Genomic DNA, 70,540 nt, shown 5'->3' on the forward strand with positions numbered 1-70,540 from the left:
ACCTGGTTGTTTAACATAAAAAATAAACATCATATTAAATAATAATTGATTTTATAATCTGAATTATTCTTAACCAATCAAAGTTGCAATATTCTTCTGCTTCTTGGGTTATTTCAAATGTGCAATGGGCCTTACTTCAAAGTCCCCCCTCCTCAGTCCTCGCGTTCATATCAACGTAACTTATGAATTTTTCTTTCTTTCTTTTTTCTTTTTTTGTCTACCAATCAAATTCGAATATCTCACCTAACTATAAGATTCCTATTCACAACAATATCAAACAAAATGGTTTAGATCATTGTATAATAAACAGTAGTAAATTTAATTTAAGAATTGTTTAGAATTAAAATATTATAGTGTTTAGAAATAGAATCACCACTTAATGTGATTAAAAAAAAAAACAAACAAACAAACAAACTTGGAACAAACTCGGAGGATTTCTTCAATCTTCATTAAGTTAGAAGTCAAAGAGGAAGCAGCACTGATATTAAGCAGGCCTTTTTGAGTGGAGATTGTCCATTGATAAAAAGAAAAAATGTAGGCGATTGATGCCACTGTCATGTGTAAAGCAATAATCATATCAGTGTTCCAAAGCTTTGGTTTATCATTAAAAAAAAAAAAATTAAATTAAAGAAAAAAAAAAAAAGCTTTGGAACTATCCGCAAAAAATAACAATTAAATAGCAGGTGATGAGGACAATAAAAGAAAAAGAGAGAGAGGGACAAAATGGTAAATGAGAAGAAGAAGAGGACAATAAAAGAAAAAGAAAAAGAATCAAAAGCGCATTCATTTTCACATCTTGTCGTCTTCGATACCCACCAAAACAGCTCTCTCACCCATACCCAGCATAAGTTAACACCCCCACCCTCCGTCTCCCCATCCATCCCCACCAACACTTTCCATTTCCTCTCTCTCTTTCTCTGCCTCTCCAATTTTACTTTATGAAGCGTATGGGTTTTGATTCTCCGGTCACCGCCGAAGACAAGCAAAAGATGAAGAAAGTCAAACAAGAGGAGGAGAAGGAGAAGGAGAAAGAGGGAGAGCAATCCAAAGAAACTGGCTTCACAAATCTGGACGAGAACCTTCTGTTCGAGGTGTTGAAACACGCGGACGCCAGGACTTTGGCGCGGGCGGCCTGCGTCAACAAGCTCTGGCACAAGACGGCTCAAGACGAGCGCCTCTGGGAGTTGATCTGCACCCGCCACTTCGCTAACGTTGGGTGTGCTACCCAACAGCTGAGATCCGTGGTCCTGGCTCTCGGTGGCTTCCGTCGCCTTCACTCCCTCTACCTCCACCAGCTTCCCAGGCTGCCACCCGGCGCTCCGCCTTCTTCCTCCAAGTGGAATCCTCTCCCGCGCGTCATGGGCCCCAAGACCCCGGCCCACTGGGGGAGAGACGAGGTCCATCTCTCCTTGTCTCTGCTTTCCGTTCGTTACTATGAGATGATGACTATTAGGGATCTAACCAAGCAATGATATATTTACTCCATCTTCCTTGTCTATCTACCTTCTATCTCTGTTTTTTTTCCCCCTTTTTGGCTGGTGAGTTTTGGTTTTCTCTTCTTTTCTTTTTTTTATAAAGAAAAAGAAAAAAAAACGTTTCGTATGTATGTAATCTGGGACTTAAATTTGTGATCTGTATTCTTATTATGCTAAAACTAGAATTGTGAATCTGTCGGAATTTATCAATTTCATGTGTTATTATTTTTGGTTGGAGGTGCGGACGATGCGTTTTTTGGGACGAACACAAGCAGAAAGCAACAAAAAGGGGTCCAGTTGGTGTTGAATGTCTGTTAGTGGCCGCGTTTTGTGGTTGTTTCGGTGGCCTGATTATCAGTACGTAAAAGACAAAGTGATGGGTTTCTGTATAGATTTAGATCTATAAAAACCAACGTCCCCTCAGATTATTATGATGACTTTTTTGTCCTATTAACAATAGTAGTAGTCATTGCGTCTCAACAAATTTCTTTTTGAGAACCGAAAGGGCCATACGCATCAGAGGCTGCCTGCCATAGCTAGCAGCAGCAGCAGCAGCAGCAGGGCCTTTCTAACTTTTTCTATGCATTCATTACTTCTACCTCGCCCTGATCACTGTATTCAGGCTTGAAAATTATTAGGTACTCTTATAACTGGAATTAAATTTAATTTTGTTGCGCTCCGTCACTTACTGATCCTTTTCTGTTACGGGATTCTCTAAATAATGTAGTAGGGGGTATGATTGTATGGTTTGTTTTATTCGGAAGATTAACTCTACTGTGGATGATTAATACCCAGTACAACTTTCTTGGTTGTTAATTGTTATAGGGAAACGAAATGTTTTTTTTTTTTTTAAGTTGATGGTAACACTCAACGGACTCTAAATTCTTTATAGAGTATGCTAAGCAAATAATTCACCAGATCTGGTGCCAAAGTGTTGCTAACGTAAGGGATTGCCAAACTGCTCATACAGGTACCAGATGTCTCTGGTTACTGGTGTGGTTTTCATGTTCACTCACAAAACAAAGAAAGAAGAGCAGCTACAAGCCTGTGATAATGTTGTGATTCTAATAAATGTGATAGGGCAAAAGAGTTTCCGTTGAATGGGAATGACCTTTCATTCTACCAATAATCTCTCCTTTATTTTGGAATCTCTGACGTTGAGGAATGGTGACTATCACATCCGTTGTTAGCTGAACTCTCAAACTATCAAATGCAAGTGATCGAGACAACGATTTTCCAATTTAATTGCTTCAAAATATTGAAACCTTTCTTTGAAAATCAATCATATGATGGTAATCAAAAGCTATGATACAAAGATGAACCGGTTTGACTAACCAACTTAATCACAATGTTCCCAAATTCCAATCTATGCCGAGACAAGCGCCAAGCGGGGAGCTGGTTTAGAGCACATGGCGCATACGTGGCCGGCAAATTAAAATTTCGATTTCCCACGCGAAAGTTTTTAAACTTCCATGCGGGATCGAAGATTCAAAGTCGATTGGTAGTGCGCGACTGCACGTTAAAACTTGAATAACGAAACCTTAAACCCAGCGCTATGTCGGTTAAATGCAAACGTTTTTCTGGACAAGGAAGATCAAGAGTGGCAATAACATGAGTACTGCATATGTCACGATTTAAATGAGATTATTGTTATAAGCCACAGGTATAGTTCTGTCTTCTGATCGCAGCCAAAATGGAGCATGTATCGATACTATTATGCGGTCAAAAGTCATTAGGGGCCAGAATCTAAAAAATCTAAGTATAAGGGCAAAATATCAAATACCTAAAATGCGTTGGGGGAAAATCATAACAACCGCTATTCTCTGGGATTAACATGACAGATATAAAATGTAGGGAAAGGTATTTTTGTGGGCCAAGATGGCCCACTATACATACACAGCTCTACGTATGCTGATGGTCAAAAATCATTTTACAAGTATGCATGCAAGTCAATGTGAAATGAAACATGAAATAACTGGAGATGACTCTTCTCTTTTAGTCTTTTTCCAAGCAATGACGTGAAGTAACATCTTTACCGCCATCACTAGTTGGAACAAAATTAGGGGTGGGCATGGGTTGAGTTAGATCATGTTTGTGAAAATATAATTTAACTTAATCTTAATTGGGTTGTGATCTAACTCGATCCAATCCAACCATTAAATCATTATTGGGTTAGGTTGAATTGAGTTGATCTTGTTGATTAAAAATAAAATAATTTGTATGTGGCATTTAAAATTAAATTCAAATAGTTAAAAACATAAATCTCCATAGTAACATTAAATCTTGTCTATTTTACCTTTACCCTAAACCTATCAACAAACAACTTGACATAACATTTGAATATCTATCAACTTAATTTTAGTAAAAGTTCGGTTTTGATTTTTGAATTTTGAGTTTAAATAATTCAATTAATGTCAGATTTAATGGAGAAAATTGAAAAGAGTCTCTTTTACAAAGGAATAAAAATTATTTAAAATTAGGTTTAACTTTTTAAGTTTACTAATGGATGACGTTTATTTTTATTTTTTATAATTTTTATTGCTATTGAATTGGGTTGGATTATATGGGCTTTTGTAGCTTAATCCAACCCAGTCATTAATCGGGTTGGGGGAAAAAAAATGATCCAGTGAACCCATTATACCAACTCAGTCTATTTCCAACCACTGCTCAGTGCTGAACCCGGGGAGGTTCTCGACTCCCGTTAACAACTTTGGCACGGCATTGCTTAGAATTCCAAGTAAACACTAACCAAATATTTGACTCAAAATATTAGAAATTCCGCAGATATGAAACTTTTTTATACTTTTTTAGCAAGTATTATGTCATCAGGGAAGAAAAATATACACATGAAAATTAAGGGATCGTTTGTTTTGAATTAGCACTTAAAATTTGTAAATGTTAAGATTCAAGGTTGTGTTTCATCATTTATCCTTTTCACGTGTCAGCATTAGCGTTGGAAAAATATTGTTGGTACTCCCTCCTCAACCCTTGCGGAAGCATGATGAGAATTGGCGACTGTAATGTGAAACAAGGGCAAAATGTCAAATGGCGAGCAGCTAATGATGAGACTACGCGTTCATCGCTTAATTCAAACATGGTACCTTGACCAGAAATCTTATTCAAACCTCACAAAAGCACGGTAGTTATGAAACCATAATATGCCTGCTGTATCAGATTACATCTATGATGATGTAGCATCGCACAAACGTGCGGGGATCGGGGAAAATGCTGAAGCAGTACTGTGTATGGATTAAGTAATTGATCCCCCCTCGAACTCCACTTAAAACAGCTGCCATTCCTCAAGCGTTACGCAGGCACTTACGCAAGGCAAAGCAAGTGCTAATCAAATATATAATTTCAAAAATAAATTAATATTATTAATTAGTGAAAACAAAGTATCACCATCACTACCCATGTAATTAATATTCCACATCTACATTGCAACCACTTTATAGAACTTCAAAATTGGACTACAATTCGTTTGGTTGCCTTCATTCTTGAACCCCAAGATATTTAACACAACCGCATTCTACTCAGTATTCAAGCATTCAGCCCGGTCAAGACTCAAGCGGTGGCTGCCCTGCTACATATCCATCACAATTCACAAACGCCCACGTGTTTGAAGAACGGTCATCGTATGGCTTTCTATTTTCCCAACTCAAAAAAGTCGTTCTCCTGTGTTTCTACGTAGTTGCACTGCATGCCCACTAGCTCCAGCTCTGCTAGTGTATATATATATATATGAAACTCTATCAAAACCAAGCTGCACTCATTCTACATCAAACAACACAAAACTTTCTCTGAACATCAACCAATTTTCAGCCCAAGAGTTAAAAGCAGAGAACATTCATCACTAATCACAGTACTCATCTAAATGGCTAAAAGTTTTAAGCCAGTTTGCTTTTACTTTGTTCTTCTACTTGTAAGCTCTTCTCTAGTACTCGTTTCGGAAGCTCGTCCTCTCAACGATGTCGAGGGCCGGCCACGGAACCCTATAATAACCAAAGGGATTGAGATTTTCTTCGATGGACTGTACATCGAAGGAATTAAAACCGGAGGTCCAAGTGGAGGGGGGGCGGGTCACGCCTTCACCAATGCTCAAACGCTGGAGTCCAAGGACACTGCAGGTCCAAGCGGGGGGGTAAAAGGTCACGCGTTCACCGATGCTCCAACTCTAGAGGCCAAGAACTCTGGTCCAAGCGCTGGCGGAAACGGTCACGCGTTCACCAATGCTCAAACTCTGAAGGCCAAGGACTCTGGTCCGAGCCCTGGTGAGGGTCACTGAGGGCTTACTGGCGGAACACCAAGATTCTTTCAATATTTTCTATACTCAAATTTGTTACTTCTTTCTTTCTTTTTCTTAGAATTCACTTTCGTTTCCCTGTTTCATTCTGATTCTGGTCTAGTGCAGTCGTCAGCCTTTGAATTTGAAGGGCCCATGTAAGGCAAAGTAATTAACTTTCATTTTTATTATTAATTTTTTCGAAATAAAGTATCTGTTTCTTTATTCACCCCTGAAATTCAAGCATTGGTCACGCTTTGGTGCCATCCGCTTGTGAGAGGGAGATCAGAATTCAGAACTAGATCGTTCTTTCTTCATTCCAATAACTGCTTTTTCCTTTTTCTTTTGTTTTGAACTTTGTGAACAAGCATCCAATTAAGCGTAGCCACGATAGAAAATGAGAAATGGGATATATCACAAAATTTACAGGATAACATTTTAAAATGACCATTTATCTGTTGGAAACCTACACGGCTCATTGCTCTATATATTTTAAATGTTTAATCATCTAGTCGCAGGCACTATATAAACTCAATACTGAAGGGTACATATAAATGCAGGACCACCATTATTCTTTAATCTTTCAATCAACTCCGAGTCCTTAAGTCTGCGATTGTGGTCAGAGACGTAAGCCTACTTAATTCCAAGTCCTCATGTCATATCTGAGATCGTTCGCAGGAATTTTAATTGAAAGAGTTAATGTATTAAATCACAATGCAAGAGAAATTCAAAAAAAAAAAAAAAAAAACAAGTTTGTCTAAATAATTTGAGTCAATTATTTATCTAGTTATTATTTTAAAAAATTATCTAAAATACGATTACACCATGTTCCCACTTTCATAACTGTTACTTATTAGATTTGACTTCTTAAAGATAATACAGTAATTTTTTTTTTTGTATGGTAAAATTTAAAATTAAATGAAACAGATTTTTCTCATATTATCACTGGCTTGGTTGTATTATTTATATTTAAAAAAAAAAAAACTCCCATTACAGCATGCATTGCATCTTGTAATGAGAAGTTAGGCACGCATATCATTTTCAAGGGAAAATCTTGAACATAGTCCGTCGTTGAGCAGATAAATGTTAGATGACTTCAAAGTAGGAAAGCATAACCATTTCAAAGATATATTCAACAGTTAATTAAGCCAAATATTACTATTTCATATACTCCCGTGTTAATTTAGCCAAATCTTGTGTCATATGACGATAAAATGCGTCCAAATTAAGCTTCTAAAGTGCGGAAAAAACAAGACCAAAAAAAGATTTAAAGTATTGACCGTCAAAATGAATATTGGCCGAGGGATGTCTAGAGAGCGACCATGCATGCGATGGCGGTCGTCGGATTTGCGGTTTTGTCATGTTAGGGACGTGTCTTTACTAGTTTGATTCGGTTTGGTTAATGAAACATTGTTATCAAGGGAAGTCCAAGATTGATGCATAAACCTCTTCACTCTATTTCTTACCAAGAAAAGTATTATTCAAAGGTGGCTCCGTTTGCACTACTTGTCAGTTTCCATGAAGTCTCCAGAGGCCAAAATCTGACCATCTTTTCTACACTTTGAACATTCTCTTGTTTTCTATCGAAACAACTTACTTCAGCAGATCACAAAGAAAATTTATTTGAAATAAACAGAAGCGAATGTCAAATCAATGGTTACCCGAAAAGCCCTATCTTGTAAAGTCAAAATCAAAATTATGAAGTTAATAAAATTAAATAATAAATAATAAAAATAAGAAAATTTGTAACAGTTAACATACTCAAAAGCTAGATTAGAAACATGAAATCACATTCTAACCAAAATTGATCTAATTACCTTCATGATAAGCTATAATTTTAAAAATCAGCTAGTTTAACCTCACAGTTCAACACAGTAACTAGTGTTATGGGTCACTATATTTTTTCCCATACAACATTAATTATTTACTATGACTCATTAAATGAGATATCTTTTTTTTTTTCTTTTTTTGATAAAAGATAATTTTTTTAATATGAATTATCAACTATACTTCGAAAATACGCGCGTGCGCGCACACTCATACATGTATATATATATTGATTTTTTAACCAAGCAAGCCGAAGTGCTTTCGAAAAGGGATGGCAATTTGTGGACTCGGTCTGGGTTTGAAAAGCCAATGTTATTGTCATTAAGCCTAGACCGCTCTAAAAATGCGTCCAAGCTTGTTGGGCCAGGCTTGCGTTTCTATGAATTTGTTAAAAGATTCAAGAAATCTTTATTCTTAGTAAAATGATTGAAGAAATCTCCAAAATGACAAAGTTTGAAAAGGAAAACAGAAGAATCAGTTAGCAGACCACTATAATAATGTTTCATAAATATTAATTCAAATTGAATTGCACAATATTATGCAATGAGCAATGTTATTTAATGTAAACACATTAACCCTATTGGAGGACTTGACCTAGGATTTCTAAGTATCTAACCCAAAACACTAACATATTGGATAGAGTGACATATCATTTTTATAAACACAAGTATCTCCCTTTTACTAGTCAATATGGGTCATAACTAAGGTTGACAAATTAAGGGCTTGGGCGGGGCTTTTTCAAGCCCAAGCCCAAGCCCATTAGGTAAGAAGTGCAAGGGCTAGGCTTGGGTTGAGCTTGGGCTTTTAGTTATTTTTTTAGTTTTTTTAAATTTTTGTAAACTTGAAATAAGTTAATAATAATCAAGTTGTTATAATCAATAATAAATAAAGAAAATAAAAGTTCGTAAATTTAATTTTTTAGTACTAAATTCTCTAATTCAAGCACTCTCTTAGCTAATTAACGTTTAAAAGAGAGTTTAGTATTATAATTTTAAGTTTTTTGATTCATTATTGATATATAAATTAGAAATTTAAGCTTAATTTTTTTATCTTTCCATTATTTTTCAAATTTCAATTTATTATTGTAATTTATAATTATTATTTTTTAAATAGAGGGCTTGGATCTGGCCCAAGTTTTTTTTCCTAAGCCTTTATCCAGACCATCATGTGCAAAGTTCAGGCCAAAGCCAGTGGGGCCAAAGCCCGTGGAAATGGTTCGGGTTGGCCCGAGCTTTTTTGTCATCCCTATATACAACTCAACAATCCCCCTCAAATAAAACCATTATTGGACTCCGATTCTTTCGTACGACACACTAGAATTGTTCCACCACTACATTTTGACTACTAGGGTCTAGTTTTAATTCCAATTGGGGAAACTGATCTAAAATTTGTGGGTATCTAATCCAAAAGACTAACTTATTGGGTGGAGTATCTTATTCTCTTTATGAACCCAAGTATGCCCTTTACTAGACAACTAAAAAAAAAAAAAAACTCAAACTCTAACTCTAACTCTAGTTCTAATAGCTGTTTATTAAAAAAAGTAGTCTCTCTCTCAAAATTTCTCTCTCATCACCGATCAATCTTCACCACCACAAACCCCAACCAAAAAACCAACAGAAACAAAAGCTAGCTCCTGCTCCTACTATTTCCAAAACAAAAACAAAATCTTGATCAAACAACGACCGTCCATCTTTTTAGCTTCATCAAATTCAGGTTCTCATTGTGGTTGTATTCGAATAGCTTTGTCAAGTGCTGGGCTCATGTGGCTGTGTCGCACTGGCACAGAGTCAAACTCGATCGACGATTGCTGAACGGTGGTGGTTGCAATTGTTGAGTGGGTGAGAGGCAAATCGTTAATGAAAGTGGTTGTTGCTTTACTTTGTTTTTAGGTGGGTGTGACACTCACGTTAGGGTCGGTTGTTTTGTCTTCAGAGCATCATCAAAAACTATTTAAATAAGATTTTATTATTTATTTGAAAAGTCGCATCAATATTTAAGGTTTCAAAAGACATTTCAATTAAATTTTTTCAAATAAAAAATGATTCTCTCTCTTTAAATTTGGAGAGTTGCTTTCTCATTCGTCAATTTATATTTTATTACTTTTTACTAGAAAAAGAGAGAGAAGTGTTTTAATTACTATTGACTTTTTTTTAAAAATAATTATTTAATTAAAATAATATTAATTTATTTTTATTTAAAGAGTCTTTTGAAAAATAACATATTTTTTCACCTTTCTATTTGTCGCATAAACAAACAAATAGATATTTGAAGAGTAAAATTTATAAAAATTTTTGGAGATGCATTTTGATTTTTGATTTTCTTTTTATTTTTTTAATTTGAATTGCTTTTTTACTTATATATAATAAAGCTCAGGCCATGCCTGGCGATTTTACAAAAGCCTTTATTCAAGCTCAATGTATATAAACTTTATATTTTTTGAGCCTTTGTTCATGTCTTTACCCCACTGGCTGGGCTTAAAGTTGCAGACTTAGGCCGGACCGGCCTGGGCTTGGGTCAGCCCCAGCATTTTTGTCAATCCTACTTTCTGATGATTTGGTTCGGGAATCCGGCATCAGTGATGTCTGGGAATAATGGCGTAATTGTTACGTGGCACGTGTTCTTTCTATTACGATCCTGTCTATAGGAACTGAAGAAAAATACCATTCAGTTTAGTTTAGTTTAAATAAACAAAAGTAAAACCACTGGCAAAACCCGCCCATGAAATAATCCATCCATATCCAGAAACGGAATTATCCGCATCCAGAAGAGCGTGGCAGTAGGCAGATGAACCGGCACGGCCAATCGCCATACCACCGTCATCATTAAGAGACTGGCTGTCGTAATTTCCATAAAATTGTTTGGCTTGGAATTTAAGTAAGAAAGGGAAATAAATGAAAATGGGAAGCTTAAATGCGGAGCTAAATGAAAATGACGATCATTCTGGTTCTGCGACGGAGTCGGATGAGCCCACAAACACGAAAACGGAAACTGACGAGGATAAGGAGAAGGAGTGCCCTTGCCCTCCGACGCCTGCCTCTTGTCCCTATCAAGTAAATGAAAAGGTCCTCGCTTTTTTTCAATCTCATGTTTACGAAGCCAAGGTGATCTAATCTTTCTCTCTTAATTCTCATCCTTCAAATTTACCTTTATTTTAAAATTTTAGTAAAATTTAATAATATTTTTTAAAAAAACTTTTTTTAAAAAATTTTTTGGCGAAAGAATCGATAAATTGGTTGTGAAATATTCGTGTTTATGTGTCTTTTAATTGCAAGGTGATACAAGTTCAATACCGATTGAAAGAGTGGACATTTAGAGTTCATTATCTTGTAAGTTTCAACTCCCCTTTCTTTTGTTCAGTTGTGTTGAATTTTAACTGTTTTAGTTGCTTGATTTGTGAAAGAAATGGGATTTTTTTTTTTTTGTTTGTGTAATTAGTGTCTTGATGGCATAATGTTTCTCTGTTTTGCAGGGTTGGAATAAAAGGTGAGTATATCTTCTCACTTAATGACCGATACTTATCTTGAGTTCTGATTTGTGTTCATGAGGGAGGCAGGCAGGTGATTTGTTAGCGTTACAAGTGATATTGTAGGTGTTTATTTAAGATGGTTCCACTTCCAGTTTTTTTGAATAATAGAACTTGGAATTGTAGCCGAAGTTAGTTCCAATACTTCACATTTTACATTTGCTTTCATGCTTTATGACTCTTATTTTCATTTTTAAGTAATAATTATTGTGTTTATTGATACAGTTTTTTTATTTTCCTTTTTTGGGTTAAAGTTAATATTTTTCTATACAAATTTTGCTGAAATTTTCTATTTTTTTCTCCTCCTGATAAATAAGAAACAAATGACATCGTCTCAACACTCTTTTTTAAATTTTATCTGCTTATACTTCTGTGATTTACTAATGGCTTAGTCTATGAATCACTATCTCTGGAAGTCGTAATTGCTTGAACTTTTGTTTTTTCAACAGCTGGGATGAATGGGTAGGCGTGCACCGTTTGATGAAAGATACAGAAGCAAACAGGCATAGGCAGCCGGTCTTCACAAAAAAACGAGATGAAGATAAGAATTTGAAGTCAGGACATGCACTGCAGATGAAACCAAGAAGTTCTAATGGTTAGATTCATTTTTTCTTTTGTTTGATTAATATACTACCTCTAATAAGTTTGAAGTTATATATGTAACTGTACATTTGTTGTTGATTACATCTATCTGGGAGTACTTCAAGGACATTGTTGGAGTTATATGTTATTCAATTAGACTTACTCTGAGCTGTTCTGGCTATATGCAGTTGGAAGGGGCAGGAAACGGAAGAATGACTCTCTCAATAAGGTATGATGTGGTTTATCTCTCTACAGAAAAATGACTTTTATTGTGCCAATGCACTCATCTGTTTTCTATGGAAATCCATTCAACTGAAAGTTCTTGTTCATTGATACAAGTTCATTTAATATTTATTCTGGATTTTCCTGCCTTTCCATTTAACAGGTTTTCTATAACTCTTCTATCTAAAGCTTTTCTTTTCCATCTACCAAACTCATTTACTGTCAACTGTCAGGAAACGAACGGCCTACAAATGGAAAATTTTGTTAATATCCAAATCCCGCCACCACTAAAGAAGCAACTAGTTGATGATTGTGAATTTATTACACATTTGGGCAAGGTAGTTTTATTCTATGCTGTCATTAAACCTTTATATTCTCTAAGGATGTTTACAGTGAACAAGTTTGTGTTGAGGTTCTGTGGTACTTTTATTAACAATTACTAGTGCTTCCTCATGTTTAATAATTTGCACTCTTTTTGCTGCCCATGGCATAATGACTATGATTTTTACTATAAGTAGGAATGCAATTGCAGTGATGAAATAGTCCACCAGCAGTGTGTGGGTCATTTTCCGGCATTAATGCTCTCGCTTTGCATTTCTTATACATAAGTGACAGTGGTATGGCTCTCCTATGGTTACCAAGGATTAATGACCATTATTCTAAACCCTTTGGAAACAACAGATTAATGACTTAATTAACTGCCATACCTTTTATGTGATAACCATCACACCTTTAATATAGATGATTCACGTTATTTTAACAATATTCTTTTAACATGTATGTTCGATCATCAATTGAAGCCTGTACTTTGTGACGTGGTTAGATGACAATAAAGGATTATTAAACAATTGAATGCGGTTACTGTATACATGCTAATTATAATCTTAGCTTTCTAAATGATAACTAATTAGTAATTTCATCATAAATTTGAAACTCCTTGTAATTTCAATGTTGTAATGACAGCCGTTCTCAGCGTTTGTTATTAGCATTGGATCGTTGTTCCCTTATTTTTTGGATTTTGTTTGGGTCGTTAAAATACACCAAGAAATAAGATGGCTACTCAAATGATGAGTGCCATAAGTAACCTAGGCATTTTTTTCAAGTATTTTATGTGGTGCTGCTAATTTGTTGTCCCAAGCCATATGTAATTGATAACAAAGTTGAACTGGTGATTATTGGTCGTATTGTGCCCTCTATTTCTAAAGCTCAATTGTTGCATCGGAGATCTATCTTTTAATGATATGCATAACATGTTAACGATTTGATATATGACCTATCTCACAGCTTGTCAAACTTCCTCGCACTCCGAATGTGGATGACATTTTGGAGAAATATTGTGATTATATGTCAAAGAAAGATGGATTGTAAGTTCATGTTTTGACTTTTCTTTCCTTTCATTCTATTTCTCTAGTTATGTAATTTTCAAGTGATTATAGTTTGCGGAATCTGTTAAGAATAACGATTTAGATGCCTGCACACCGATAAAAAACTTATCCTTGTTAGTTCTAGCTACTAGTAGTGGTATTCAGAGGTCTGTTGTTCTACCTGCACACCCATAAAGTACATTTTAAGTTATTGTTGTTGCAATATGCCACGTTATCTCAGTGTTTTTATTTGAACTTGCCAGGGAAGGAAGAAACTACTCAGTTACCCTTTTAAATATACCGTCAATAATTTATGTTAGATGCTTGAGGAGGAAGCAGTTGGTCTGGCCTCAGGTTAAAAATACCTAAGTTTCCCGATTATCTGATTTGATCTGCAAGAAAGGAAGAAACAAGGGAAAAAGAAAGAATGTAAACAGAGAAAATCTTCCTTAAAAGCATAGACATTGTTTAAAAAATCTAATGATTTTAGAAAAATTAGATTGCTTTACTCACTCTTCCATCAGACTGAAATGACATCCTTGTTTAGAAAAATTATTGATTTTTACACTATAATTTTAGTTAATCATCCGGTAATGTCACATCAGTTGCAGTACTCACATAATATTGTTATTATGCTCCTGATCATTATCATCTGAGTGGAGTGCTTGCTGTCACAGAATTGGTTTATCAAAATTTTTGGTTTCTTTTGTTTGTAAACAATAGGGATGGCAATGGGGCGGGGTGGGGGTGGGGATGCCTACCCCATTCCCCACCCCATTAAAATTTTTTGCCTCCATTCCCCACCCCATTCCCCAATAAATTTAGTGGGTTGGGGATGGAGAATCCCCACGTGGGGAATAATTCCCCCATTCCCCATTTACTTATTTTATAGTAGATATAAAAATACGATTTCAGTAAATTAAAAATTAGAGACTTAAGATAAAATCATCACAATATTATAAAGTATTTAAATTTTTTTAAAAATCTCTAAAAATTTGAAACAATATCTTAAAATGATATTAAAAGTGAAAAATATTTAAAGAGAGCAGCACCTTAAAACAGAAAAGAAAATATATTAATGTTTTAAAGTTGAAAAATATTGTAGAATTTTCTTTAATTCATATTCTATTTATATTACATAAAAATTAAAAAAATTATTAATTGACATTATAGTTGATAAAATACAAATTATTAAATAAGAATTAAAAACATATTTATATATAATGGGGATTGGGGTGGGGGTGGGGTGGGGAGTGCAATACCAAACCCCACCCCGTTAACAATTTGGGGATTACTTTTGTCCCACTCCCCACCACATTCCCCAAAAATTATTAAAAAATTTCCCCATTTGGGGTGGGGCTCCATGGGGCCCCAAACCCATGGAGGATTTTGCCATCCCTAGTAAACAATGGCCAGATGAAGTTATGATCATCATCATGGTAAAATCTGGGGGTGTCAGCAAGTGTAAGGTTTGTTTAGTGTTGTACCTCGTAAATTATATATGATGCTTGCATGAGTATGCTCTTTGTTTTGTTTTGTTTTTTTTTTTTTGGGTAGTCAGTGTGAGTTTCAGTTTCTAGCATTTTGTACTTTATTTATGGTTGAGTTTCAACTTCTTTGTTCCTTCAGCATACTACGAAAGTCCAGTTTATCATTATTTGCTGGATGTAGGGTAGCTGATTCTACTGGAGAAATTGTGAAAGGGTTACAATGTTACTTTGATAAAGCCTTGCCAATAATGCTTCTGTACAAAAGTGAGCGTGAACAATATGAAGACTCAATGGCAGCTGATGTCTCTCCCTCAAGTGTATATGGCGCTGAACATCTTCTACGCCTCTTTGGTGAGCCTATTCTTCAGTGTTTAACATATTAAGTGTAGCAATTAATTATCTCTGGTAATTAACAGTTGTCTGCATTCATAGTTAAGTTGCCTGAGTTACTGGTCCACGCAAAAATTGAAGAGGAGACCTTGACTCTGTTGCAGCACAAATTAGTTGACTTACTCAAGTAAGAGCTCTTTATCATCCTTGTTGTTAAACTAACTCATTGGCAGAACTGTGTTCTGTAACACAGTCTTTCAATTTTCTCTTTTCTAGATAAAGATGAATTTACTCTCTCTGTCTTTCATAAAGTGCTTATTCCATTTATAACTAGTCGTTTATCATGGCTGAAAGCAAGAGTTGAATACACATATGTAGCTTTATTTTTCCTGTTGGTCTACAGTGCATGCATGTATCTCTGAAAATAGATATTGAATCTCCTAGAGTCTTAGTTAATAAGCATCTTTTTTGTGAAGCGAGCAACTTGTAAGGCTAGGACTAATACAGGAATGTTCATTCGACTAAACCTTACGAAATTACAGACATTGTATTGGCTTCTTGTCCTACGTCCCAAAACTATTGCTCTCATTTGGAAGAAAGTTATGTGATTTCAATTGAAGGGTATATATACTTGGTGTGGATCTCTTGGAGGTGACCCTTTGTATGGTAAGATTCTTTTTTTTTTTTTAAATCACTGCTCGTGCCGTGCAGATTCTTGCAAAAACATCAGAGTACATTTTTCCTTTCGAGGTACCATTCTGCTGAAGATGTTGAAACAAGTGCCAACAAACAAGAAGATGACTAAGCTTAGGTGTGTCTGAGGCAGTCTGTACATAACACTTTAGAAGTACTGTTGGCAGATGTCTTCTCCCATTTTGTATCTCGTATCTTTTAGGCTAAGCATCAAAGCTTGATATGGAAGTACTGTTGAATGCCTATAGAAACTCGCGTGGGAATCCGTTACTGCTGGGGGTATTGCCTATAATGCTAGTGAAATTTTAGGTGGAATTTGCCACCTAGGTTGCCTTGTAAAGTTTGTGGGAGGCTGAGCACAAACTGTTGGAAGTGAAAAACCTCAATTGGAAGCTGTTGTAAATGGGAATTGTGATGATAGATGACTTCTCTGATTAAATTTAGACCAATTACCTCATATATCCTCTCACATGGAGGTGCCTCCCTTCTGTTTTGTTCTCCTCGCAAGTCTCAGCTTGCTGCACTTGTCTACTGGGGCTCCCAAACTGAACTTGGAAGTGTTGGAGCCCTGAACTTCTATTAGAAATTGTGTTGTTCTGTCGTTGGTAAATTGACGTCACTTGGGCGTAGCTGTGCATGTGTTAACTTGCCAACTGTCCCGTAAAAGTATTAAGTTCGTCAAATTCTTTATGTTTGGTTGTCGGGGCTTCCGTGCCAACTACTCCACCTGACCTGGAGTCTTGGATGCTGCCATGCGACCTTCTTACGTACAATGGAGGTAAAATGGTGGCCATCTCATTCAAGACTTTATAGGTCGGGCAGTCAAGCTAAGTAAACTGAGTTTAAAGTTGGGGGTTTGCCTAAGGGATGAGGCCTGAGCAAAAACAAGAACTGACTAAGATTGATATGAATGATGGAAATTTTAGTGCAATGCTTCAGATCATAACGTGTCCTTATTAATACCTCTTTCTATAATCACAGATGCGGTTGTACCGAGAAAAAGTTTCGTCCTGATGACTGAACCGAAGTTTTACAATGCACAAGATCCACATTTTTATTGATAAATCCAGCATTCCCACGCTCTCAATTATGAATTCCAGCGATATGTTAGCAATTTAGCATTGGTGAACCGATCCGGACCCTAGGCGAAGCCCAATTGTTTGAGATCCTATGGAAAATGTGAAAAAAACAAGGGAACTGATCTGGCCCCCAGGCCAAGCCCAATTGTTAGAGATCCTATGGGTTATATGATTCTTTATCGGTGAGTGCTAAAAGGTGCTTTTCCGTTGCCGGGAATCGAACCCGGGTCTCCTGGGTGAAAGCCAGATATCCTAACCGCTGGACGACAACGGATTGAGTGAGAACGGGTACCTAAATTTTTAGGATAAATTGTAAATAATTGTTATATCATGCTCCTCCCACCGCCATAAAAACTCTTCAAATGAACAATTTTTACAGCTTTTAATTTAATATTACATTATTTTTTATTTTCTCCTTCTTGAATGAAGACATATTATAATTATTATTATTCTAGTAGAGAAAAAAATATGATTAAAATAATATAAATATATTTTGATTTGAAGAATTTTTTATGAAATTACAAATTTTTTCACTCTTCTATTTACTATATAAGAAACCGAATAAATATTTAAAAAATTAAATTAGAAATTTTTTTTGATGGTGCTCTTACAAAAGCAAAAATGGAAATTTTCTTTTCAAAAAACATTACTGCCGCTGTAATAATTATGAACCTAGATTCCTAAGAAAAAAAGGAAAATAAAAATTTCTTGACTCGGGTCTGGGTGTTGTAACCGGCACCATTGTATTGGAATGAGTAGTCATTAACTGGCGCCATTGGGTTTGGGTTTAAGTGTTTTTTTTTTTTTTTTAATTTTCTTATTTCACAGTCTAATCTTCTGTGCAGGTCTGTCTTATACTACTAGAATGAGTAGTCAATAATTTGTTTGAATTCAATGCTACATATTACATTTAGGGTGCGTTTGGTACACGTATTGTATTATATTGTGTTGCATTATTTTAATGCTGGTGTATTATATTATACTGTATTGCATTAGTATTGTATTATAATAATACTGTATAATGTTTGGTACTATACTGTACTGTAATAATTTTTTTGATTAATTTAAATTGTATTAATATTTTATATTATTATTAATTTTAAATAAATATTATTCATATTTAAATATTTATTATTAGTCATAATAAATTGTAAATTTATTAATAAATTAAAATGTAAAAATAAAAAAATATAATATAATATTATTAAACAATAAATCATTTATTTATATTAATAATTATAATGTAAAAAAATAAAAATCTTAAATAATATAATATTGAATTAAAAAATAATATTTATTATTATTATTATTATTATTATTATAAAATTAAAGTAAAAGCAAAAGTTAGCAAAAGCTGGAAATTTGGAAACGAAAAGGCCAAAAAAAAAAAAGGAAAGAGCAAGCTGCAGCTTGCCGCATTAGATTTGCCCATTATGCAGTGTTTCTGTAGCTTTTAACTTACCAAATATGGACTTGTATAAAGCTAATGCAATGAAGAGTTATAATACAGCAACCAAACATGCCCTTACTGTTTAATATCTACGTTTTTAGAGATAGTTGATAGACAATTAGAGGAAAAACCAATGAGAGGAAACGAGAAGATTGTTAAATCTAGCTTTTTTTTTTTTTTCACACAGAATATCCACTTTATTCAGTACACGATCACAACTACGCTTCATTTAATACAACATCCCAACTAAAAATTGATTGAATTTATTATTTAAAAAGAGTTCCAAAAAAGAAAACGCACAGTTCCATCCATATTCAAAAGTAAATTACGAGACATCTCAATTAAAATCCTATTAGCAAGGTATTCTTCTCGGTGCATCCGTGGGAAGATCCTGGAAAAGTCGTCCTCATTGCATAAAGGTCATCTCCACCACTTGACTCATGGTTGGTCTCGCTCTCGCATCCTTGTCTTCTTCCAAACAAAGCTAAGGAGCAACATAACAGCTATAAAAGGGAACCCGGCAGTTGAGGACAGCCATACTTTTGCATAAAGGGAAATTTTTGTCACAGAGGAGCAACATAACAGCTAGGACACACACAAAGCTAAGAAGGCTTTCGATAATCCCCAACAGCAACTTGTCTGGACTACTTTTAGGACACAAAGCTAGAAGCAGTTGACAGTCCTTAATTCAATCTCCAAAGCTGAACATCATAAATACTCTGCCTTTTACGGAAGTTTCAATTCTGAAAGAACACCATCAAAGTTCAAACAACCTGCATTTCTAGGGTTAGAAAACCTGAGAATGAAATTGCTTGGAAACAATCTCTAGCCAAAACGATTATTTCGAAATTTTCAGAGGTCTTTGCCTTCATTCATATCTGAGTGTATCAGTGTTTCCTATGCCCCACGAAGTCATGAACCATATATGATAATACACACACACAAACACACACGACAGACGAGCGTCGAGTATTCAATAAAAACAATTCCAAAAATGTTTTACTATTATTAGAAGTCGAAGCTTCATATAAAATAAATGGAAGAAAAGCAGAAAATTAAACAGTATTTAGCAACTTTCTTTCTCTGTCATGTCATTTTATCTTCTGCATTTTTAATTTTAATTTTTTTCCCTGCCATCTCCCCGCAGTCCCTCACAGGCCCTTCTCCTCTACTGCTTTTCCACATTTGATGCTAAAATGAAGCCATCTTGTCACTAATCAAGACCTAAAATACTAGAGTAGGCCCTTTTACATGCATCCTCAAAACTCCTCATCAAACCCTTTTTGTCGTTCAAATTACTTAAATAACTAAAGATAAATTAATTCATTTTTTTTTATTTTAAATAGAATTTTAATTAGATACTTAAATAAATTGATGTTTTGACAAATGTTTTACAAATAAATTAATGTTTTGACAAATGTTTTACGCTTATTTCATAAAATATATTTATATTTTAAATTTAATTGGAAAATATCTTTTTAAAGAAAACTATAAGAGTTTATGTTTATGGAGGTAGAAATTTATATAATAAAGAGAAAATAATTGAAAATTTTAAGATTTGTAATGAATAAAAAAATTAAACAAATATTTTTTTATGGTTAAGTTGTATGAGAAAATCGTTAATTTTAATACATGAGTTTGTAATTTATAAATAAGCTAGTGTATTTTAAGAAATAAAATTTAGGAGTAATAATAAGAGTCGATCTCGGCTTATGTTACCGGCACCTAACATGATTTAAGATTACCAAATAGAGTTGGGCTTACAAAGCAATCTTATGGACTGGGCTATCTTGTTGGGCTTAGAGGGAGTTCATACCAGAATGCTCAAAGTAAATCTATTGTTCCAATATTCAGTTCAATAATTAAAGAATGAACACTGTTGTGATCTTCTAGGTGTTAATCACACTGATCAATCACCCCAAGATCCCCAAACTGATCAAGAATGAGCCCAAATCAAGTTAACGTAGTTAAATTGACTCGATAAACAGCAAAGAAAATGAAACCTAATTGAATTGATCCACAACAACATAGAAAATAAATGCGGCAAAGCAGAGAAACAAGATTTACATGATTCCGCCTATAGATAGGGTGTACGAGATAATGGTCATAAAAAACGACGCTAAATCTTTAAATATAGAAAATTTGATTAAAAATGTACGGAGAAGAAAATGGGATTTAGTTTTATCAAGATCACTCGCAAAATCAGACCGAAAAGAGTTTTGCGATTACCCGCATTCATCAGCTTCTGTTGGTTCACTTGAGCTTGACTGTTACTAATCTTGAGCCTGCACTTTTAATTTATAATTAACCGACAAACAGAAATCCAGGAAAAATAAAAAAAAAAAAATGAAAAAAGGGGTGGGGTGTCCGTTTGGTGTTGAAAATGGACTCTACTGATAAGCGCCTCTCACCAATTAAGAAGGCGCCTTCTTAACAATTTTTAAGAAGGCTTTCTATGACTTCCTTCTTCTTTTTTTATTAAAAAAAAAAAAAAAAGTCAAAAGTGAAGATTTACATAAATAAGCCACTTCACAATTTCTGATAGTGCTAGGATGCTGCAGATGACGAGACTCGTGAGGGGCGACAGATTCGATCACCTGATCAAATCGATGAGGCTCATCATACCAACATTTACTCTTTGATTGGTGGTATGAACATCGGTCCCGTTACAATTTTCACTGTAACGCAAAACTTTGTTGCTTGCGAATTGCAATATTATTTTTATTTATGCTTTTTATTTTATTTAATCATACCCTTGTGTCTTGTCCTATTTAGTTTATTTTTAAGATGGCTTTCCATATTATGTTTGGTAAGCTAATTTCAAAAGTGATTATTTAGTAAGTAATCGGTTCTTTAGCCAAAGTATCCTTTAAATATCAGATTTTTTTTTTAGAATCAAATTTTATATTATATAATACCAAAAGGCCTCATTTCTAAAAGTATCTCTACAAAGAAATTAATTAAATAACAATTTTAATTATTTATAAATTTATAAATTAAAAAAAAAAATTTCTAGCTCGGTGGAAGAGACGGTGACGTCGTCAAGAGGCGGAAAAAGTGAACTAGAAGAAACTACACGACCAATGTCTTCAAGGTAATGACAAAATTGGCTATGGGAGTCACAGATTGCACCACCATCGTTTTTATGCGTTGCGGCAATCGTTGTCTTTGATTCTAGTGGCCGTGCACATACTGAGTCATCGTTACACGGCAGCATTAAGGAAGCCTCCACAATTCGGGCGGTTTTACATATTTATCAAACCTCCTTAGCTGGTGTGGCCACCGTGATTGCGTAAATTAGAGAATTTCAAATCTATTGGTAAGTGAAATGCTTCAATCAAATCAAATATTTACCGACATTAGCGACATTGACGATGTTGGAATAATGAGTCATCATTTTCTCATTTCAATTAGTTAATTTTTATTATAGTACTTGAAAGAAAAAAAAACAATATTTTTTACGTTTTAAATATGAAAAAATTATAGCAATTATTAATTTGTTCATAATTTCAAATGTATAGTATAGGTTTCCTTTCATCATTTTACCAAGCATACATGCTAGATTATTTGGCAAGTGAATATGTCATAAATCTAAAATTAGCAAACACGTGACCAAATTGTTCATACAAAAGTTATCCTAAAATAAATTATTTGGGAAAAGCTAATACAACCCCTTAGTATCACGGGAATGAAGAGTCGAGTTAAAATGTTCAGCACTGCAGTTTTAACCCGTGGTAGTGGTTATACGTGAACCCCACTCAATTGTAGATATTTGATTGAGAAGGCTCCGTTGATTTGCGAATTACAAAATACCAAAAGCCCCAAGAAGTAACCACAAATTTTTCACATGTTCTTAATAAAATTGAAAGACGCCCGCCCCCACTTGTCCCATTTACCCAGATCCCCAACGACCGAACTACAAGATGGGAAATGACTTTTCTATTCCTATTTTTTGCACCCGAACAAACGCGTAGCGCTCACATTTGCTTTCAGTTCCATAAAAAAAAAAACAAAAACAAAAACGACAATGCCCTCATTCTACCATAATTAACAATTAACCCCAACTTGATCTTGAATGATTTTCCAGACAAACAGTGCCTTTTGAGTTTTGAAACAAATGAAAACAAGAAGTTTATATCTTTTAATTTTGTGGGCTTTGATTTAAAAATGAAATTTGTTTATTATCGTCGCGTAATGAACAAAACCCTCTCATCTTCATTCACGATTCTTCTAATCCATCCTCTCTCTGTACACTAACAAAAGTCATTATTAACTGTTTGTATAATAGAAAGATCTGATTTTTTTTCACATTTGTTTGTCCGGCGTCTTCTCATAGGTCGAGTCTAATTTGATAATCCTATCTGATTCACTAAATACTCTCTAATCAGCCTTGTTAATCCCGATACGCTTAACCACAGCGTTTCTTATGGCTTCAGCAGGCAAACAGAGCCCGTTACGTTCAACCCCAGACATGTAGTTTCTCACTTCTTTCCTTATCATCTCCTGCATCACTGCCAAAAACTCCGGGTTGAAAAACTGCTTCTCATATCCAAACTCGCCCTGGTTCTGTGCCTGTGCCTGCACCTGCAAAGGTTGTGTTGATGCCACCTGGTTCGGGTTCAAAACCAAGTTGGATCCATTTTCGGACCCGGGACCATGATTTGAGACCTCACAAGATTCGGATCCGGGCAGCGAGAGACTGAGTGAGGTTGGTGGATCCGTTGTTGAAGATGAGGTTTCGACGGGAACAAGCGAACCGGTTCGAAACAAGGGGTGGCAAACTGGAGACTGAGCCACACCGGGTAAGCTTGAATCACTCGAATCGGATCCAGATGGACTACCCGGGTTCAAACACAACCCGGAAATATTATTGCTCGGCCCCACACTGTTCGCTCTTTTCAACGGCAGCGGGTTAATCGCATCTACCTGCGACTCATCACTCATGGAAGAGCATTTCCTCTTCAAAGTGGAGTTCCAGTGGTTTTTGATAGCGTTATCGGTCCGGCCGCTAAGGAGGCGAGCGATGGTGGCCCATTTGTTACCGAACCGAGCGTGGGCCCGAAGTATAGTCTCGTCCTCTTCAGGAGTGAACGGTCTGTGTTCTACCTGAGGTGACAGCTGGTTACACCAGCGTAACCGGCATGATTTGCCCGATCGGCCAGGGATCGACTTACTGATCAAAGACCAGTTTCTAGGGCCGTAGTTTTGTACCAGCCTCTGTAACGCCTCATCTTCTTCTGGACTCCACGGACCCTTGATCCGATCCACATCTTTTTTGGTCGAAGCCATGGTTTAAGAACAAGGAAAATCTAATTTTTTTTTTTCAAAAAAAAGAAAAAAACAAGGATAAGAATCTAACTATCTCAGTGCGGTTATAGCAGAGAGGATTTGATTTCGTTTAGGAGGCGGTGATGGTGGAGGCTTGAGCCTCACCTTGTTCCTGATTGAGGAAAATAGCTGGAGTGTGAGGAGGGATATATATATAGCTACGGAGGGATAAGAATGACTGGATGAACCGGTTTCAGTGACCGGTCATAACCGTTGAGAGTGGAGGATTCTTCCAGGCAAGGCAGTTACACGTATACAGCTGTCAAACTAACACGCGTCATGTTTTCGCCTATTCAACTTACACGTATAATCACTCCCCATCAAAACTGCCTTACGTGCAGTTGCCACAAATACAGACTTCCTCAAGTTCACAGCCAAATCACGCCACATCAAACTACAAACCAATTACGGGGTCCCAATTTTGGGATATTTCAAATTTCCGGGTCAATAAAATAACCGGCGTTTTAAAAGCTACACTGATGTTTAGTGGTAGGGAGAGGGCATATTTGAAAAACAAACATGATGGTTTCAAAGGAAAGCGTGAGACTGATGTTTATCTTATCGTTATTCTTATTATTAAATTAAATTAAAAAAAAAAAGCGAAATAGTAAGAACAAATAAAAGAGAAAAGAAATGGAGGGTACGGTTAGGAGGGGGGTGACTTTGACTGAGGACAGGCTGGAGAGCAATTTCGTGTAGGGGATTTTCTCTTTAAATTTTATGAAGGAAAACGACGCGAGGAAATGCTGAGCTGGCACTCTAAACGACAAACTTAAGTAGCAGAATCGGGTAACTGAAGGGGTACTATATAATTCTGTCAGTCCAGCCTGTCAATCTAGGCCCACTCAAAAGGCTTTATCTAACTGCCTACTTTCTACCAACCACCACATAGCGGCCACAGCCCTTTTCCAATTTGAACTGCCAAAACCGACTCCACCGCCTTACCAGCTTAATTTATTATTGGTGCTTTGTTTTCTCTCCACACACAAACAGACTTTCCTGGTTGCTTCATATTCGTTATTGATTTTCATATAAAACTTGTTTTCCACTAGATAACTCTTCAGGTAGAGGACGTAGACAAGTAGTTTGTAGTTACAACTTACAAATAATGGTGGCTATATTTTAACAGGCTGATGAATTGAATTTGAGTTTATTTGAGCATAAATTGAAATAAATGAAAGAATTTAAATAAATAAAAAGTTATTTAGGAAAAAAAAAACAAAAATAATGACAAGGTCACATCAGGTAATTCACATTTGATTGAAAGAAAAAGATACTCTATTTGACTTATGATTATATTATTTTATTTAAAGTTTGTATCTTAACTAATGATGTAAATTATGTGATTTTGTGCTATGGGAGTATGTTATAATTAATTATTAACTGACGTAGGGATTTTCCAAATCAAAAAAAAAAAAAGAAACAGGAAAAAAGGAAAAGGTGGATAAAAGACTAACAAAAACGGAAAAAATGAAAAGGAAAAGTGAGCCACTCGGCCTTTCGTCGAGTGGTTAGGGCAGCAGTTCGAATCCCCACAAAAGTATTGTGGGGGTATTTTCTTCCTTAATTAAAAATTGAGTGAAGACAGTTCTTTTTCTTATCCATGAGTGAGGAGTGGACATCCCTCGAATATTTGTGATGGTTAAAATTTGGGCAGAGTTTCATTAGTATTGATGTAAGTTGGTCCCAGTAATTATCTGATTTATAAATATCAGTTGTATACTAATAAAAAAAAAAACTGAAAAAGTGGGGTCGAAGTTTTCGCGTTGCAGTTATTCACAGCTGTGCAAAGAGACTTCTCAATGGCAATGCCGTGCACCTCCCACACTCACGTGCCACACGCAGCGCCCGTCACCTAACCCCGACCTGTCCTTCGCCGTACCAGTACGTTTCCATGAACTGTTCACGTGACCGGGCCTCCACACGTGTGCATGTCACGTGACTCCACACCCCTGCGGCCCAATCTGGTGAACACTGCCACGTAATGCTCAGTGACCGTAAAATTACAATAAACTCAACACACATTTACTTAACGGCTAAACCTTTTACTTTTCGTAACGTTGTAACTTCAGATGTTCTTTCTTTCTGCTCCTCGTGAAAATTACGTTAAAACCAAAAAAAAAAAAAAAATCACCTATACTCGTGATGGGACAATGCAAAATCTGTAGTTACGTAAATAAAGCACAACATAAGATGATTTTTATTGAGCATTAGAAGTATTCGGCCGGTTCATGTATGGGGAGTTATTGCAAAGAACACAATGGTCCCAGGCATGGTCACGCTTGTGGGTTGTAAATATGCGCTTTTTGAAACAATTATTATTAATAATTGTGCATTGGATTCTCACCATTATGCATCGAATAACATTTTTTTTTTTGTTTTTTAATGGGACAACAAGTGGCATTGTCAGTCTTTTTTTAATATGTTTTTACTTTACATATAAGTACGACCCAATACGGATTAGTCCTGTAATTTAGCACATGGCATAGAAAGAGAGAGGATGTTTCGTCGTCCCACTGCTGTGCTTAGCAAGTGGCGTTTCGCTATTTTCAAAAATCAAAATTAAAAGTAAAACCAAGTCCCAATAAACTTCAATTGAGCAGGGCTCCCCCCTCATTAGCACATTTTTGTCCACAAAGACTTATATGCATGTATAATAAATAAGAGAATCTAGATTGGAATTATCATTCATAATTTTACTCCTCGAAAGTATTAAAACTGGAATGGAGTTATACATTTCAAATTTTATTTCAAGATTGTACGTTAGATAATGTGACAGTCGCGTAATTGCTGGTGAAAGACGATCGTTGGTGGAGGTGACGATATTCCCTCATCGACAATGACACTATTCCGATAAGTTTACATTTATTAATAATATATTGTAATTGTTTTTTTTTTCTAAATTATTACTTTTATATATGAAAAACAAAAAAAAAATCCAATGCAAATCACGGGGCTAATACACCAAAAACTGAAGTAAAATACACTACACATAAAATGCATAGCATTAGTTAATATAATATTGTCTAATTTCATGAACCAAATATATTTTTCATAAACGACACATCATATATCATATTATTCAGTTAAAATCTATCAATACTTAGATTCTACCCACACAAAGTATCTAATATGAATTATTAATTAGAAGATAAGATCATGATTGATACTACTATAATGTAGTTGGGGGCCCTGAATCGTTGAATATGCAAGCAGCCAAGCATCATACCCGCACAAGGATTATAGCAGGCATTGGAAATGCATATAAATTAATCGGTGATGATTTAAGGCAGCATGCAGTCCCCACAGCTTAAACAACTTTTTTTATGATTGAACGACGTTCAACAAACCAATGATCGATGCAATTCACAGAATTAATTGGTAGTTGGTGGGTGACTGTCGATCCTACTAGGTTTTCAAATTACAAATTTGACAGAGCATAAAGTAATTTTACATTTATTAATCGCGAAATTTGCGCTTATCTCAGGTGTCGATCAATATCTTTAACTAAAAACAATATGTGCATATAAAATAAAAAGAAAATAGTCTCTTTGACTTCATATCTTTCTTAGGCACGAAGCATACATAAAAAGGAAAGTTTTGATTTAATCAGATGAGCATACCATCACATTTCACATAAAGCTCAATTAAGCGAAGCAGCTGTCGTGTTAAATTGTCAGTAGTCTTTCATATTCATGCACCTCAGGAGGGCTAAAATCAGGATTATTTTAGGGTGGGCTAAGGTTTTTTTTCAATTGGTGGTACGACATATTACCATATAAAGTTACTAGGAATCTAAATAAATTGGAAATTGGTTACAATTTTCCTTTTCAAAATCTTTGTGCTCTACTTGTTAAATAATTGATGAACAAAATATGTATTTTATTTTCTAACGCGTGGCTAACTTAAAAAGAAAAATTGAAGTTAGGAAACTAAAATCCTTTAGTGGGTATGATAAGTTATTCGGTTTGGGATATTAAATTTACATGGCCCCTTTTTAAATTTTTATGAAATGGCAAACTTGAAAATTATTAATGCGGCGAACTTATAAATAAAATAGTGGTAGTTATGTGCACAATGGCTTTTTTGTAAATAAATTAAAAATTTCTCTCAAATTTGAGACAAGCTACACAGGTAGCCTTGCCTATTTAAAAATTTAGACATATTTTATATTGAGATTCGACAGTTATACATTTTAAATGATAGAACATAATCATAGAAGATAAATTAATTCTTACATTATTAAATTATAATATTGAAGTGTTTGGTAAAAATATATTATTATAACTTAAAAATTAAGCTGCTTTGATATTATTAAGAATTTATAATATTTTTATTTATAATAGATGTGACTTCAAAATTATAATACATCAGTATCAAACTAAGCCCTTAAACACGTTACTAAGAAAGAATTGGAAAATCATCACCACATAAACATAATAAAAAACGTGCGTTTTCACCATGGCGGCCCCAAGCCGAAGTGCCGAACGGCTTTAAGTTTATCATATAATGGGTGGTGGTTCTCTCTCTCTCTCTCTCTCTCAAATTATTGTGATGTAGACCGAAGTCACCGAACTACTAAAAATATCGAGTTTCAATTTCTTCGCCGGTGGGGGCATTGCGTTTTGGTGGGGCCGACGTTCGCCACGTAGACGGATCATCCGACAACTTATGGATTAACCATATATAAATGCCCAGCCACGTAATGTCTAAAATATGGGAAAGGTTCTAGTTTTGTCCGTTAGTGAGTGACGTGGCTGCGCCACCGTCTGTTGTTATTTCTTTTGCGAAACTTTAACGGACCTAACCGTAGGATTTGAAAAAACTAATGGCACTTCAATTGTCGCCAGCTATATGGCACTTACAAGAGAATCATTCTATTGGGATTCGCGGATTAAAATGGGTCCCATTTCATGATTTTCCGCTGCATGCATCTGTCGTACGATCTGATCATCCTGATTCCCGACGGATTGCATACTTTTGCGTCCCCCCTTTTAACTGTTGAATTATTTTGATACAGTAATATTTTGATGGGCGTTGTCCGAAACTCATTTTCACATCCACTTATCTCTTCTTGGTTTTTTAATTCGGTCCCATACTCGTAATTTTATTTCGTGCGTAACGGCGTGCTATCCAGACAATATATAATTGGCCTTACTCCAAATCTATGCCATATTTTATCACAGAAATAAAACAAATAAATAAATGAATGATAACGTGGTTCTCATGCTTTTTTTTTTAATATGCAAAAAAAAAAAAAAAAGATAAAAAGATACACCGTAAAATTTGACTGCGACAAGCCAAAATTGGCTAAGAAGGCGGAAGGAATCCGCCGTTGTAGCTTGTTGTTTAATATGTAATTTGTGAGTATTTCGGGGAAGTACATAATTATCTCATCGGTATTACTTATTTAATTAGTGGATTACAACTAATATCATTTCCTTTTTCATGTTGGATTTAATTTTATAAAAACCGAGGAAACTAGGCTGGCTGGCTACTCAAGCGAATGATTTGTTGAAGCAAAGAAAAGTCAAAATGTCTGCATCCGCAACCATAATTCACAAATAAACAATTTAATTCGCGACCCCATCTCCAATCATTCAAATCGTTACGTATTGGCTACTAAAAGCAATCAAATTTGATAGGTTGACCCGATATGTATTAGGAGACTTAACCAACAACTTCTTATTAAGTAAACGGTCTGTCGCAGTGCCAGATTGCTATCTGGCCGGCTAGTTGCGATAAGTATGACTCTCTCTTTCGCTTAAGATACAGCTTCTATTTTATATATTCCATTTTTCAAATTCTATTCTTCTTGGTCAAAGTGTGAAGCGATCATAATTATAATTAGTCTAGCAGCGGCAACTGGCACGCCAGAGTTAGATGCAGTGGCTGGATTGGAGGGAGGTCAGTTTAAGTTTGCTACGACATTGGCTTGAGCACAAATTTTAGATTCGCATCCTTATCACTACGACTGCTTGGTTGACAAGAAATGGTGATCAGTCTCTCTCAGGTCCATCAAAAGTATAGCCTTCGACATAAATAATCGAAACCCATTAAAAAAATTGAAAAATTATAATCCCATTTGAATCCAAATTTTGGTCAATAACAAAATATGTGAAAGTTAAATTGACGCAATAGAATTTGAGCTCAAAAGCAACAAGGCAATGAAAGCGGGCGGCCAAAATCGTGACCTCAGGAGGTTCTCTTTTGATTTTTTTTTTTTTCATTTCTAAAGTACATTTCAAATTAGTTTAACGAATTGAAAAACAAGGCAAATCCGCAAATCCCCAGTTCACCACAAAATCCTTCCAAACCAGCCACTGCCAGACCAACCGACGACGACGCTGCTGCAGCCATGCCCATAACTCACGCCACAGTTTTATCAAGAAGTAGAAGCAGTATTTAGTAGCAGCTTCAAGATTAAAGGAAAATGAAAGAGACCCTCTGTTACTCTTGGACAGCATATGTTGAGGCTCCAATGCTCCATGCTCCATTACATTCAATAATGGCATTGACATTTGCCCTACTTTATGAGTAGCACCACTTTACCCCCACTTAATATATCATCAAATCCCAGTTATCACTTTTTATTTGAAATCAATTTCATATTCACAGTTTAAACAGTAAAATTACGAAGTTATTCTCCTCCATTGCTAGCAAATTGGATTCTTTAAATCACAACATTCATTTTTGAGATATGATCAAATACTATTTCTTTTCTAATACCTCCATGCCTACTGGCTACAACCATAGAAATATGAAAAGAATTTAAAAAAAAAAAAAAAAAACTATTTGTCTGGTGCAATGCAATGGACCTGACAAGATGAAAATGGATGTCCATCATGCCAGGTTTCTCGTTTCTTTATCTGAAACCAAATAAATATTAGGAGGCCGGGGGCCTTGTAATCTTGCAATCAATATTTATGTGTCTGAATGTAGAAGAAAATGTTCTTGGTTATTAAAAAGAATTTCGAGGGAGCGCGTTGCAACGACAGTGATGGCAAAGCACCGACACCGGATGAGAACTAAGGGTACTTTTGGTATGTAAAAGAATTGGATTTTATTAAAAGTTTTAATAGAGGGCGGCTCCTATATTATTTATACGTTATTTATGAGTTGTGATATTTAATCTCTTAATTTATATCAATAGCCTCCACTTCTTAATTAATACAGTAAAAGTGCTAAAATTAATTTTTTATTTCTACATATCTCTTATAATGCCCAATTTACCCTTGATCGCTTCATCATTTTGTGAGAATTCTAACCCACCCCATATTTGTGACTTCAGTTATTGTCACCCCTTGAAGCTCTTGACAAGAAATAAGAATGGCAAAGCAAAATTATTGCAAAATAAAATGGCGAACTTTGATATTGTGAGTTTTGATTAATTTGCATTGCAACTTAAGGCAACCCTATTGTCCTTTGTGTAATTTCTCAAATAGTTTGTTTGGATAAAGATGAATTCATGATGCCAGAAGAAGGGTGTTCAGCATCAACACGTTACGAGTGTTGGGTACCAGCACATGTCAACCAAATCCTAATGACGAAGTAGGGGGTGATGAAATAAAATGAGGAGTCAAATATAACCACCCTCTATTTATATAGAGCATGTCATTATTGGGCCATCAATCATGGGCTCAAAAATTTGGGCCAAGAGAATAGTGGGCTGGCATAAAGCCTGGATGATGGGTTTTATTTTTTTATTTTTTCTCTCTATGGTTCAGTGTTTCAATGGATCGAATGGCTTAACAAGTCATGGCATCGACTATTTTCTAATCCCCTGATGCTGTGCATTGATAACGGTTGACTCCTACTTTCCTAGATTTATCTGGTCATCGTCCCTCGCATAATCTGCAAACATCCCAACAAAATTTATAGTACAGGCACAAAAGAGCTGCTGCTCGATCTCATTTCTTCCAAAATAAAGTGCAACTGTTGAATTTGGGGATGTTAAAATTGCAGAGATAGGAATTGAAGAAGCATATTATCGATGCAACACGTGTTGGATTTTGCAGTGTATCTTCATATGATACGACTCTGCTCACAGAGAGTCAATTCAGTGCTTGCCAACGCATAAGGTTTCTTCACAGATGACACGTCCTCTTAACTAAACGACATTCGTAACACACAGCCGACATGTCATGTGCAAATTTGTAAACGAATTACTATCGTGAAAGATGGACACAACAGTTTGCTCAGTAACGAGAATCGAAACACGAGCACCAGTGTCAACTGCGAGCAAAGATTCAAGGTGAGAGAACCAAAAACAATTTGCAATGCATCTCAAGCACATTTGTGGACTGGTTTGATGAGGAGAAAAATATGCCCAAATGACTTAGGACTTGTTAAAAACTGGCTACCCTGCTTCTCGGAATATGTATATAGGCATCCACTTGAAGGAGATTATGTCTATCGATCGAAAGAAAACAAGGCAATCCCAGTTCCCACAGAACAGAGTCAAGGCAACGGTATCCCTAATTTTATTATTGTTATTAGGGATATTATTATTTTCCTACCAAAAGTATTCTGACACATCATGTCAGTACCACGGTTTGGTAAAACTATCAATTTACCACCAAATGTTTAAACTGTTAGCATTTTCCCACCATTCCGTTAAAACTCAGTTAATATGTAACAGAAAATTCATAAAAGGTCAATTTTACCCCTGAAGTGTAAAAGATCATGTAATTAACTTTTTATGAATTTTGTAATTAAATCATCATTTGTTGTTCTTCATTCTTAAAGGACAAAAATTACCATTTATGAATTTTGTAAAATTGACAGTGTGGTATTAGGTACTTCATAAATTGATTTAATTTATTTAATTTTTAAAGGGAAAATTTATTTATTAAATTGACGAGCTAAAGATAATTTATTCTACTACTAAACATCAATTTATGAAAGGGAAAAAAAAAGAATGTGCAAAAGAAGTAATTTAATCTTTGATATGATGATAATAATTTTACACAAAAAATTAAATAAATAAATTTGCCCTTTAAAAATTAAATAAATTAAATCAATTTATGAAGTACCTAATACCACACGATCAATTTTACAAAATTCATAAATGGTAATTTTTGTCCTTTAAGAATGAAGAACAACAAATGATGATTTAATTACAAAATTCATAAAAGGTTAATTACATGGTCTTTTATGTTCCAGGGATAAAATTGACTTTTTAAGAATTTTCCGTTACATATTAACTGAGTTTTAACGGAATGGTGGGAAAATGCTAACAGTTTAAACGTTTTGTGGTAAATTGATAGTTTTACCAAACTGTGGTACTGACATGATGTGTCAGAATACCTTAAGTGGGAAAATGATAATATCCCTTGTTATTATTATTTTGTTCACCTCGAAGAAAAAGAAGGATAATCTTTTTTTAAACACGTGATAGGGGAATCATTAACATAAGGTTCTTTGACTTGTGAATTTCTAAAACAAATGCAATTATTTTTTAATTTATGAATATCATCCACAATCTTGTTCTCCCGTAGCACGTATCACACAGATGAATTCAATATTCCCAGTCCCAGATATGTACCAGAATGACCAAAATGAAAGAGCAAATGCCATGCCCTAGATGTCGCCCTTCGTTGTTGTTTAGGACACATTTTATATTGTGAAGAGTAAAGAGTTGACAACGGGGCGAGTCTTTCTTTTTTAAAGCTCCAACTAGCCAGTGCAAATTCTAAGATGTACAGTGAGCATTACGAGAAGGTTTTGTTGTGCGCGGAATGCGGAATTAAGCGTACCGAATAATCACAGAAAAATAAAGGACACAATAATTACGTGGTTCGGCAATATGACTACGTCCACAGAAGTAAGAGAAAAATAATTGTATTATTAACAATTATTTGAGTAAAGAAACCTCATTTTCCCAGGACCAAAATACACTCAATATTCTCGCATACACACTCTCTAATTGCTCACACTCTTAGAATTCTCAAAAGCTTAGAAACTTATAAGCTTAACTAATTTTAGGGATGATTCTGAATGAAGAAATGGCTTCAATTTATAGGCTTTAAGCTTGCACTATTCCACCTAATTCCTATGCAATTTGTCAATCTTCATCTCTGTCAATTTGACAAGTTCTGCTAACTTTTCCATTTTTCTTCATTTGATGTAGGATTGTCAAATGCCAAATATTCTACAGCTTTTAGAAGCCACTTTATTGACTTCTCAACATGTTTATGCCAAGATTAGAAAATTTTAGCGACTAGGGAGGAGAGATGATCATAAAAAGTTTATGATAATTCTATAAATTATCGAATTCTAATTTCTGTAATGATAAACCATATCACTCATTTTAGCTTTCCTGGATCAAATCTATTTTCTATTCGCTTGTTTTTTGTATTAGATGTACATAAAAAATGGAAACAGTCTATTTAAAAATGTTTCCAGTAATGCCTTTTGGATCCTTGTGAACACCATATATAATTAAAAGAGAAACTTCAAAACTTTCTTCAAGGTTATGTGTGGCCCATCAATTTTATATTGACTTTCTTTAATTGATGCGACGTGAACCTCTACTTGTGAACTTTGGGAGAAATTAAAAAAAATAATTCCACATGCGCCAAAAGATGCTAAGAATATCGCATTTATATATATAAAGCCATAGGTAATAACTAAAAGTTGCTTAGAATATGGAAAAATATATATGAAGCAAAAGGGAAAGTATGAGACAAGTAAAGCAGTCATTGAACCACTTTCTTTGAACATGTAGTGCGAGCTTGATTCAGAAAGAGGAGAGTCAGGGGACCCTCCATTTGCGACATTTTGCCGCAAAGTGAATAAAATCAGGTCTTTAATTGACGGAAAATGTTTGCCTGGTTGCTGTGTTTGATCCTTGTATCTGAAGCATGGCCCGTCAAATGTCAATACCAACAGCAGCAACTAATCATTTTAGCTGGGCAAAGCAACATGGCCGGCCGAGGCGGGGTAACCAACGACACTAGGACCAACAAGCTAACCTGGGACGGAATTGTTCCTCCACAGTGCCAGCCAAACCCTTCAATCCTCCGACTAACCGCAAAGCTCAGATGGGTTCTAGCCCATGAACCTCTCCATGCGGACATTGATGTGAACAAGACCAATGGTGTTGGCCCAGGATTGCCTTTTGCTAATGCTGTGTTGACCAAGGTGCCCAATTTTGGTGTGATTGGCCTGGTTCCTTGTGCCATTGGAGGAACTAATATCAGTCAGTGGAGAAAAGGGAGCTCTCTTTACGAGCAGATGATACAGAGGGCTCAGGTTGCTTTGCGGGGTGGAGGCACAATCAGAGCAGTTCTTTGGTATCAAGGAGAGAGTGATACGGTAAATCTTGAAGATGCAAAACTGTATAAAGAGAGATCAGACATGTTCTTCACGGATTTACGCTCTGATCTGCAATCTCCTCTGCTCCCAATTATCCGGGTATAATCTTTTCCGTTTCGGATTCATTCTATTTGATTTCTTGATTAGTTAGTGCAAGTGAGCTTCAATTACAACGAATATATCCAGTTTTTATTTAGTAGGATGATCTTGATCCAATCAATTTTAGCATCGGGGGAGGGCGTTAATTACAAAGCCAAAGTTTATCAGATTTGAGATTGATAACCACGTGTCTAGGATTTCTTTGGCCCTAGGTCAATGCATGTGGATGGTGCTATAATGAACTGAGACATTACCCAAAAATAACATCTTTTAATTCCAACGAGCCCAGCTGCATGTGACTAAAACCAATAGCAAAATATGCTAATGAATAAATGTTTGGTGGTTGTTTTGGTAGGTGGCACTGGCATCAGGAGAAGGGCCTTTCATAGAGATAGTGAGGAAAGCTCAACTAAGCAGTGACCTCCCGAACGTGCGATGCGTAGACGCCATGGGACTACCACTTGAGCCGGACGGCCTGCACCTCACTACGCCTGCACAGGTTAGACTGGGAGAGATGATGGCTCATGCATTCCTTCAGTCCATACCCAGCTCCATTAAAACTACCTCTCACAGTCACAGTCATTCTCCACCAAAATTTCCACACTTCATTTCTTACTTTTTGATACTTCCCCTGCTGACACATCTCTTTTGGATGATTTTAACCTTCAGATATTAATCATTTTTCGATAATTATTCTCCTGCCATGAATTTCATTACGTACTTTTGCCTTCTTGAATAACATACAACTCAGATTCTACCTGTGAAATTTGAAATGGAAGCATTAACTCCCTTGTGAAGGTAGATGTGTTACGCTTTAGCCAAATATTTAGAACTCGTATGTGTTTAGCAATGAACGAGAGCTCAAATGATGATAAAGCAAGTTTTATTTTTTATTTTTACTTTGAATTTTGATGGCCTTTTATTTTTGCTGATTGGTTAAAAGTGGATTTCAAACTGATTGAACTGGATTAAATCATTGTCACCTCCTACTTATAACATAATATAAACATTTTGTTAACATATAGTCGATATCCAAAGCTTTATCGGTAAGTATTGCCCTGAAGCCATTTTAATGATATAAATTGATGGGTCATCTACCGCTTCCGTGTGAGTTATGGTTAATTTGATGTCCTATAACAACGACACAATGACAAAAATAAATTATAGTAACAAGGTAATCAGACAGTCGACCAGCTAACAGCTATCGAACACTTAAGCTGGATATCATGGATGGATGGTAATTTCATCCCCTCTTGCACGGAATTATTAAGCTTGACATGGGGCCACATTGCCCTGGCAACTTTAGAAATCTTAGCTGGATTGATTGCCTTTTAGAGGAATACAGAAGAAATATGCTCCTTTTAATTTCTTTCTTAACTGTAGTTATATAATTATTTGGGTTGCTGAACAGGGCTCTACATTGAACAGCTGGAGTAATGAGGCTCTTCGAGTTAACCTGTCATTGTTAGTGTTCCGTATCCTAGAGGGTTCTTGTCGAATTTCAAAACAGGCTGTGAGCTCCCTACCGCACTGCTTTATGACGTAAATTGTGCTTAGCTCGAGTCGGAAATGATCACCAACAGTACCAGGTGCAAATATCCAAATATGGGACAATGAGAATATTCTCACAAATTCAATTTACTGTGGTTGTCTCTGATCAGTTAGCGAGTTAACATTGATTTCACTCTTTCATTCAGCAAATTTGCGATTGATCTTGTACCCCACTCTTTTCGCATATGGTAAAACCTCTCCGTAATGATACTTTATATAAAATTAATCTTTATGTATTCATAAAAAATTCTAATTTTAATTCTAATTTGGGTCAATATAATAATAATTATAATAATAAACTCCACATCGTAATAAATTATAAATTCTCTAAACCCTATCTCTCAAGTAACTTGCTTCCTCATAGTGATAATTATTTGTATTTTATAAATATAAACCTTTAATGTAATAAAATATTTTTCTAAAGTTGTTTGAGACAATAATTTTTTTTTAAGTTGTTATCATATTTTAAAACTTATGGTCACGTAATAACTCGCTAGCTAGTAGAACACCTTCTTGTTAAAACTAAAATATTTCTAATTTCTCAAATATATTTAAAATTTTATAGAGTTGACATGCTTCATTAATTAATTATTAATGTATTTGCCTCTATATTCTTTAACCAGAGATAATTAAATTAAAACAATAATTTTTGAACTAGAGTAATACTATGCTTACTCACTCTGGATACTCAATTGGGATACATGAGTTTTGAATAATCTTTTAAAAAATATATACTTTTATTTTTATATGATCAAAATTTACTTAATTATTATATTCTCAATTATTAATTACTGATTACACTTAAAAATACATGTATATTTGTTCGTATAAAGATTAGATTATATCAGATCCTTCAGGCTAAACCCCACAAAGGGAGAAAGAGAAACCTTTTATTTCGTTAGCATTAAGCAGACGCTGGCAAAACAAAAGCAATATTCTTGAAGTACGAACTAGGAAGCAGTGAAATAAGATCATGAACGTGTCTAAGTTACTAACACTTCCTGAGTTGCTACTAATAGCACATTCTAGTTTGGCCACTACTGATCTTCCAAAGGACATCTTTATTCTAACAGGGCAGAGCAACATGGCCGGCAGAGGAGGGATAAACGGCGGAAAGTGGAGGCACGTTCCCGCCGGCGTGCAAGCCCGACCACGTCTATACTTCGATTGAGTTCTCAACTTTCATGGGAAATAGCGCGAGCCACTGCATGCGGACATTGATGTTGGCAAGACTTACAGGCTTGGACCAGGGATGGCGTTTGCCAATGAATTACGAGCCACCCCCTGGGTCTGGCTCGAGATTTGGTGTGGTGGGCTTGGTCCCTTGTATGGTTGGTGGGACCAAAATAAGCCATTAGGAGAAAGGGACAAAGCTTTATGGTGAGATGGTGAAGCGTGCTAATGTGTCAGTCTGAGTGAGTCGGGGTGGAATCATTCGGCCGATTTGTGGTATCAGGGTGAGAGTGATACAATTGAGAAGGAAGACGCTGATGGATATAAAGGCAGCTTGGAGAGGCTTATCTTGTACTTGCGTTCTGATCTTAATACTCCATCTCTCCCCTTTATCCAGGTTTTTCTTTTTCCATGTTTTTGCTACCAAAATTTATTTAGTGCGTAGAATATTTTTCTACTATTTGTGTGCATGCGTGCTGGCTAGCATTGGCATATACTAATATACAAATTAAATTTGGGTGCAAGCATGCAGGTGGCACAGGCTTTGGAGAAGGGAAATCAACTTACCGAATGTAAAATGTGTAGCCGCGGAGGGATTGCGGCTTAAAGCTGATCACCTTCACCCTACTACAATTTATGAGTTTCATTTGGCAATTAAGGGTGCGCTTCTGATTGAGATTGGGTAATTGTAACTTAAAAGTTACAGTATTAAAGTGTTTGGTAAACACTAACTGCTGTAACTTGGAAGTTATGTTAATATAATTTTTTACTTATATGATGGAAAATCAATTATATATTTAATAATTTGGTAAAATTATTATTTATCACATATTATTAACTTTTATTTTTATAGTTATAGATTTTTTTTTTCTACATTAGCTGTGGTTTAAAAGTTACAACACCTTAATCTAAACAGGACCTAAGTTAGGTCGTGCCCTTCTAGCTTCTTATGCCTATTTGCACTATTCTAAATACTCTCCAAATGTGTGACAGTAAATGATCAGGATTCTCTCCTGATCTGATCATGTCCTAAGTAAATAACTTAATCACTGATTGGTTATTAATAAATAAAAAAAATAAAAGAAGTTAAATCTTACCCATAACTACCACTAGAAAACACGTGGCAAAAGATCATTAAAAGCTTAGTAATGCTCAGATTAGGAGAGGATATTGTTTTGACAGTAAAAAGAAGATTGTTTGTTGATTTAGAGCTCAACTTAATTATTCTCTCAAGTAAAGTGCATGTTTATATATCGTCAAAACCTTTTTAAAGTGCTGGTACATTTAGTAGTTTGAAATGCTTCTATTTATCATTAAAAGAATTAACATTGTTGTTGTTGTTGTTTTTTTTAAATAAAAACTAATACAAATCATATCATAAAACCTCAAAAATGAAAGGAAAAATTTTCATCCCTATAATACAAAAAAAAAAAAATTCTTAAATGCTCTAAAATATCACTCTAATTATTCACTACTTATCATGTATGTATGTAAATTATCATGATCTTACAAAAAAAATAAAAATAACTTTCTTTATTCCAAAGACTTTGTAATGATTCTTTCTTTTTAATTTTCAACATCAATTAACTTACACTTTTGGTTGAGTGGTGAACTTCAAGATCAAGTAACCTTCACTTTCACATTGAAATACATAAAAAAAAAAAAAATTAAAGATGTAAAAACTAGAGACAGAATAGAGCCCATGAACACATAGAAGATTAGGAACCAACCTTTTTTTTTTTTTTTTTGGAGTTTAGGAACCGACTTCTTACGAACCTTTAATGACAAACAAATTCGGAATAAAGGCGCTTGAATTAAAATGAAAAAAAAACAAACTTGCTGTGTCATTTTTTTTTCAGCAACTATACACATTACAAAATTACAAACCCAAATATCAAGGCCCAAGTAACTCGCATACAAAAAAAAAAAAAAATGGCAATAAAACTATTATTATGCAATAATTAAATTTCCGAATATCGAAAGCAAAAAGCTATTAATATATTGCATTTCATATTCGAAAAATATTTAAAGAACTTTTTTCAAGCTCCGGTGCAATGTCTCGATTTATTATTGAAGAACGTTGCTTCTTAGAAAGAATTGAAATCGACCATTCAAACTCCATTTATGAGAAGTTGTGTGATATCTGAAGAAAAACAAATCTTAAAAAGAAAATTACAATCATTGTCCTTTAAATGAATTTAATTTAAGGGGTATTTAATTTGGTTATAAAAAAAATTACTTAAGAATGAATATTGAGATAAACAACATTTGAGACTTCCCAAAAAAAAAAAAAAGACACTTCAATGAGAATAGGGGCATTAACTGATAATTTTAAAAGAAATTAGATTTTCTCGTCCTACTAAATTTTTTAAAGTCTCTTAATATATGGATAAGATTTAATATTTTTTTTATTTATTAACTACTCACCCACACTTAAAATATTAGATATTGGCCCTATATAAATCACATGCGTGAAAGTCATTTTTACATTATTTTTGTTGGTCGCAACTCGCAAGTACCTTAGAATTGCCATAAACAAAACAAAAGTCAAATCCCTCAGATGAGGAAACTTAACTGACGTGGCAGCGTTTAATTGGTCTTTTTATCTAAAAGAAATCCTAAAACAATCTGGAGAGTCAGAGAGACGGAAGAAGCAAAATGGCAGCGGCAAGCTCAACGAAGAAGTTAATGTTGGCTGCAAGCCCAAACAAACCAAGGCTCTCATCAACGCTAGTTCCCCCTGCAACAATCAGAGGCCCTCCCCGCCGCAGAAAGACCAAACGCTTCGCCGTTTTGGCCACCTTTATAACCTCAAAACCCACAGTCCTCGTCGCCGAGAAACTTGGCGAAGCCGGTCTTGACGTCTTGAAAAATTTCGCCAACGTTGACTGCTCGTACAACTTATCTCCTGAGGAACTCTGTACTAAGATATCTCTTTGTGACGCGCTGATTGTGAGGAGTGGTACTAAGGTTACTCGTGAGGTGTTCGAGTCCTCGGCTGGACGGCTTAAAGTTGTTGGTCGCGCCGGTGTAGGCATTGATAATGTTGATTTATCTGCTGCCACTGAACATGGCTGTCTTGTCGTTAACGCCCCTACGGCGAATACTATTGCAGCCGCGGAACATGGGATTGCGCTACTCACGGCTATGGCTAGGAATATTGCACAGGCTGATGCTTCCGTTAAAGCTGGTTCGTCATTATCTTTTCCTTAATTGTTCATTTCGACATTTTTTGAAGAAACGTAGGTATGTTTTCAAATGAATGCATATTTTCATTGTTTTCGCTGACTGAAATGAACTTAAATCACTTATCATGCATACGCACATGATTTTGGCTGGGACTTAATAAATATCAATAAATAAGTATTTTTTTCATTTGTCTAAAGTTTATACTACGCCTATATCGTTGAAAATTTTGCACATTAGAAATAGTTTGTGATACTAATGTATAACCACTACCTCACTGGTGAGGATTGGTGGGTATCCAGGGAAGTGGCAGAGGAATAAATACGTAGGTGTGTCGCTTGTGGGTAAAACACTTGCTGTGATGGGTTTTGGAAAGGTTGGTACGGAAGTAGCACGGCGGGCTAAGGGCCTCGGGATGAATGTAATTGCGCATGATCCGTATGCCCAAGCGGACCGTGCTCGTGCAACTGGTGTTGGGTTAGTGAGCTTTGAGGAAGCCATATCAACTGCAGATTTTATCTCACTGCACATGCCTCTCACCCCTGCTACATCAAAAATGTTCAATGATGAGGCTTTCTTCAAGATGAAGAAAGGAGTCCGTATTGTCAATGTTGCCCGCGGTGGTGTAGTAGATGAGGAAGCTCTAGTTAGAGCCCTGGATTCTGGAATCATTTCTCAGGTCGAATTAAGTAAATAAGAGCTATTCGATGTATCCAAAGACGGCAAAGGTGATAATTATTTTTGTTTGTGCAGGCTGCCCTTGATGTATTCACAGAAGAACCCCCAGCAAAAGACAGTAAATTAGTGTTACATGAAAATGTTACTGTGACTCCACATCTTGGTGCTAGCACTACGGAGGCACAGGTATGCTTTACCAGTGAATACATATCTTGAATTTGGTCTTATTTTATCTTTTTCCCCTTTTTGGTTAAGTAGCCCGACAAATTTGGCTTGCTATATTCAGGAAGGTGTGGCCATTGAAATAGCAGAAGCTGTTATTGGGGCCCTGAAAGGGGAGCTAGCTGCTACTGCTGTAAATGCACCCATGGTTCCTGCTGAGGTATCATTTAATCTACATCTCTATTCTCTCTGTTCTTGTTTATATGAACATGTGACAGGTAAACATAAGACCAAACTCAATGTAGTTATTAGCTTCTAATTCCTGCATTGCTTAAGACCTTTATGAAAACTTCAGTTCAGCTCTCCCCATGTTTCTAGTGATGAAATTGAGGCTAGATATTAATTAATTGGTGGATTTTGGACTCTCCATTGTATTCTATGAGACTACATGAGCCATTGCTCTATTCATGTGTAATTGTAACTTCACTTCTATTATTTTTCTTATTATTGTAGGTTATATCAGAACTTGCTCCATTTGTTACACTTGCAGAGAAGCTTGGCGGACTGGCTGTGCAACTGGTTGCAGGTGGAAGTGGTGTGAAATCAGTGAAAGTTTCTTATGCTTCAGCCAGAGGCCCTGATGATCTTGATACTCGGCTGCTCCGAGCAATGATTACCAAGGGCATAATTGAGCCTATTTCCAGCGTTTTTGTGAACTTGGTAAATGCCGATTTCATTGCTAAACAGAGAGGTTTACGGGTAACCGAAGAACGCATTGTGTTGGATGGTTCGCCTGAGAATCCATTGGAGTTTATTCAGGTTCAGATTGCAAATGTAGAGTCTAAATTTGGAAGTGCAATTTCAGACATTGGCGACATTAGAGTAGAGGGAAGGGTGAAGGACGGGAAACCCCATCTGACGAAGGTTGGTTCGTTTGGGGTTGATGTGAGCCTGGAAGGCAGTATCATACTTTGCAGGCAAGTAGATCAACCAGGTATCATAGGGAAGGTGGGTTCCTTGTTGGGTGATAACAATGTAAATGTGAACTTCATGAGTGTGGGAAGAATTGCTCCACAAAAGCAAGCAGTAATGACCATTGGTGTGGATGAGGAACCCAGCAGGGAAGTACTCAAGAAAATTGGGGAGACTCCTGCCATTGAAGAGTTTGTTTTCCTCAAGCTATAGTGCAGCAAATCCATTCGATGTCAGTTTAGAACGCATTCTTAGTAGGTACTTCATGAGTGATTCTGCTTTGGGTTGTCTGTGTAGTCATCATTCGTCCGTCAATTTGTATGAATACGTGTCTTCAAGTTCTGGCTTCATTACATGTTAACTAGTTTCTTGAATGGTCTTACTACTCTACTTGCCCGGGTATTGGTATTATTTCCGGTTCTTGTTATTCTCAAATTTACTTGAAGCAAGCACAACATGATTTTATCTGATTATTGCGTGGTCTGAAGAGAAATTATCATTTGACTGGGTTTGGCAAATCTCTTACTACACTGCACAAGTCGCGTCTGCTATGTCACGGTTCTGGACTACTCTTTGGCACGGACTTATCATGTTGCACTTTAAATAGGGAGAAAATCCAGCACAATATTTACGACATTATTCATACCGACATGAATAATATCAGCCAATGATGAAGCCACCAGTAACGACTAACGAGTCTATACATAGAGATACTTGGCCAAGATGTCAAAGGGGAAGATGCCACCACATATGAAACGTGTCCACAACACATGCCTTATAGCCAGAGGAGCTGAACTTATTATATGCATGGTGGGTCTTGTATATGGATATCCAAACAGAAAATCTACACCCAAGAGAGTTGTATAAAATTTTTCAAAATCTGGAAATATGAGCACTCCGAAGGTATATTCAATAGTCTCCTTTGTTCTATACTTTTACTCTTTTCTTCGGCGTAGCTTGTTTTATTTTTATTGTTTTGTTGTTTTTTTATGGGTAAATTACTTGTTGTAATGCTTTTCAATGCGTGTTGCCAGGGAACTGAATATGTAAACGAAGAGGGAGCAATAGAAACCAAAGTTGAGACCGTAGATTACAGATCATCTGCAGGGGAAAACAGAGAACCCACGAAGGAAAAAGTGGGAGTGGTTCATCTGACTCGCAACAACAGGGCCTCTGGAACCGGGGGTGGCTTCTTGGCTCGTACAGCTGATGCTGTGTCAAAAACTGTTCAAGCAGCTAAGGACAAAGTTTGGGGTAGCAGCAACAAGTAGTAAACAAATCGGCGTAGGAGTAAACGGCAACATGCTTGTTTGCTTGAAAAAGTTTCAATAGTTCTGAATAATGACAGTATGTTTATTTTATTGTATCATATGAGTGCCACAGTTATAGTTGGACTAGGTGGCCTGGTTTGATTAATGGGGACTAGTGGGATTGTACACCTACAAGGCACTAATAACTCTCGTGTCCAATCGACAAAAGCGTGATTTTGCAGGATTTCAAAATCAGAGCACGGCTCCCATCGTTAAAGAAAATTGGTTTGCTTTCTAACTCCTTTTACATGAATATCGGTACTAGATCGCAGCCTTTCACAAAATGTCAAAAAGTTTCAAATTACTACCGCCACCCACTCACCAGACATAAACGTGCTTAATGGGACCAAAATAGAAGTGGAGGTGGAGAATTCGAACTAGAACAAGTGGTTGATCAAGAGTATCCCAAAAAGGGATTCGTGAAACATACACAATTTACTGCAATAATACCTGAAAAATTAAAAAAAAAAAAAAGAAGCTTAATAGAGTACTAAGCATATTGATATTCGTAACGCAATTAATAGTAGTAAAAGGCTTGTGTTAACAGCCGCCGGTCAAATGAGTGATGTAATAGTAAATTACAGCCATCACATTAGTGTAAATGTAGGTAACAAAATGGGGATATATAGGTGGGGTGAACTTGTAATTTAGAGGGGGTTTATGTTAATGTAAATGTAACTTAAGAGTTAAAAATTGGGAGTCCATTTTATTATTTTATAATAAAGCATCATCATAAGACTGCGCCAAATCTACGACACGCTAGACATAACAACACTACACGAGGTGCGGCAATCAACAGCACCAACATGAGTCATGACCAAAGCATTAACAGAGCTAACTAACAGTTAAAAAGATTTAAGGCCAAATGCCAACTTCCATGAACCCATCCTCGGTAGCACAACCCCTGAACATTCCATTAGCGTTGAAGCCACAAGCCACTTCCCCATTCTTCGACACCGCGATGAGTCCAGCTTGCCCTTCATCGAGCCTCTCTTTAATCACAAAATCAACAGCCTCTTGCAGGCACAAGCCTTTGTACTCCATCACAGCCGCCACATCACGCGCCAAGGTCGCACGTATGATGGCCTCCCCTTCTCCCGTGCATGAGACCCCACAAAGATTAGAGGCGTAGGTCCCAGCACCAATAAGAGGCGAGTCACCGATTCTGCCGGTCCTCTTATTCATCAGCCCTCCCGTTGACGTGGCTGCAGCGCACCGACCCTCCTGGTCAACCACAACGCACCCAACCGTTTCTGGGGCGTACAGGCTTATTGGAAGTCCGTTCATTTGCAAGGGGCTGTCTGTGGCTGCAGCTCCAGCGCTGCAGGTTTCGAATCCCCCGTTTGGAATTCTGTAATCAAACTGGTCAACGACGCAGAGTTAGAAATTGACTGACTTGACAATTTACTTTGATGCTGAAAAAATTACAAAACAACGTACGTACCAGGATTGAGTTTGCTTCCTTGGCTAATTTTAACATTCCCACGTTCTCTTCGGTGATGAAGTATTCATTGTCGACCAACTCAACACCCTGAATAAAGTTTAATTAACGTGTAACGTGTCAGATTTAGGAGCATGCAAAATAAGCACACACGTGTCAGAGGGGGAAAATGGCAAGTGACCTGCTGTCTGGCGAATTCCTCGGCCCCAGAGAAGGCGAGATATGAATGGGGAGATTTCTCCATGACGAGTCGCGCAAGAGATATAGGGTTTTTAACGGTGGTAAGCCCAGATACGGCGCCGCAGCGTCTCTTGGGCCCGTCCATAATGCTCGCCTCCATCTCCACCGTTCCATTCTCCGTAAGTGCAGATCCACGGCCAGAGTTGAACAGAGGATCCGTTTCCAGTTCTCTCACCTGCGTTGGCGTAAACCCGCCAATCATCAATAATAACCAAATGATTAATTGCATTATTTATTCTTATTAAATTGAAAAAGAAAAAACAAACATTAACCGCAGTGAAAACAACTTGGCTTGTTCTGTATGCCAAAAAAATGGTTACTGGTCTAAGGACATGCACAGAGAGAATGCAGTAAAACGAGAAAGACATACAACGAGTTCGACGACGTCGATAGCAGGGCAGTTAGAGCGAAGAGCGGAGATGCCAAGATTAAGGCAGCGAGTGAGGAGTTGTTTGGCGGCCTCTTGTCGTTGCACGGGAAGATTGGGGTCCACGCCAGCGCCACCATGCACCGCTATAGCCCATTTTCCCATTTTCTTTCGGTTGTTTTTGCTTACTGCTCACGCGCTCTCGCCCCCTCGCTCTGGCCTGTTTGGTGTTTCTCTTTTGACACCTATGAAACTGCTAATGCTCACTTTATATAGACGTTTTCCGGACTTCAAAGGGATCTATGAGTTGGATTTTAATTAGTCTACCACTATATATATATATATATATATATATATATATATATATATATATATATATATATATATATATATATATATATATACAGTTTGGATTCCCTTTTTAACTGTTCTCTCTCCTCTCGCTTTGCGTCTCCCTTCCCACTTGTTGCGGGACAACGAATCGGGGTTTTGCCTGTGACCAAAGAACGTAAGGTACATTGATTGTAACTTAGGCGTTCCCTTATATAAATTGTTTTCCTTCTTTCTTAAAAAATAAATAAATACATAAAATTTATAATCAAATTAAAAAAAGTGTCGTTTCGTGTTTAAATTTGAATATCAAGAGTATACGATCTCATCCAGCCCCCTTCTTAATTGTTACACTCTACATACACATATTATACAGGGACTTGTTCAAATATTTAGGCTCTGTTTGGTACTGACATATTATATATATATAATAAAAATTAATAATATATAATAAATATAATTTTTAAATAATAATTTTGACAAATTAATAAAGATATAATATATTTTTTATTATATAAATATAAAATCAAATCAATTTAATTTTTAAATTATAATAATTAATATTTATCAAATAATTTAATACCATAATTTAAAAGGTATAACTGTCCAATCTTAATTTTATAGAAAATTTTATCTTACTTTATATATTAGTGGAAGAAAAAAAAAATGACACCAATTTCATTAAGAAAAGAGGCGTACCTGCTGTGCTCGCCTCCAAAATAAATCTTTCTGGAACCGGAGTTGATTACCGTCCCCATATAATGAAATATCAATTCCGGCTGTGGTCAAGGCGATGCCAGCTATGCCGTGACGGAGAGAGAGCTTATTTTTATTTTAGTATCGCACGTGTTAATGCAATAATTTATTAGAACTAAATAATTCCTAATTCCTGCACGGAAAATCGAAAATAAGTACTAAAATATTTAATATTTAACCAGATTTTCATTGTTTCAATGAACGTGGCCTATTGGTTGATTCCCCCAGCCTCATTCCAGTGAAGTGGATCCTCTTGTGGTTTCCACATACTCGAAATAAAAAAAAACAAAAAGGAAAGTCTATTTTGGTTGCGAGCAAATTCATTGTCAAATTTTTTTAGGAATATTCCAACCGCTCACGTTGTGGAAAAAGGTTCAGTTTTCATTCCTTTTTTTTTTTAAATGAAAACTATTGCAATTTCTTCAAATCCACTTAATTCATGTGACGAATAACAAATTCAAGGTCAAATGGTCCTATAAATGAATAATATTAATTCATTGGATGCCGATTTAAAACATGAAACATGCTTTAGTATTTTTCTTCTAAAGCTTGATATATTTATTTCTTGATTTATTAAATATAGAAATAGATAAAATAACATTTATTAGTTGGCTTTTGATAAAATCATCCTGATTCATGTGATAAATATAGGGATGGCAATGGGGGTGGGGTGAGGGTGGGGAGGCCTACCCCATTCCCTAATAAATTTATGGTGCATTTACTTCTCGGATTGGGAATGAGCTAGAATCAGAATGGGATAGAATCGGAATGAGCTAGCATCAGAATGAGAAGCAGGAATTAGAATAAGTTGTTTACTTACGCTGTTGGAATCGGAATTGAAATGAATTTCATTATCATTGATGTGTTTTCTTTATGCTGGAATCGGAATGGACTGTTTCAAATTACTAAAATACCCCTTGTTGCTTATAATGATAAAATATATTAATAAACTTAATAAATTAATAAAATATTATTATAAGGATAATAATAATAATAAAATTAATAAAATATTATTATTCATAATAAAATAATTTATTATAAAAAATAATAATTTATAGTATTATATTATTGTTCTTTGTTAAATAATAATAATAATAATTTTTATTAACAATAAAATAATAATAAACTTATAATAATAATAATAACAAAAATTATAATATTTTTTATTGATATATATATATATATTACTATTATTAATTATATATTTTTATTATTGATTTTTTTATTATTAATATTGAATCATAATAACAATATTATTGTTGTTGTTGTTGTTATTATTATTATTATTATTATTATTATTATTATTATTATTATTACAAAATTTGTGTGATCCAAAATCAACAAATGGCAACAAACAGAATCAAAACCAATGAACGGGCGATAATGGTGACTGGAAGCTTTCGGTCCACGGTGAACGAGCGGGAAAGTCGAGATCAACGAACGGAATCAAAACCGGCAACAAAAGAGCCCACACCCACAATTAGATCAACGACACGAGTCGACGATTTAAGATCCAACGACAGACCAGCTACGACGACAATCTCGGAACGAACGGTTGGCGATTCAGCTTCGAAGAGGAGAACACGGGTCACGGCTCACGGGTTTTAGGGATTTTGCTTTTTTTTTGTATTTATATTTTTGATTTAAATGAGTGTAGTTTAGGAATATTTGAATATGAGTGGGGGTAAAATGGGAAGTCCCGATAATGGGAGACTGATTCTCACCTCCCCCATGCGAATCAATCTCAAATTCCCTATTCCCAAATAGTTGTGGGCCCCACTAATTTGATTCCGATTTCTACTTCATTTTTGCTAAGTAAACACGTCAATTATTCCGATTCCGGATTCTGATTCGCCAATCCGGGAAGTAAACGCACCATTAATGGGGTGGGGATGGGGAATCCCCATATAGGGAATGATTTCCGCATCCCCACCCCATTCCCCATTTGTCAGTTTTATAGTAGGTATAAATACATGATTTCAGTAAATTAAAAATTAGAGTCTTAAAATAAAATCATTACCATATTATAAAGTATTTAAATTATTTAAAACAAATATCTAAAAGTTTGAAACAATATCTTAAAATGCTATCAAAACTTTAAAATATTTGAAAAGAGCAGCACCTTAAAAGAGAAAAGAGAACATAACCATTTTATAGAGTTGAAAAATAAGTATATTGTAGGATTTTCTTTTATTCATATCATGTTTATATTACATAAAAATAAAAAAATATTAATTGACATTATAGTTGATAAAATAAAATAATTAAATAAGAATTAAAACATATTTATATATAATAGTGATTGGAGTGGGGGTGGAGTGGGCAGTACAAAATCAAACCCCACCGGCCCACCCTGTTAAGAATTTGGAGATTATTTTTCCCCCACTCCCTACCCCGTTTCTCAAAAATGATTCAAAATTTTCGTCATTTGGGGTGAGGCTCCATGGGGTCTCAAACCCGTGGAGGATTTTGTCATCCCTAGATAAATAGCAAACCAAGGGAAAAAATGATTCTCTAATTGTCAAATATTTATTTTATTTAATTAAACGCGAGGTTTAGACATGAAGAGAATCTTTTTAATCTTCTTATACAAATTTCTATTAATATTTAATAATCTTATGAGATTAGATCGCTCCTCCGAACGTCAAATGCAGTTCACTGTTTTTGACCCCGTCACATTGCTTAAATAATTTCACTTTTATTCAATGAGATTCTTTCCGATTTTCTACCAACCCAGAAATCTTCATCATTATTTTGATTAAAGATTCAAATTTCATACCAGCTGAAATGTAATAGTAATAACTTACTAAAATAGTCAATAATACATGTATATCTCTTTTGCCAATATTTATATTATTAGAATTGACGTGCTCCATTAACTTATTATTAAGATAGGACATGTATGTTGGCTCTGTATAGTTTGTATTAAGAATAACTACACCTTTATTAAGTTATAATATCTTAATAGTAATAAAATTAATTAGTCCCAATAATATATTTATAAAAAAAAAAATACGGCATCAATGAATGAATAAATATACTTGTAAATTGTAATAAAATTATCCTTACTGAGGAAAAGTATTCTTATTTAGTTTATTGACTTCAAAATATTAATGCAATATTGCTGTCCACCGAATTCTCCGTTTCTAAATTGAACGCCGAGGCCAAGTAGCGGAATGTCAAAGTGAACAGATAAAACCCTGGTTTCTTGGCACTAACTATGCAGTATGCAGCCACAGGAACGGCTAAGGCGGCGGACCAAATTTCATAGAAGCAAGATTCAAGAAAGTCACCGGACCCTCATTTTAAAAAAAGAAAAAAAAAAGAAAAAAGAAAACCCAAGGTCACAGGACCTGCAAAGGTCCATTTCCGGGAATGGGGGATCAGCTAATGGAACTTTATCATCATCTGATTAAGATGTGATAAGAATGATGATTGGCTTGGATTTGCTTAAGATTGATGACTAAGATGTGAGAGAGCTTTAGACCATTGGATCGGGTGTTGAACTTGTTAACCCACGTTCTAATATAATAAAATTACGTAAATGAATAAACAAATAAAAGATCAAACGTTGATGCAATCACGTGGATACCCTCCCCAAACTTGAGGGAAAATCCCGGCATACTGTCATTGACACGACAGCAACACCATTATTTTTGTGTAAATTGCAGACCTCTTGCGCTGGGTTTTGTTTTCTAGTTAGAGATAACCGCAACAGGCTTATAATTAATTAATTAATTAAATTATATACTCTGATATTTTTGTTTGGGAGGCCACGTATTCTAATTTCTACAGCATTTGTGACCAACGGATGCAGCTAGGCTAGGTGGAGAAATTTGGTTTGGTTTGTTGCTTTTGTTGTGTAGCATATATTATGCATATAAGCAAAGCCCTTCTTGAGTAAACTAAGAAATTAATAATTTGCTTGATATTAATTGTAGATACGTCTATTTTTATGGCTAGACCACAAACGCATAATTGATGAGATGTGGGTGGGGTCAAGCGCAGATGTCAAGTCCAAATCGAAGGCAACAAAATTTCCCCTTATTTATCATAACGTGAGTGATGCGTCGGCGTCTACATCATGGGAACCAAATTTCAACCCCAAATCACAAAAACAAGATGCGCCATTGTTGATGTACTGTCTCAGTCATTTTCGAAGGAGCACAGACTTACAGGTCATCCCAGCACTAAAAGCATTGCGATACCCAAATATAGAACTTGTCGATCATCACTTAACTTTTTTTTGAACCTATATATATACAACAAAAAGTGTTATCTAAATTCATCATGCATGCCGAAAATTTATTTAATGAAAATTGTGTGCAATTTGATGTGTTGGGAGTATTGCACTATTATTTACTCCTGTGCAGATCAACTTTGATCGAACTTAAGATAGAAGTTAATGGTGGGGCTCACCACCATTCACCAACTCCGCATGGCGTGGAATCTTCAAGATTCCCACACAGTCAGGGCGCTACAGGACAACCACTCTATTTTCAATTTTTCATTTTCTAATTTGAAAAAAAAAGAGAATACCCGTCCCTCTTCCCCACTATTAATTAATTGAATGTGAATATTTGTGCGCTCCCAGAGATTCCCTTCACGTGTTTTGCTTTTGTGACTTTTGTCCCTCGGTATCTATCAAAGCATCACATCAGTATCTCGCTTCCATCCAACCTTTTTTTTTTTTTTTTTTCATTTGTCCACATAAAATAAAAAATGCATGACTCCAAGCTCGATAAAGGCGTTTGCGTATCTAATTCATTGATTTTGGCCCTTTCCTTCCACTATTTTTAAAACATTAAAAAAAAAAGAAAAAAAAGAAAAAAGGAAAGCCTAAAGATACTATGCATGTAATTAGGTCATTCCAGAGAATCTATAAAGAATCTGTAATTAATTAACTACTACTATTAGCTCTTTTGGCTGTTCCCCCGCCCCAAGGTCTTCTGTTTTCTAATATATTTATTTTGTATCGACTTTTGTTTTCTAATCCCGGTAGGCGCCAGATGTTACGTTTGTTTGTTTGTTTTTTTTTTTTTTCAGCGAGTTTGTCAATTTTCTTCTTATTAAAATTAATATACATCATTATTTTTTTTATAATATTTAAAAAAATTTATTACAAAAAATTTGAAGAAAAATAAGGATAAATGACCCATTTAGTTTATATTTGATCAATGAATATAATATATATATTTATTATAGAAAATTTTAAAATAACAAAAAAAAGAAGAAAAATATCTTATTATTAATATAAAATAAGTATTTTTTTTATTTTTAATTTTAATTTTAACTTATATGATTTATTTAATTTATATTCAATATGAGTATAAATATATTTAAAAATAAGAATAATATTATAAAATTATGGTACGGGGAGAATTATTTGATAATATGAAAATATATATGGTGTGCAGTGATTTAAGTAGGGAAAGCAAACAATCTTTTTTTTTTAAAAAAAAAAATCAATTCGCAATAAATAACTTGACCCCATGGTACATGTATGGCCCGAATCCTAGGTTAAAAGGTATCTAAAATGTATAATAATAATAATATTATTAATACAGCATTTAGTACCTTTATGTCGCTATTTTGTATTTGCTAAGCACCTCAAATGATAGTGTGTCTTCATCTGCGCAAGACTCGGGCCCAATATTATCGACGGGTGCATTGTTTTGTTCTCCGAAAAAAGAAAAAGAAAAAGAAAAATTCTGAAAAATTGACATTCTACTGGTGTTTTTCTTTGGAATCTTGATAAGGAAATCTACTTGGGATTTTGAGATAGATAACTGATGGATCAGAATTTTTCCCAGAAATTAAAAAAAAAAAAAAATTCTTCTAAAATTGCTGCATGTCTCCGTCCCCCTTTGCCCTTGCCCTATCTAAATCGCATATGGGCTCACATGAAAAGAATTTATCAGACACATCACATGAAAATTCCCTTTTTCTATCAGAAAAAATGGACAGGTCCATTGATCACAATCGGGTTGGATCTCCCAGAGTCTTAAGCTAGGCCCATTAACCTTCTTGGTGGGCTGCTTTCTAATTTTAAAGGCAAAACGCACTGTAGCTTTAATAGAAAAAGATTATTTGGGCCTTTATGGTGAACGCGATTCACTGTAAATTGTCCACAAGTCTTTCACTTGCCTTCTAACACGAACAGAAAAAAGGGCCCCAAAAAAAAAAAATGTACAAATTGGTTTTGATATGAGAGATTAGTGATACCACTAAAAACCTGTGCAGATTAGTTTTGAGTCCATTTCTGAAATTCTCAAGAGCATTTGTGGATTTTAGCTCATTGGTGAATGATTGGGAATACTTATTTTATAAGTGAATGCTTGAAAGGAATACAGCAGGAACCTAGCAGTAGTTTGGTTCTATCACACTACAACAAGGTTTCACAAATTAGAAGATACAGAATTGGACCAAGCGTGTACAAAATAATGCCCAAAGAGGTCATCTAATTTAGTCAAAAGCCTCATGGATCTTTAGAACCTCTTCTCCTTAGTTCAACGCCACGGTGATCATAGCTTATCTTCGTCCAAGTCAAAGGAACAAATCAAATCTCTCTCATAGCTTATCTTCGTCCAAATCTAAGGAACAAATCAAATCCCTGAGAAAAGTGATCGGGTTCGAGACTCTAGGCTCCCAAAATAGACCAAAATTGTTGGTATGGCTTCGACAGCACATGGTTAGTTGCCGCCAATTTTAATGATAGTTGGTGCAATAGAGCCTAAAATCCAGCCATGTCCCTTTCCTTTAAGCAATAGAAAGGGACACACTGGCCTAAAAGGTTACCTGCAGGGCTTGTATTAGCCACACCAATTATAACTAAAAGGCCCCCACCAAGATGAACTTTACAGCATCAGGGATATGAACAGAAGGCCCATTTTTTTTTTTAACCCCACTTGAGGACCACTTAATCAAAAATTCTGCTTCACGCTAACCGTCCCTCGGCTTTTCTTTTGATCTTTTACTCTCATCAATCGGATCTGCCTCACATAACATTTCAATATTAAAAATCAAAGTCGCTGTGTGTGTGTGTGTGTTTGTGTTTTCCCGGAATTGCTATAAAATTAAAAATAAAATGAATATTTTAAAATCAGCTCTATAATAAAGAGAAAATTTTATGAACTAAAGACCTATCAAACGATAGGTTTGATGGTTTTACAGTCGGACCCATAATTAAATATAATTTTTTTAATATATGCTTCGAAAAAAAAAAAAACTTTGAGCCCCCATGTGATACCAAGTGAGAGGCTCTCCAACTCAATGGGATGAGGTGGCGCACCTGTCCTACAAAAGTTTCTTTCATATAATTATTAGTGTAATTATGAATATGAGTAATAATAGATTTATGCATTTTTGTACAAATTATTTTTGTACAGATCGTTGTGGCATAACATCGTTGTTTGAGTGAAAATAAAAAAATAAATCATGTGAGTCATGTGAGTGATTTCATTCAATCAACCGTGCTATACTATATCAATTTGTACAAAAATAATTTGTGTAAAGGCTTACAGGTGTATCATTACTTTACGAATATATAGGCAGGCCGAATTTATTTTCAAATATTTGATAAGAAGTCAATCTTAATAATGCATAAGAGAGGACGCGAACCCTCAACCTTTCTAAAATGAGGCACATAAATAACCACGACACTACTAAGAAAGTCGCTTGGGGGAAAAAAAGGAAAAATCAAAGTGTTCGAACTGTTATATATTTATGTTTCTTTCAGACAAATTGGTCAGTAGGCACAGCATATTGGGGCATTGGATAATAGGTAGAAATAATCAAATGATGGAAATTGTATCACCATACAGCAGTTTCCCAACAAATGCCATCGATAATATTAACACACACACGCACGCACGCACGCACACGCAGAGCAGGGTGAAAAATAAAACTAAAACTAATGCGGTACTGACTTGACCTGGCTGGCTTTGCAGCAGCAGGTTGTGAATAATTTGTTTGGCATTTAGCCGAGGGCGAGAAAGTGACTCGCAAGATGAGACAACAAGAGCCCAGCCCGCAGAGCCCATTGGATTCTCATCCTGTGGACCTCATTACAGTATAAAATATTTCCAAAATTCAATCTTTCTTGGTCCATGTTTTTCCTTTCGATTTCATCACAATTATTCTACTCACGCTCCGAATGTGCATCTCGCTGGCAAGTTAGATGGATTTTTTAAAATTGTCCCATCTCTTTTAACTCTCCTTCCCATTCAACTACAACAGTCTCTTTATACTGGCCCCACTTCATCAATTCCTGAGTCAGTTATTCTTCATTTTGAAGTTTTATTATAAGCTTAAAATATTGGCTAATCATGTGTCAATGATGTAGTCTTATTATTTGTACATAACATAGTACCAACGATAACTACAGAGAGTAGAATTATGTTGCCATGCTCAACTTAATTTTGCCTATTATTATTATTATTATTATTATTATTATTATTATTATCGTTTAATGAATAATTTTCTAATGAGGATCTCTTGAGTTATTAACTTAGATAATAAATTAAAAGGGCATGCAATACACACACATTCACGTTATCTAATATTTTCATGTATCTTTCTTATAACAGGATGCATCTAATTTTATAAGAGATAGGCCACAGGAGGTGATGAAGCTGCCGGTTGGCCAGCAATGACAGCTTGTGTCGCCTAATTAAATGGCCGTCGATTTCTACCAATCTGAGAGTGAAATATGAGTGGGTATGAATAAACTTTAAGAACATAAATGCACAATTGGTCAAAAGGGTGAGCTTTGAGGAGTTTAAATATTGGAGTGTCAATAAAAGAAGAGACGATATTCACTGGAGCCAATTACTATCACTTTCTGACTCTTATGATCGCCAAATCGAAAAGAAAAAAAGAAAAAGAAAAATATTATCGCTGTCTTTTTTTTTTTTTTTTTTTTTTGGGGGGGGGGGGGGGGTTGAAATATGCTACAGTCATATGTCGATATATCAGATCCTCCTGAGTCCTAACTACCAAAAGCAAAGAACAAAGAACAAAGGAGCAACAAAGACATCTCATAAAAAATGAAAAGATATTGTCTCCCAATTTCAACATTCCACACTTTTCACCTTTTTTTTTTTAATTTTTTTCTCCCTTTTGGTGGGCGTGTTTTTGGTGGATCTAATTGCATCCAATATCTTTTTTAATCTTCTATTATGCCTCCTTTTAACGACTTAATACGGCTTAGTCCTGTACCTTCTTTTTTTTTTTTGGTTGGCTCCTCTTTAGATTTTGTTGTGATTAACGATTTCATTTTTATGACGAATCCCCACAAAAAACATTGCTAATGTGCAAAAATAAGAAACACTGAACAAAGAAGCTTAAAATGTGACATGCTTTAATTGTATGCAAATGCAATGTTCATGACATGGTCAATATGGGCGGGAATAAACCCTAACTTTGCACTATACACAACTCCGACATTCACGGTGCACCTAAACACATAACATTAAAATAAATGGATCAGATAATACAACTGAGCTCTCAGTATGGCAGATGAAGCAATTTAGTAAGAAATCTAGAGAGCTGTGTATTATGTTAAAGAATAAAGTAAAGCAAAGTCATGATTCCCTTCAGTTTAAAGTAGTAGAAAAAGCACATGCAAAACCCTCTTGTGGGTGTCTTTTTTTGATACATAGCACCAAGACTTGTGAAGCAAGATCGACTTGCCTAATTATTTTAAACTTTATGTTAGGAAAACATTGACTAATTAACAATAAGTAAGACTTTTCTTACCAAGGAAGAAGCTCTAGGACTTCTCTAATTCCCTTCCCTTATGTGTGCACCAGCTTAGCCTTTAAAATTTGAATATAAAAAAATGAACAAATAAAATTAGCTTTTATTGGTGGAGTTCAACTAATGGCCTAAATTATTTGCTTAATTAATATGAAAGAAAGGGTACTGTTTCATTCTTTCTTTTTGGAGTAAGTAAATATAATTTGGAATATCTTCCTTTTACTTTCTCTTTCAAAAAAGCAAGATAATGAAGTAGCATGCATAATTGGAAATGCACTTGAATACCTTTCCTAATCAACCGCACCTCTCATTGACTTTGGCTTGTTAGGTTGGACTATTTAAAATCCAATGTAATTATATATATATTTAAGGTCACTAAAACAAATGGGTGTTATTAATTATGTTACATTTATGTGATCTAGATTTTGGGAATGAAAATGAAAGCTAGAGAGCTCTACAACAGGGGTCAAGGAGGAAGGTTTCCTTCTTTTGAGCTCTGTTCTGACTTCCGCGTGCCTGATACTTCACCGGCAAAACCCGAAAACAAGATACAATTAATTAATCAATATCAGATTGTGGAGAAAATGTATAATTTTTTATTTTTTTTTAAATTGGACGGTGTTACAGCTGTGTAGCTCACACTTGTTGCAGTCGTTTCGCCCATTTCAAACAGTCATGCCAAAGAAATAAGCCAGCTCTTTCAACGAGGTCAAACGCTAATTAATAATAGTCACAAAAATTAAGCCCAGAAATACCAGTGGCCGACCACATTTTCTTCCCTTCACATGCAAATTATGTAAATGGAAGAAAATCCTGTGCAGTAAGTAAGATGAAAGGGGATGCCGACAGAGATTAGTACAAGAGAATAGAGACCATATGCTATTGAATTTTACTTGAACAAGGTAATGACACAACAGAATGCCCCAAGTTCTAAAGACTTGGAGACATAAGATGTCATATTAATAATGCAAGTACTCTTTCATGTCCATCAGTTTTCCGTCCGGATAAAATGCCAACCGTCTCCGGCTTTGAATTTCCAAACGGATATGCGGAGATGGTAGGCAATTTAACTTACACATCATAAAGAACGAACAGTTTCTAATGTTATTTATAAAGGACCGACTATATATGTAGTCCACAGGAAAAAGACAGAAAAGTAATTTGAGGCAAGCTAGAGATAACGAGGAATAGTAAGAAAATCTGGCGTGGCACCCTGTAGGAGGAGCTGATCCTGATCGTGATCCTGAGCATGAGACCTGTTCTTCTTGGACAGTGGCTCGGGCGAGGAAGACACAGACGATGCCACAGACCATGAATCGTTTGAGCTATCTGACGAGCTAAACGACACATCCATTACACCATTTGGGCTGCCTGGAACTACTGGTACAGTAATCGAACCAAATTTGCGCTTATTGGATTGGCTGCCCTGCCCCCGGACTTGTTCTGCCAATTGCATTATCAGCTTACTGCAATGCTCTACCTTGTCCTGTTTTCACATTAATTAATAATCATTGATTTTGAGAATGCCATTGCGAATCAATTTATTACAGGTCAACCGTTTACACAATCAATTCAATTGCCAAGAGAATACTGCGAATCAAACCTTATCGGTACCGAGAATGTTCAATAGTTGCTTCTCATATTCGACTCCAAGAGAGGGTTCAATATTTTGGACAACGTGTAGCATTGTAGCATTAGCCATTACAGAAGGGAGATATTGCATAAAACTAGAATCTGGAGAATTAAACACGATCAATTAGTCATCTATTAATTGCGAGAATTCATAGGGAAATGAAAGATTATTCTGATGGGTCAAAACCTGAAATTGCAGAAAGAAGGATACGGTCGCATCTCTTGAGAAACTCCCAACAGAGATAACCCTTAAGCCCAAGTCTCCTGGCAATGTAATCAAGAAAAGAAAGAGGGGTTACAGGATTCATCTTCCACTGAAGCGTGGAGAGCACCAAAATCTCCATCCTCTGGATAGTTTTGGCCTCAAATACAAATTTGGTATCCTCCACCTAAACAAAGCAAACAACCCCACATCGACAAATTAACAAATCAGATACAATGAATAATCATCAAGACTACGAGGAAAATCACACCAAAAGCATGCAAGACTCAATATCACAGGACATACTTGCAGGTCTAATAAGAGGGGCACTTGTGTCTCCTCCACTTTGGCAGCAAGCGAGAGACAAGCCACGGCAGCTAGTTGGGCCATCCACGGCTTATCTCTCTGCAACTGGAAGCTGAAGAGGAACCTATCAAGATAGTTGACAGCAAGAAGTGCGGTGAGAGCAGTGAATGAGTAGTGAGCATTGACCTTCAGCATCCAATCCACGGCCTCACTGCGAGCCCTAGACAGAGATGGATTGGTCTTCAGGATATTATACAACCGGTTTGGTACTTCTTTGGATAGTAAGGTGGAAAGTTCATCATGCTGCCAAGACAAGTCTTGTTCATGCAGCATTGGAACGGGAACTGGGATTGTTTTAGTTTTATTAATAAAATAGAAACTTTCTCCTTCTTCTTCTTCTTCTTCTTCTATTAGTCCTCCATCTTGAACTTGAAAGCAATCAACTCTCAGTTCGTCCTCCCAATTCTCTTCAGAGCAATAGAGAGCATCCAGAAGGAATGTAGAGTTATGTGGTTGTTGTTGGTGAGCAGCCATCTTCTTCTGAGAAGAAGAGGTTTAGATCTTGTTTCATCATACAACAAGAGAGAGTGTTTGGAGTTGATGCATCTCACCTTCCTCTCTCTCTCTCTCCAGTCTCTTGTGTGAAAGAAGAGGGGGACTGACTGAACAATGGCCCAAAGGCTGTGTTTTATTTGTGGTTTCTCTGTTTCTGTGTGTAAGTCTTTTTTTTTTGGGAGGGTTTTGAAGGGGAGAAAGCGCCTAGTGTTTATCGTCCCAGACCCTGAATCATGGGCCATGCAACACAATTACTCGACACGTGACGCTTGGACCTTTTAATTTCCAATGACCCCATATTATCAAATGGACCCTACTTATTTGGTTTTCATTTTCCATTTTTCGTATGCTTCAAGCCAATTTATCAACAATCACGATTGAACAGTAACACCATACTTATGAGATGTGTCATTTTAAAAGTTGAAGGAAATCAAAGGAGAATGCGTGAGCTTTAATTTCTCGTTGTAGTTATACAGGTGTAAGCAAGTAGACAAGATATTATGCTGTTTGTTTTCTTTGAATTTTATTTTTGGGATTTTGTAAAATTCCATATTTCCTCCAGAGACCAGTTAATTTTGGCGCGGGCGGGATCCCTCCTCCAACATTGCTACACAGACCCCGACGCTCGAAAGTTGAAAGTAACCTCTGAATCTGATTCACTAGTGATAGACAGAAAGCTAAAGCGCTGAGATTATCCCAGCCCAGAAAAATAAAATGAAAAATAAAAAATCTGCATTAGGTCTGGAATTAAATCTCAAAACAAAAACATTTTATGAAGGGTATATTCACTGGCTAACGTACCAACTAGTGTATTTGGTTAACATGCCATGATGCTGCAGCTGAATCTGAAATCTCTTAATGAGTAACATGTAAAACGCTATCAAATGCATTCTGCGTGCATCATCTTAATCGTGCATAATAATTGACACAGCACATTTTAACATACGATCCCAATCCCATTAACGTGTCTGAAATATTTGAAGTTATGCATTGTAAGGCTAGAATAATTTTTCCGAATAGTGCAACACGCAAATCAATCAATTACATATAGACAATTGTCATCACTGGCACGTCCTTTCAACCATTAATAATGGGTTCAGATTGTAGCCCCAAATTCAGAAACGGCACTAGCAGAACAGGCGGTGATAGATTAGCCAGAAAATTACAAATTTAAGCTAAAAGTTTAATATAGGGATCCCGTGAGGTTGCTCGTAGCGGCTTTTTAATGTATCCATTATTAATACCCGTGCATGCAGACACTTTTTTTTTTTTTTAAATACTGCTATACAGGACTGTAGGTATTACAATTAATATTTACAAACAGATTCTATAATTAGGACCTTCATCGTGGCATGTACTCCTCTGAAGCGCTGTCCAAATTCTTCAAACTCTCTCAAATATTCGAGGGCTGTCTACTCTACTCACCTTTTGTGAGAAATAAACTGGCTCCACTCAATTATTTAATAATTGAGGAAGAATTATAAATAAGCTCCATAAATACTTTCATGGAGGCTCGAACCCCCCTTACACTCATTATTCTAAGTGCATGCAGACACTTCACGGCCACACAACTCCCCATATTAACAAATCCTTTAGCCAAAAATATTAACATTGTCACCCTCCAATTAACATTTCTATCAAGCAACTTTAAATGTTACATATTCCTTCTTTGCAAATTCGCAGAAGGTCTTGGCCAAAAAGCAGGAAAAGGCGTGGCAATTGTAGCTTTTTCTTATGAGGAATTTAATGCAAAGTTGTAAAAGCAGCAGCGATGCTAATACCATTATTTTTTTCATTTCAGAATTTGTGTTCGTTCTTTTATGTTTTCAGAGACAAACTGTAGCCATAATGGCATAATGTGACAAATTTTAGAAAAAGAAAACACAAATTCTTGTTTACCATTCGGGCAGGACAACTCATTTATCTCTGAATTCCTCCTTTTATGCAAAAAGAGGTCTTAGGCTCACCAGCTCACCTATAATGTTACAGCTGACAACGTGTTTGTGTTTTTGTCTTCAAGTTTAAAAAATTCCTGCCTTCGTGCTATATGGGAAACAGGGTAAATGCCATACACGCAATGAATGTCCATCACTGTACATAATACACAACATAACGTTGCACAGCATAATGTTTGCCAGTTGCCACATTCACAATCACAGAGACTGGTGTAAGGTTTCGTTTGGAAACGTTGCTTTCTTACTTTTTCTTTCCCTTCTTTTACAGGGCTCGACATCCAAGATATGAAGCCATAGAGATTGATAGATAGTACGGCGCTGAGGGGACGTAAAAGAGGGTAAGTGAGCAGGTGAAATAGAAATTCAATGGAGGAGGTGAAATGAGAGGTGGTAGATTTGGTGGTGGTGGTTGTGTTGGTTTCCAGCGCACAGGCCACTGCACTGAACAAAGGGTTTCTTTCTTTTCTTTTTTTTCTTTCATTTTTTTTTTCTTTTTTGGCCAATGTTTTATTATTACAGTATCAAAATTTCTCAAATAACAACTACTGTTCCATCAATCCGCTCAAAGTCAGATAAATAAAGCCCGCACTCTACTACGAAATCAGAAAGTGTGGCTCTTAACAACAGGAAGCTGAAAAGCTTTACTGGAACTCATCAAATCAAAAACTATACGTACTGCACTAGCAGAGACCTATGTGCCCTTAACCACACTGTTTGGCTGATGGGACCTACCTTATTATTCATTCTCTGCCCTTCAAACTGGGGAAGGGGGAAGATTTTGATCATCTTTCTTGAGCACTCAACAAAATTATGTTGCCCCATGTCCATGTGTGTACTAGGAAATTCAATAATGGTATGTGGTCTTTTTGAGTGAGGTCCCACAAGGATCTCTTCATCCAGCTGTCTGCATGGAGGACCTCGTAAGTTTTGGGGGTCCACCCCACAAATAGTCCCAATCTAATGATCATGATCATGCTATTCCCGCAATCATAGCACAACTTACTGATGTTTTTTTTTTAACTATTGAATTGATGGTAACTAATACATACATTAAGGTTGTCAATTGTAATATGATGATGATGATGGGAGAGGAGTTGACCTTTTATTACCCATCACCTGTAGTTTCTTTCGCTTTAACCTATTAATAATGTTCATACAAGCATTGAAACACCAACACTTCCTAGTTATCACCACCAAGGATTTGTGGAACAAATTTTCATGTGAAAATTGAAGTCTAGTATCCATTCTTTGTTGAATCTTGGTACTGCCTATTTAGATTCTAGTAGCTCAAAGAACATCCAAATGCAGACGCTGAATTATGGGCGATTAAGGAAAAGGATTTGCCAGTCCAATGACAGCAACTGGCCAACTGCACCTGCACGGATAAATGAATGCAAGGTCTTCCTAAAAACAAGATTCAAATTTAACATGATTTGTTGGCCTCACGGGAAGGTTTGATATGTGGTTGATTGCACAATAATTTGGGTTCTAATGGCAAGTTCTTCCAGTGGAATGTTAATGGTATTCTCTGTTCCATGACTTTCCATCTAACAGTGGCGTGCATTGACCACTCAAAATACTCAAGAATACATACAGAATAAAGATGTCTGTGTCTTGAGATATAATAGCATATATTTAGAGATTTGTGAATTGGAATGATAGTCTGTCTTCTAACGACTGGACGACTAACCCATCTGCAGCTCAATTCTTTTGACGAATTACTGCTATAACGGGGACCACAGTAGTTTCCTTCAAATGGATTTCAAATACAAACTAGTGTACTCGAGTCAAATTACCTTGGTGATCCATCACACACCTAATCATTAAAGCACCAAATACTGGGCATCACAAGATGCATCCTGACCATTCCGACCGAAAAGGTCGGCAGATCATGCAGTGCAAATCAAATGGGATTGCATCACCACTGCTCAAAGCTATAACACAGTGGCACAATGCAGGGTTTGTCATGACTATAAAAACTTGCAGGAACATACCCGCTTCACTTTGAATAGCTTTGGTGTGAACATGAGATAGACCATCATGCTCTAGTTGACTGTTACTATGACTTTTGAATAGTTGATTTAATTTGTGCTATTAGAATATAAATTCTTGCCTGGCAGCTCTGGTGATGGGTTTTGCAAATGTAATTGAGTATAACAAACTCCATAAGAACTTGTTAAAAAGTGAAGTTCCAAGACTTTTCAAAAAGTATAGTCCCACCAAATTAGCACCATATATGCAAAGCCAACAAAAGGAAGCTCAAGTCAACAAAGTGAAGTTCATTTCAATCATTGCTTTGTCTTCATTTGTAACCAAAGTAAAAAGCAGCAATCAACAATTATCTACTACATTGACAATGAATATGTCCAGGTTATATACGTAGGTTATTGATTCTGATGGCCAGTTTCTCTAACATGAAAACTTGCAAAATTTTAGTACACAACAATATCTAATGGCATCAAAATCATAGTGAATATTAATATAAGCATCAGAATTAACAGTTATCAACCACTACCACGACTAAAATGTTCTCGAATAAATCTTTCCGCATGGGATGGATACTTATCTCGAATATATGCTCGAAGACACTTCTGATAGGAAAAATCTATCCATCCACCATCTGTTCTAACAACAAAGAGGCATCTTGAGTTTCCAAATTGGGGATGCCTATCAACCTTCAGAACGAAGTAAAACAGTTAGTTTGTTCCTAAGGACAATCAAATATTGATCTCATTAGATGAAAAACATGCGCGGAGGTGTGAGAAAATGACAAATGATGAACAAGTTAAATAAGGAAGAGAAAACATAAATAAATAGAAGTAGAATTCCAAATGACAAATAATGGAGGGGAGATAAAGCAGTCAAAAGGCTTTGCCAGCAGATCTACATGCCAGTCGCTAGACAAACACCCACTGGATCTAGCTATCAATGTCAAGAAAACCAACAAAAGCTAATGAGACAATCTGTGTAATACAATTTTTCCATCATTTCTGTGGAAAAACATCCACTCCTCATAGAAAAGGAAACAAATAAATAAATTATTATTGCAATTCAAAGAATATAGAATCCAGAAGTCAAAGACAGAGAACCAAACTGACTTTGAGATCAAGACTGTCTGCTTGTGCACATAAACTGTTCTGAACATCTGTACACTAGGATTGTCAATTGGGCTGAGGTGGCCAGCTTCACACATTGAGCTTGGGCTAACCTTTATTTGAAATTGACATAAACCAGAGTTTGACTAATCTAAAGTAAATGCAAAATTTTGTGTCTATGAATTTTATGTTTGATATTTACTGATTTTACGTTATTCTACAGACAATGAAAGAACTTACTTGAATTAATAGGTACATGTGTTTAACCTTGTTTTGGGTTGAAGTTCCTACTAGTGATGAATCTATGAAATCTGTTAGCATGGTATCAGTGTTTTAAATGAGCAGTGTTATTAAGGTCTCAACCCCACTCATTTACCAAATAAGCTGAGAACAGTAAGTTTGATATGATATGTGGAGCTAAACTGATATAGGCTGTTGTCAGTTAAACCAGTTGACAGGCCTACTGCATTATAAAACCATCTCTCAAGTCGTTATTACAAGAACCACAATCACTACCATAAACCCAGATGTATTTGTCAGGCATAATGCAGTATGTAATTCAACTTCAAATAGTCTCAATTAGAACAGAAGATGAGGAGATTAAAGATTTATGTGATTAACACCCCGTAGTCCACAACTACAAAATGCTCAACTGGCCTAATTGTTGCTGAAGAAAAACAAATGGATTTCGTGCTGTATGCTCGTGCATGGAGGGAAAAGTTAGCTGAGAATTCAACTTATCAGTTCAAAGCAAGCATTTCAACCTCACTTCAGTATATTATACCAATTTAGGAATTAAAACCAACACTCTAGAATACTTTCATCCACTTTATAAGATACATGCTCTTGAGCAACGACTTCATCACCAATTTATGAACAAACCACAGCATCAGGTGTCCATAAGGGTGATTGCCTTGCAAGAGGCAAGATGCTACCAAATAAATTGCACAACTATTCTTAAGTAAGATGGAGAAGTAATAGATAGAAAAATGGATGATGAACAACAAAACTCCTCTTTTCGATCTTACATAATAAAAGACAGCCACCAAAATATGCACTGAGGCTCAAGTTATAGATGCAACGAGGATAAAGAATTCAAGCTAGGGCTTTAACAGACAAAGTGTTTGACATGAGATGTAACTGATGAATGGCATAAAGGACTCATGAGAATTACTCAAAAGAAAGAGATTTAAATCTTAGTATCCATGATTAGTTCCAAAATTTTCTAAAGAACGACTTAATCAATGCAGAATGATGTTGAAAAAGAAGTGAGTACAAAAGTTTCTTGACAGCAGCTTCAATGAAAAGCAGAAACAAAACTATATTAAATACCATAAACTACAACTCACCATAATAGCATCAAGGCCACATCCAATTTTATCTTCAGAATGTGGGTGATAAGCAAGAAGCTTCTCCACCACAGCTCTCTCATCATCAGCTGTAAGACGTTCTCCGTCCATATACCTTGAAGCAGGAAACACAATCAAATAACTTAAGAAGATGACATTGTTTTAAATTTCAGCAATATTGTTTCATAAAGAGTTATTAATCTCTACTTTCTAGCCTCTATATCAAAAGATCATGAGATCCAATTTCAACCTTCAGTAAGTGTGTTTTCCAACGACCTCCTTGTCAGCTTTAGAACAATTCTTAAAAAGTTTGATTACAACACACTTTTTGCAAGTTAGGATGAGTTATAAATGAGATAATTAAATATGGAGAGCTTTTGACTCTGGCAAATACCTTATATATATGTGACGGGGAACATAATTTCTAAGATCCAAGTTGCTCCAATTTTATATACTAGCAGGTTCAGACACAAGTTCAGAAGTTGAAGTAGACTTAAAAAACTAATCCAAAGAATTTTATTTACTATCGTTTCATAAATTCTAGCTCAGAGCAAGAGGCTTATCAAAAGCAAAACTACATCTTTACCGGGGCTACTAACTAGTTCATATGATTCATTTTCAGCTAAGTAGCTTGTACTTCATGCGGAAGTGTATTGGTCCTACAAGGAGTTCTAAGCTCCAAAAAAGAGCGCGTACTGTTTCTGGTCGGTACTATCCAACGGAGTTCATATTGCATTCAATTATGCACATTTTACGAAACAAGTACGACCACCAAGAACAATGAAAAAATATTAGTCCGTACGTTGTTTGAGGCCAATCTTTTATTTCCTTGTCATACACCACAAATGAATGGTAGCTGAAACTTATCTTGTCACTAGGGTTACACGCCTTAATAGTAGAAATGATTCGAAGGGCAACGTAAATATCTACATTAACATTATCTATTACTATCAGCCTGGAAGTGAAAGAATCGAACAACAAAAACTAAAGTAGTTGCTTTGTTATCACGGAAAGAGAAATGGAAATTATCCGTATGGAATGAGGGGAAGCTAACCTGCGGGAGTGAAGAATTTCTTTGGCGAGAAAAAGTATAGGCTCGATATCTCGTAGAATCTCATCCTCCTTATCCTTCCACTTCCTGTAATCAGGATCGGCCCACCTATGGTACTTTGGCGGTTCTTTCACTGTCAACAATGTTGTGGTGTTATTGTCCGCAGATGATAACTTCTCCTCCGGCTGAGTCGGCTCGGAAGGTGCAGCTGAGCAGAAAGTTGCGCGCGGCAGGCCAAGGAGCCTGGCGGCGGGACGGAAGCGCAGAAGCGGTAATCCCCAAAAGAGCATAGGTGAGGCCATGACCACGAGTGAGTCCCGAGTGCCTTCTTCTGCCTCAACTTGAAAAAGTTTGACTCAAAGATACGGGCTGGGTTGACTGATGTGGATAATGTGGAAACTATACTGTAATTTGGGCTTTGTCCTCGGCCTACTGACCAAAACAAAACCAATGCAAACCGAACCGATCTCGTACCTAAACGTATATATTTTTATGGTGCGCACTGTATTAATTGTATTGTATCATAGTTTATACTTTATAGTAGTAAAATATATTATTTTAAATTATAATTCAATACAATATTCAGTGTAATACGAGCTATACTATATAAAATAATATATTAAGTTTTATAATATAAAATTATTAAATAATGTACTATATTAGTTCATAATATTATATTAGAATATTATTTATTTCTATAATATAATATAATTTATTTTATTTAGTATAATCATATTATAATATAGTATGAGTTAATATTATATTATAGATATATAATACTGTAATATAATATTATCAATATAATATTAAATTATAAATTTATTTTTATTTTTATTTATTAAATAATAAAAGATTAAATAAAAATCAAATATTCTTTATGCATTTAAAATAAAATTATTAAAATGATTTTATTTAGTAAAGCAAAATAATCTATTATCGTTTATTTATTAAATATTTAGGTTTATCACTATCTTATTTTTATGAAATAATTATAATTTATGTGGATCAAGACAACTTTTTATCTCTCCACCAAATAATTCTTCGTCTCATAAGAAATGAGAACTTATCTCCTTATTTACATACACTTGAGATTAAATAAAAGACATACATCTAAATTTTTATGAATGGATTTTTACTAACGGGGGGATTTGTGGGTAATTTACCATCTAGAAGGTTGAATTCGCAATTCATATATTTGGATTTCTATAGCTTTGAATTTCCCAACTCAATTAATGAAAATGATACTTTTTAAAAGATCAGCTGTTTTGATTAGGTCCATGTCCATCGCAGATGTAAGGAAGAGGATAATGGTTGCTGCTCAGTCAGCTTCATTTATGATCTGGCTGACGCTAACTATTTGCATTGTCACGGCTTATAGCGGGGTATCTGCAGATTGTACGTCTCACTAAAAGATTGTCATAAAAATATTAACGGGAATATTGATCAATCTTCTTACCTTCCTTTTAGAATTGAATCAAAATTTTAAATCCAACATCTAACTTTTTAAACATTAAAGCTGTTGAAAGTGCAGAATCTCAGTAGGCACTTTTAAAATTCAAAGCGAGGAGAATATCTTTTATTCATTTCAAACCATGATTAAAATCCTTTAATTATAGCATGAATTGAATCGTAACCTTCTCTAATACTCATCAGATATGTTACGGGATTCGAACTTAATTTTGTTTATGGCCAAAGGAAACATAATGGTTGAAAAAAAATAATCCAGAAAGATCGCCCTCATTTGCTTACCGTATGCCTTCGTCTTGATGTTCTGTTTTTACTACTGTTTGCTTAGCCATGTTACCCATGTGGAGATGGTAAATTGATCCATCTAAATTGGGTATTCACATATATATAATTATACTAGATAATATCCATTCAAAACATTACATATATATATATGAATAATTTTAAAATATCCAATTCAATATTGGATAGATATGGATATTAGATAATATCCATTATCCCATTCATTTATCCGATTTTTAAATTAAAAAATGAAGAAATACAAAAGTGTCTTAAGCAACAGCATATATTCTCAAATATACCTACACAACAAACTTATAGAAAAATATTTTGATCTTATAAAATTTAGAAAAACATTCATTGGTGACATTACCCTGTCGCTAGTAACACTATTCTAGCAGCAACGCTGTCATATGGTGACCAATTTTATGTAATTGGACTGCCGCTTTGTGATCTATGTAGTTGTACTAATTTTATCAGTAAAAGCGAAATCTTGGTGGCACAAATGCTACCAAAAAGTATGGTGGATACATCACACCGGCGTCAAACAACAGTGCTGCAGTGGGCACCGCCATGTCAATCAACCATATCGGATGACAGCAATGTTGAGTAAGGTGACGATGCACTTTATTGCGCAGCAAAATATGGTGCATTGCGTAGGTCACAAAATTTCAAGTCCGATGATACGAGATTCATCAACAGTTGCCCGCCTTCATTATCGTCGGCATCATCAACGTAGTAGTCGGTCAGAATAGGAACCCAACGATTTTGTTTTAGTATTATATTTTTAAACAAAATAATTTTGATTAGTTTTTAAAACTAATGATTCCAGGAAATATAAACAAAAATGAATAAGAATTTATTAATATAACATTATTAATTAGATTTTACTATACTTATAGAGGAATAATACAGCCACAAACTCTTGTACAAACTTATTTTGTACAAACTGACGTAGCATTAATTCATTGGTTGAATGAAAATATAAATTAATAAAAACAAATCATGTGGGCCAAGTGATATTTAATTCAACCAATCTTATCATGCCACATCAGTTTGTACAAAATATGTTTGTACAAGAGTTTGTAGCTGTATCATTACTCTTACTTATATGTTACATCCTTTTTTAATTTAGAAATATAAATTTAATATCCATGAATATCCATAGTTATTCATTTCTATGTCGGTAAAAATTCATACCCATATTCAATATCTAAAACTAAATATAAAGATGGACAAATCTATCATAAATAATCATATATTTGTATGTAAATAATTAATATTTGTACATGGATGGGCAGTTTTAGTTTGGAATCGGCAATCAACTAGATCAAATTTTGAGTTAGTCGAGTTGAAAGAAAAAAAAATAATATAAACTTAATCAAAACTTATAATCTGATTCGATCTGATTTTAATATAGTGCGGATCATATTAGTTCGAAAATTTGTGTTATAAATAGTTTGTGTGTGCATGGTGCTGCTTCTTTGGATTTTTGAGTCAGATCAGATTAGATAAAATCTAATCCGATCAAGTTAGAGTCTTTATTCATTCAATCTGGATTTAAAATTTTCGGATCATAGGTTGGATTGAATTGTCTGCCCACGCACGGTCACGGACGATTAATCAAAACCATGAGATGAAAATCGAAACCAATATACTAT

At 35.5% G+C, this 70,540-nt stretch overlaps 8 protein-coding genes and 1 non-coding gene across 13 annotated transcripts; 4 read left to right on the forward strand and 5 right to left on the reverse strand.

Annotated features, from left to right (window-relative positions):
- The first annotated feature begins 785 nt into the window (after nt 1-785).
- LOC18042168 (F-box protein GID2) lies at nt 786-2,154 on the forward strand. Its single transcript, XM_024184256.1, has 2 exons — nt 786-1,538; nt 1,714-2,154. Exon 1 carries the CDS (start codon nt 939-941, stop codon nt 1,470-1,472), a length of 534 nt encoding a protein of 177 aa, XP_024040024.1. The 5' UTR covers nt 786-938; the 3' UTR covers nt 1,473-1,538; nt 1,714-2,154.
- Nucleotides 2,155-10,160: 8,006 nt separating this feature from the next.
- LOC18041070 (protein MRG2) lies at nt 10,161-16,298 on the forward strand. 5 transcript variants are annotated; one of them, XM_024184319.1, is made up of 10 exons: nt 10,161-10,685; nt 10,857-10,910; nt 11,054-11,067; nt 11,557-11,702; nt 11,878-11,918; nt 12,145-12,249; nt 13,196-13,275; nt 14,947-15,116; nt 15,198-15,282; nt 15,638-15,788. In XM_024184319.1, exons 1-10 carry the CDS (start codon nt 10,476-10,478, stop codon nt 15,711-15,713), a joined length of 981 nt encoding a protein of 326 aa, XP_024040087.1. In that variant the 5' UTR covers nt 10,161-10,475; the 3' UTR covers nt 15,714-15,788. The 5 variants fall into 5 exon arrangements, 4 of the variants coding, with proteins under 4 accessions (XP_024040087.1, XP_024040088.1, XP_024040089.1 ...); XR_002905438.1 differs by lacking the exon at nt 15,638-15,788 and adding an exon at nt 15,807-15,818 and having other exon boundaries at nt 10,162-10,685; nt 15,203-15,282; XM_024184320.1 differs by having other exon boundaries at nt 10,162-10,685; nt 15,572-15,663.
- Nucleotides 16,299-17,069: 771 nt separating this feature from the next.
- On the reverse strand, nt 17,070-17,141 carry TRNAE-UUC. The gene has a single exon. It is a non-coding gene; the product is annotated as a tRNA-Glu (tRNA).
- A 5,368-nt stretch (nt 17,142-22,509) lies between these two features.
- On the reverse strand, nt 22,510-23,769 carry LOC18041071 (transcription factor MYB44). Its single transcript, XM_006434634.2, has one exon. It carries the CDS (start codon nt 23,604-23,606, stop codon nt 22,698-22,700), a length of 909 nt encoding a protein of 302 aa, XP_006434697.1. The 5' UTR covers nt 23,607-23,769; the 3' UTR covers nt 22,510-22,697.
- Nucleotides 23,770-34,298: 10,529 nt separating this feature from the next.
- LOC18041072 (probable carbohydrate esterase At4g34215) lies at nt 34,299-35,960 on the forward strand. Its single transcript, XM_006434635.2, has 2 exons — nt 34,299-35,063; nt 35,419-35,960. The coding sequence occupies exons 1-2, from the start codon at nt 34,470-34,472 to the stop codon at nt 35,737-35,739; spliced, it is 915 nt and encodes a 304-aa protein (XP_006434698.1). The 5' UTR covers nt 34,299-34,469; the 3' UTR covers nt 35,740-35,960.
- A 4,345-nt stretch (nt 35,961-40,305) lies between these two features.
- On the forward strand, nt 40,306-44,293 carry LOC18040692 (D-3-phosphoglycerate dehydrogenase 3, chloroplastic). The gene is made up of 6 exons (XM_006434636.2): nt 40,306-40,977; nt 41,276-41,652; nt 41,727-41,837; nt 41,938-42,033; nt 42,327-43,688; nt 43,820-44,293. The coding sequence occupies exons 1-5, from the start codon at nt 40,446-40,448 to the stop codon at nt 42,996-42,998; spliced, it is 1,788 nt and encodes a 595-aa protein (XP_006434699.1). The 5' UTR covers nt 40,306-40,445; the 3' UTR covers nt 42,999-43,688; nt 43,820-44,293.
- A 481-nt stretch (nt 44,294-44,774) lies between these two features.
- LOC18040693 (probable isoaspartyl peptidase/L-asparaginase 2) lies at nt 44,775-46,629 on the reverse strand. Its single transcript, XM_006434638.2, has 4 exons — nt 46,147-46,629; nt 45,718-45,951; nt 45,540-45,626; nt 44,775-45,457 (listed from the first exon to the last, which is right to left on the reverse strand). Exons 1-4 carry the CDS (start codon nt 46,306-46,308, stop codon nt 44,951-44,953), a joined length of 990 nt encoding a protein of 329 aa, XP_006434701.1. The 5' UTR covers nt 46,309-46,629; the 3' UTR covers nt 44,775-44,950.
- An 11,188-nt stretch (nt 46,630-57,817) lies between these two features.
- On the reverse strand, nt 57,818-59,955 carry LOC18040694 (cyclin-D3-1). Its single transcript, XM_006434639.2, has 4 exons — nt 59,129-59,955; nt 58,808-59,009; nt 58,592-58,722; nt 57,818-58,474 (listed from the first exon to the last, which is right to left on the reverse strand). Exons 1-4 carry the CDS (start codon nt 59,660-59,662, stop codon nt 58,160-58,162), a joined length of 1,182 nt encoding a protein of 393 aa, XP_006434702.1. The 5' UTR covers nt 59,663-59,955; the 3' UTR covers nt 57,818-58,159.
- Nucleotides 59,956-63,942: 3,987 nt separating this feature from the next.
- Nucleotides 63,943-67,499, reverse strand: LOC18043097 (protein DCL, chloroplastic). Its single transcript, XM_006434640.2, has 3 exons — nt 67,137-67,499; nt 66,083-66,197; nt 63,943-64,313 (listed from the first exon to the last, which is right to left on the reverse strand). The coding sequence occupies exons 1-3, from the start codon at nt 67,433-67,435 to the stop codon at nt 64,143-64,145; spliced, it is 585 nt and encodes a 194-aa protein (XP_006434703.1). The 5' UTR covers nt 67,436-67,499; the 3' UTR covers nt 63,943-64,142.
- Nucleotides 67,500-70,540: the final 3,041 nt, after the last annotated feature.

Source organism: Citrus clementina, unplaced genomic scaffold (assembly GCF_000493195.1).
Source record: "Citrus clementina cultivar Clemenules unplaced genomic scaffold, Citrus_clementina_v1.0 scaffold_5, whole genome shotgun sequence".
Taxonomy (NCBI): domain Eukaryota; kingdom Viridiplantae; phylum Streptophyta; class Magnoliopsida; order Sapindales; family Rutaceae; genus Citrus; species Citrus x clementina.

Bases quoted from the DNA above. Each gene is read 5' to 3' on its own strand.
- LOC18041071 (XM_006434634.2), bottom strand. From the start codon at position 23,606: ATGGCTTCGACCAAAAAAGATGTGGATCGGATCAAGGGTCCGTGGAGT.
- LOC18041070 (XM_006434633.2), top strand. From the start codon at position 10,476: ATGAAAATGGGAAGCTTAAATGCGGAGCTAAATGAAAATGACGATCAT. The intron at 11,919-12,144 runs GTATGATGTGGT...GTCAACTGTCAG, and splicing joins AGAATGACTCTCTCAATAAG to GAAACGAACGGCCTACAAAT. The intron at 15,117-15,197 runs GTGAGCCTATTC...CTGCATTCATAG, and splicing joins ACATCTTCTACGCCTCTTTG to TTAAGTTGCCTGAGTTACTG.
- LOC18040692 (XM_006434636.2), top strand. From the start codon at position 40,446: ATGGCAGCGGCAAGCTCAACGAAGAAGTTAATGTTGGCTGCAAGCCCA. The intron at 41,838-41,937 runs GTATGCTTTACC...TGCTATATTCAG, and splicing joins CTAGCACTACGGAGGCACAG to GAAGGTGTGGCCATTGAAAT. The intron at 42,034-42,326 runs GTATCATTTAAT...TTATTATTGTAG, and splicing joins CACCCATGGTTCCTGCTGAG to GTTATATCAGAACTTGCTCC.
- LOC18040694 (XM_006434639.2), bottom strand. From the start codon at position 59,662: ATGGCTGCTCACCAACAACAACCACATAACTCTACATTCCTTCTGGAT. The intron at 58,723-58,807 runs GTTTTGACCCAT...TTAATTCTCCAG, and splicing joins CCTTCTTTCTGCAATTTCAG to ATTCTAGTTTTATGCAATAT. The intron at 58,475-58,591 runs GTTTGATTCGCA...ATGTGAAAACAG, and splicing joins ACATTCTCGGTACCGATAAG to GACAAGGTAGAGCATTGCAG.
- LOC18043097 (XM_006434640.2), bottom strand. From the start codon at position 67,435: ATGGCCTCACCTATGCTCTTTTGGGGATTACCGCTTCTGCGCTTCCGT. The intron at 66,198-67,136 runs GTTAGCTTCCCC...TCCTGCTTCAAG, and splicing joins GAAATTCTTCACTCCCGCAG to GTATATGGACGGAGAACGTC. The intron at 64,314-66,082 runs GTGAGTTGTAGT...TTCGTTCTGAAG, and splicing joins GTGGCCTTGATGCTATTATG to GTTGATAGGCATCCCCAATT.
- LOC18042168 (XM_024184256.1), top strand. From the start codon at position 939: ATGAAGCGTATGGGTTTTGATTCTCCGGTCACCGCCGAAGACAAGCAA.
- LOC18040693 (XM_006434638.2), bottom strand. From the start codon at position 46,308: ATGGGAAAATGGGCTATAGCGGTGCATGGTGGCGCTGGCGTGGACCCC. The intron at 45,952-46,146 runs GTATGTCTTTCT...ACGCCAACGCAG, and splicing joins TCGACGTCGTCGAACTCGTT to GTGAGAGAACTGGAAACGGA. The intron at 45,627-45,717 runs GTCACTTGCCAT...AACTTTATTCAG, and splicing joins AGGAATTCGCCAGACAGCAG to GGTGTTGAGTTGGTCGACAA.
- LOC18041072 (XM_006434635.2), top strand. From the start codon at position 34,470: ATGTTTGCCTGGTTGCTGTGTTTGATCCTTGTATCTGAAGCATGGCCC. The intron at 35,064-35,418 runs GTATAATCTTTT...TTGTTTTGGTAG, and splicing joins CTCTGCTCCCAATTATCCGG to GTGGCACTGGCATCAGGAGA.